General features: G+C 39.5%; 2 protein-coding genes and 1 pseudogene across 4 annotated transcripts; 1 reads left to right on the top strand and 2 right to left on the bottom strand.

Annotated features, from left to right (window-relative positions):
• Window positions 1–12,277: 12,277 nt before the first annotated feature.
• LOC118007538 lies at window positions 12,278–23,332 on the bottom strand (annotated as a pseudogene).
• Window positions 23,333–36,274: 12,942 nt separating this feature from the next.
• On the top strand, window positions 36,275–38,676 carry LOC118007432 (regenerating islet-derived protein 3-gamma-like). Of its 2 annotated transcripts, XM_035000473.1 has the most exons (5): window positions 36,275–36,350; window positions 37,126–37,244; window positions 37,448–37,585; window positions 38,200–38,326; window positions 38,609–38,676. In XM_035000473.1, the coding sequence occupies exons 1-5, from the start codon at window positions 36,275–36,277 to the stop codon at window positions 38,674–38,676; spliced, it is 528 nt and encodes a 175-aa protein (XP_034856364.1). The 2 variants fall into 2 exon arrangements, with proteins under 2 accessions (XP_034856364.1, XP_034856365.1); XM_035000474.1 differs by lacking the exon at window positions 37,448–37,585.
• Window positions 38,677–64,682: 26,006 nt separating this feature from the next.
• LOC118007433 (lithostathine-like) lies at window positions 64,683–67,547 on the bottom strand. 2 transcript variants are annotated; one of them, XM_035000475.1, is made up of 6 exons: window positions 67,497–67,547; window positions 67,129–67,216; window positions 66,236–66,354; window positions 65,895–66,032; window positions 65,156–65,282; window positions 64,683–64,873 (listed from the first exon to the last, which is right to left on the bottom strand). In XM_035000475.1, exons 2-6 carry the CDS (start codon window positions 67,202–67,204, stop codon window positions 64,806–64,808), a joined length of 528 nt encoding a protein of 175 aa, XP_034856366.1. In that variant the 5' UTR covers window positions 67,205–67,216; window positions 67,497–67,547; the 3' UTR covers window positions 64,683–64,805. The 2 variants fall into 2 exon arrangements, with proteins under 2 accessions (XP_034856366.1, XP_034856368.1); XM_035000477.1 differs by lacking the exons at window positions 65,895–66,032; window positions 67,497–67,547 and having other exon boundaries at window positions 64,806–64,873; window positions 67,129–67,204.
• Window positions 67,548–72,089: the final 4,542 nt, after the last annotated feature.

A 72,089-nucleotide genomic window follows, 5' to 3' on the forward strand; every position in this document is an offset into this window, starting at 1 on the left:
ACAGAAATATAAGTTTTGATGAAAGATTTGTCCTCCTAATTAGATCGGCCTACCTCTAGCAAACATATCCTTTCTTATCTAGGCAAGATGGACTTTGTTCCCAGCCTTGAGCCAATCCTTGGAAAATCTTGAAATATTTCAAAACTCCAAATATTATTCATTCACATCAATTGTAGAGCCAGTCTATCACTTGTGAAAGAAAAAATTAACCAAATAATTAAAAGATGATTTTATTCAGGTTACTGCAATAGGAGAAATGTTCATCATTAATGAACATTTAAATGATGAACATTTTAAACACAATGAAGGGCCCTGAAGATTTCCAGAGGCGGGCAGACAGGAGTCATCCATGTCATCTGTAAGTCTATAGGAGTCAGGAGAGAATGGAGACTGGTCTTATCTTAAAATATGTGAGGGCAAACTAATCCTTCGTGGTCAAACATTTCCCAGAACACAGAAGGTGGGAGAATTTAACTATCACTGTTTCTGGGGGCACAAGGCTGAGGTAAAGTTCAATACCATCACAACTCAAGTCTTTTTCTCTCTCCCAAATTCCAGAAGAAGAGCTCTCAAAACACTGCAGTTCTTTGGTGCCCTGTTGGGGACATCATGTTCTTAATATGCCTTCCCCAACCTCTTCTGATGTTCTCATTCATCCTCATTGAGTCTTAAGAAATAGGCAATGGACAGCAAATTTGACAAAGGAGATTTTCATCAAAGACTAGGTGCATCTCCTGATTGGCCACATCAAGTGAGCCTACATGGGGCCACTTCTCTATGAAAAGCCCTCCACCACCACAACTTTTTCTTCACGCTCAGGTCAGAGACCACTTTCTTCACAAATGTTCATGCTGTCTGTCATATTGTTCCATTCTATCTAGAAATCTGCAAAAATTTCTTTTTGTTTTTTTTGGGAGGGGATAATCCAAATAATGGTAATTTGGGCCGCAGGTACAAATGAGGCCTTGCTATGGTCCCAGCTTCTCAGTGACATTCATATTCCCATTCTGTTCAATGCCAAGGCAAATTTTTTTACAATTTCCTCAAGATAGAAAGTGGATGGAAGTGTACTTCTGGCTCTCCCTTACTTTAAGGGATAGGTGTAGGGGGTTCCATGTTTAAAGAGATAGAGTCTCCTATTAGACATTCATCGTAAGGGAGACCTGGGCTTTGAAGTTCATATTCAGCATTCATGAATTCTATAGTCCTGTCCAAAGAAGTGTTCATAATGCATGCTCAGTTTTGCTTTCTTTGCAATGTCCTTAGGATAAAAGCATCTTGAATGCTCAGGTTATAGATTTCACTGAGATTTTGTCCTAATAATTTCTTAACACTTTATCATCTGTTTGATGCTTTTAAGAAGATGTTTATAATAGGTTATTTGGCATTTTGAGTTGATTTCCCTCAAAAGGTTGGTCCAAACAATGCACTCTACAATATTACCAAAAATGGAAGCTCCAGTGGACCTTATAAGGGAAGAGATGTGATACTATCATTGATTTTTAGGATACCTTCAGTTGCTGGGAAGAGAAAACAAAACTCATACTAGCTTATGCAATAACTGACCACATAACTGAAATTAAGGTGGCCTTCTGGAGTTGTCTTATCAGGGCTCTATCTTGGTTTCTCCATGATTTTCTTGACTCTGTTCTTTTCAGTGTGTTGGCCTTATCTACCAGCTGGTTTTTTGAAAGGAGTGCTAAAAGTAACCGTATTACATCTTCCTTGCTCATAGTTATGGGGAAAGGAGGGCTTCTTCCAACAAACACTGTACTTATCCTGTGTCTCAAAGATTCAGTGATGTTAGCTAGTTTAAGGTCATCCTGAAGCTGATTAGGTTTAGGCGTAGCAAATAGGATCCTCCTGAAGCTGAGGATATATCATTGTCACTCATATAACAAAGTTGTTATACAAAGAAAAGGAAGAAATGGATATTCAGGAGACAATCAGAATGGTAGAGAAGGTAGGTGAGAAGAACAGGAAAGCTTGGGAGGCTTGAAAGGTAAGAGAAGAGAGCTAAAAGAACAAAAAGGTATATAAAGAGGATATTGAGACTGACAAAGAGAGAATTCACAATTTTGTCGAGGACTGGCACTATTTATCATCTGGTTATGGTGACGTAATTGAAATGAAATATATTGGTCATGTTGCTTCAGACTGGAGCCCTGCTTCTTCTTATATTTAAAGGCACTTGTCAGGGTTTTTTTCTTATTGAAACATTACTATAAGGAACGTTTTCCCTTATTTGCTGAATTCTCACTCAGCACTGGGTGCTCTTCAGGTCCTAACACAGGTCTTGGCACTTTCTGTAGGGGGCAGATCCAACACTGAAGTGCTTGCTTAGAAATGTCTATAAAATAAACATCTGGTCAATGAATGAAAAAAAGAGAAGTAAAGAAACATCAATAGAGGAAACTTGACTGTCATTGATGTTTTTACAATCTAAAATCCATTTTTGAAAGGAGATTTGAAGCTTTCTACTGGTTTTAGATTCTTGAGATCCTTAATAGGCAGAGAACTGAACCTTTGAAGTCCAATGAGAGAAACACAAGAAAGGTCCAGGCATTCAAAACCATGTGCAGCAGAAATATGGGGAGGTCTCAGACAAATCATTTCATCTCCCTGAACCAGTTTACATCTGCAAAATGATCAATGTGTTTTTATGTCAAAAATTAGATCATCTTTGGCTTTTCAAGGTGCATGGAATTGTGTTGGGCAAAGGTTTCATGGGCAAGTATGCTCTATTTCATTATACTGCTCCTGTAGCGTGCTCCACCAAGCAATGAGGAAAATGGCTTCACAGTAAATGAAGGCTGCCATGGGAAACAGGGACCTATGCTTAGTGAGTGTCTGGGTCTTATCATCACTTCAATCTTTCCTGTTGAAAAGTGAATTACTGTAATGAGCTCTTATATATGCAGTCAAGCTGTAGAAATGGGAACAGCATGCTAGTTAACTAGAGACTCCTCTGTACCTTAACAATCTTCTTTATGACTAGACTGAAGTTTTCAGGACCCAAATATTCCCTGCTTCTCAAAGGGGCTGCTCTGGTGATCTAAATGATGTGTAACAAACCATCACAAACTGAACTACAATGGTTATTTATTATTGCTACTTTTCACAGTTCTGGGTGTTGACCAGGCTTAGTCATGCAGTTCTTGCTTGGAATCTGTGTCATTTTGAAGATTTTTTCGCTCATGTCCTTTGGAAGATTCAAATGTCTGTAGGCAAGACATGCTGGGGTGCCTCAGAAATATCTGTGTGGTCTCTCCAGATGGTCTTTCCAGCACGGCAATCAGGGTAGCTGACTTCTTCCATGGAAGCTGTGACCTGCACAAGCACGTGTCCCAAGAGAAAGCCAGGCAGAAGTCTTATGACTTTCTTTTTTTTCCATTGGAGTTTTCCTCATTTTTATTTATTTATTTATTTTATTATGTTATGTTAATCACCATACATTACATCTGAAGTCTTATGACTTTTGAGGACCCAGCAGAAGTCAGCAAGTCACTCTGAGTACATTCTAATCTTCAGAAAATCTGAACCATTGAAAGCATATTCAAGAAAGAGAAATTAAACTCCACCTCTTGGTGATTGGAATATCCAAGAATTGCAGACATGTTTTAAATTCTTCACAAAGACTGTCATTTCACCATAAGAAATTCATTATTATTATTTTTAATTCTGATGGGCTTTTCAAGACTCTTATATCCAAGGCTAAATAGTCTCTGGAATTAGAGCTTCATCCATTATCAATTCCTTATTTAACTAGGAATTAGCATACAAACCCATGAGAATTAAGCATCAGGAACATTAGGAGTAGGGAAAACGTTCCTGTGGTGGGGAAAACAGAGGACTACAGGAGGATACCAAAGGGACTATGGTGGCTGGTTCAGATGCAGCTGCCAAAAGGCAAAACAAACAATGTCAGCATGGCATTCCTGGGTGCTAGCTCCCGTTGTGCCACTGGCCCTTGATTGGCAAATCACTTCCCCTCTCAGGCCCCCTTCCTCATTTGTAAAATACAGTATTGAATCAGATAATTTCTCCAGTTCCTTCTGGTTCTGACATCATGCAATCCCATTATTTAGATGCTGAATCATCCTCTTAATAGGACAGAAATTAAGTCTTGACCCTTGGATATTAATATATATGTCAACATTTAATAAGTTGAGATGAATCACTGATGGTGAAAGATACCATAGCCAAATGTCAACAGACAACTTACTCAGGTGACAATGATAAGAGATAACTGCTATATTTTATACAATTCAACTGAGACATAAAAGAAGAAATAACCCCTGTGAGGCTTCACTGGAGATAAGTAGCCAAAAACATATTGCTATCTTTGATGCTCAGATACTACCTCCCAGTTTGATCATAGTAAAGAAAAAGTATAATTTAAGAGCACTCATTAGTGTAATTTTAAGAGCATTGGTGAGGACTTCCATTCTCAAAGAAAGGATTCCAAGCCTTGGCGACTTTTTGTTCAGCAGTGCATGCCTCTTAATGCATTTTTGGATATACTAAATATAGGGAAAAATCGTATTTCATTGAAGTACACTGTCCATAGCACACCCTTCTGGGAAGTCTGGTTCCAAGCTGTCTTATTATCTTTGAGCTATTTTGCACCTCTTTTTAAGTTGCAGGTAACTGATGGATATGCAAACTCTGTCTTGTCCAGTAGAGTCTCCATTGACTTTTCCATTTTGGAAAACCCATTTTGCCTCCATTTGCCATTCAATTCCTTTATATGTTTGTGCTTTTTGATGTTTCTCCTGAACCAGTTCCCCTATATTACATGAATTAACTAAAATCTTAAAAATGTGTTCATTTTTATATCTGTAGGAGAGTTATGATTTTGCCATTTTCTAAAATTATCTTTTAACATAAAGTTGGACCTGGGCTTAGTTTAAAATAGTGATTAGAGAGAGACCAAAACTGCTCTCCATTAGCAGTGAACAGGATTTTGGAGTTTGGGGACTGGCAGGTTTAGAAAAGGAGAAGACAATCAAGTAACCACAGAGCTGTGGGAAGAAGTGTATAAGAAGCCAACAAATGTGGCAACCTACGAGGCTGGAGAGAGGAGAGAGGTGAAGAGTAGAGTGGGGTAGGAAAAGATGGTGGAGGAAAAAGACAAAGGAAAAATTCTACATGGAAGAGGGAATTAAAAAACTTTAAAGATGCTCAAGTCTACTGGTAAACCATGTTAGTCTAAGTTTACCATGCTTCAGTAGACCTTTTTTATTATCTCAAAGCTTTGGTAGTAAATGATAGCACTCAAAGCTTTGCAATCATAGAATGCCAGGGGGTGAAGTAAGGGGATGTTATATTCCATGGCATTCCAATCCATTTTTTTTTCTTTTAGTGGTAATACTACATTTTGATATTGGAGCCTAAAATTGTGAGGCGGGTAAGATCCAGAGTAAAGATCTGTTTGGGTTCACAGCATGTCATAGGTCGGGCAGGCATCCTACTTGGAGCCTATTTTCCTGGCATACAAAATTTGTTGCTGGTTATTTCTGGTGCTTTGTCAAGGTCACAGTGAAAGTCAGGATGAGCAGCCTTCAGAACTGGGCTCACGAGGGCCATGCTCTTGGGAACTCCAACCAGCGCTTTGAAAGAGTTTTTACTCTGCTTGAAAAGCTTCACATTTTTTTTTTTGTAGTTTTTAATTTTATTATGTTAGTCACCATACAATATTAGTTTTTGATGTAGTGATCCACGATCCATTGTTTTTGTATAACACCCAGTGCTCCATGCAGTATGTGTCCTCCTTAATACCCATCACTGGGCTAACCAATCCCCCGTCACCCCTCCCCTCTAGAACCCTGTTTGTTTCTCAGGTCCATAGTCTCTCATGGTTCATCTCTCCCTCCAATTCCCCCCCACTTTTTTCCCTTCCTTCTCTTAATGTCCTCCATGTTATTCCTTATGTTCCATAAATAAGTGAAACCATATGATAATTGACTTTCTCTGCTTGACTTATTTCACTTAGCATAATCTCCTCCAGTCCCATCCATGTTGATATAAAAGTTGGGTATTCATCTTTTCTGATGGCTGAGTAATATTCCATTGTATATATGGACCACATCTTCTTTATCCATTCATTTCTTGAAGGGCATCTTGGCTCTTTCCACAGTTTGGCTATTGTGGACATTGCTGCTATGAACATTGGGGTGCATATGGCCCTGCTTCTCACTACATCTGTGTCTTTGGGGTAAATACCCAGGACTGCAATTGCTGGGTCATAGGGTAGCTCTATTTTTAAATTTTTGAGGAACCTCCACACTGTTTTCCAAAGTGGCTGTACCAACTTGCATTCCCACCAACAGTGTAAGAGGGTTCCCCTTTCTCCACAACCTCTCCAACATTTGTTATTTCTTTCCCTGTCCATTTTGGCCGTTCTAACTGGTGTAAGGTGGTATCTCAGTGTGGTTTTGATTTGGATTTCCCTGATGGCTAATGATGATGAACATTTTTTCATGTGTCTGTTAGCCATTTGTATGTCTTCTTCAGAGAAGTGTCTGTTCATCTCTTCTGCCCACTTTTTGACTTGATTATTTGTTTTTTGGGTGTTGAGTTTGAGAAGTTCTTTATAGATTTTGGATACCAGCCTTTTATCTGTAGTGTCATTTGCAAATATCTTCTCCCATTCTGTGGGTTGCCTCTTTGTTTTGTTGACTGTTTCCTTTGCTGTGCAGAAGCTTTTTATCTTGATGAAGTCCCAAAAGTTCATTTTTGCTTTTGTTTCACTAGCTTTTGGAGATGTATCTTGAAAGAAGTTGCTGTGGGCGATGTCAAAGACGTTACTGCCTATGTTCTCCTCTAGGATTTTGATGGATTCCTGTCTCATATTGAGGTCTTTCATCCACTTTGAGTTTATCTTTGTGAGTGGTGTTAGAGAATGGTCGAGTTTCATTCTTCTGCATGTGGCTGTCCAATTTTCCCAGCACCATTTATTGAAGAGACTGTCTTTTCTCTTTTTTTTTTTTTAAAGATTTTATTTATTTATTTGACAGAGAGACACAGAGAGAGAGGGAACACAAGCAGGGGGAGTGGGAGAGGGAGAAGCAGGCTTCCCGCCGAGCAGGGTACCCGATGTGGGGCTCGATCCCAGGACCCTGGGATCACGACCTGAGCCGAAGGCAGACACTTAACGACTGAGCCACCCAGGTGCCCCGAGACTGTCTTTTTTCCATTGCATGTTTTTTCCTGCTTTGTCAAAGATTATTTGACCATAGCGTTGAGGGTCCATATCTGGGTTCTCTATTCTGTTCCATTGGTCTGTATGTCTGTTTTTGTGCCAGTACCATGCTGTCTTGGTGATCACTGCTTTGTAATATAGCTGGAAATCGGGCAACGTGATGCCCCCAGCTTTGTTTTTCTTTTTCAACATCTCCTTGGCGATTCGGGGTCTTTTCTGATTCCATACAAATTTTAGGATTGTTTGTTCCAGCACTTTGAAAAATGTCATTGCAATTTTGATCGGGATGGCACTGCAGGTATAGATTGCTCTGGGTAGCATAGACATTTTAACAATGTTTATTCTTCTGATCCATGAGCATGGAATATTTTTCCATCTTTTTGTGTCTTCTTCAATTTCTTTCATGAGTGTCCTATAGTTCCTAGAGTATAGATCCTTTACCTGTTTGGTTAGGTTTATTCCGAAGTATCTTACGGTGTTTGGTGCTATTGTAAATGGAATCATGTCTTTAATTTCTCTTTCCACAGTTGTGTTGTTAGTGTATAAGAAAGCAACTGATTTCTGTGCATTGATTTTGTATCCTGACACATTACTGAATTGCTGGATGAGTTCTAGTCATTTGGGGGTGGAGTCTTTTGGGTTTTCCACATAAAGTATCATGTCGCCTGCGAAAAGAGAGAGTTTGACTTCTTCTTTGCCAACTCGAATACCTTTTATTTCTTTTTGTTGTCTGATTGCAGTTGCTAGGACTTCTAGTACTATGTTGAACAACAGTGGTGAGAGTGGGCACCCTTGACGTGTTCCTGATCTTAAGGGAAAGGCTCTCAGCTTTTCCCCATTGAGGATGATATTCGCTGTGGGTTTTTCATAGATGGATTTTATGAGCTTGAGGAATGTTCCCTCTATCCCTATACTCTGGAGAGTTTTAATCAGGAAAGGATGTTGTATTTTGTCAAATGCTTTTTCTGCATCAATTGAGAGGACCATATGGTTCTTCTCCCTCCTCCTATTAATGTGTTCTATCACATTGATTGATTTGCGAATGTTGAACCACCCTTGCATCCCAGGGATAAATCCCACTTGGTCGTGGTGGATGATCCTTTTAATGTATTGTTGGATCCTATTAGCTAGGATTTTGTTGAGGATTTTGGAATCCATATTCATCAGGGATATCGGTCTGAAAGTCTCCTTTTTGATGGGGTCTTTGCCTGGTTTGGGGATTAAGGTAATGCTGGCCTCATAGAATGAGTTTGGAAGTTTTCCTTCTGTTTCTATTTTTTGAAATAGCTTCAGTAGAATAGGTATTATTTCTTCTTTGAATGTTTGGTAGAATTCCCCAGGGAATCCATCAGGCCCTGGACTCTTCTGTTTTGGGAGGTTTTTGATCACTGCTTCAATCTCGTTACTGGTTATTGGCCTATTCAGGTTGTCAATTTCTTCCTGTTTCAGTCTTGGCAGCTTATAGGTTTCCAGGAAGGCCTCCATTTCATCCAGATTGCTCAGTTTATTGGCATAGAGTTGTTGATAATAATTTCTAATAATTGTTTCTATTTCCTTGGTGTTAGTTGTGATCTCTCTCCTTTCATTCATAGTTTTATTAATTTGGGTCTTTTCTCTTTTCTTTTGGATAAGTTTGGCCAGTGGTTTATCGATCTTATTAATTCTTTCAAAGAACCAACTTCTAGTTTCATTGATCTGATCTACTGTGTTTCTGGTTTCTAATTCATTGATTTCTGCTCTAATTTTAATTATTTCTCTTCTAATGCATGGCTTAGGCGTCATTTGTTGCTTTTTCTCTAGTTCTTTAAGGTGTAGAGTTAGTTGGTGAATTCGGGATTTTTCTATTTTTTTGAGTGAGGCTTGGATGGCTATGTATTTCCCCCTTAGGACCACCTTTGCAGTATCCCATACGTTTTGCACTGATGTGTTTTCGTTCTCATTGATTTCCATGAATTGTTTAAGTTCTTCTTTGATTTCTTGGTTGACCCAAACATTCTTGAGCAGAGTGGTCTTTAGCTTCCAAGTGTTTGAATTTCAAATTTTTTCTTGTGATTGAGTTCCAGTTTTAGAGCATTGTGGTCTGAGAATATGCAGGGAATAATCTCAATCTTTTGGTATCGGTTGAGACCTGATTTGTGACCCAGGATATGGTCTCTTCTGGAGAAAGTTCCATGTGCGCTCGAGAAGAATGAGTATTCTGTTGTTTTAGGGTGGAATGTTCTGTAAATATCTATGAGGTCCATCTGATCCAATGTATCATTCAAAGCTCTTGTTTCCTTGTTGATTTTCTGCTTAGATGATCTGTCCATTGCTGAGAGTGGAGTATTGAGGTCTCCTACAATTAACGTATTGTATGACTCTTTATTTTGTTTAACAGTTGGCTTATGTAGATGGCTGCTCCCATGTTGGGGGCATAGATATTTACAATTGTTAGATCTTCTTGTTGGATAGACCCTTTAAGAATGATATAATGTCCTTTGTGTCTCTTATTACAGACTTTAGTTTAAAATCTAATTTGTCTGATATAAGAATTGCTACCCCAGCTTTCTTTTGAGATCCGCTGGCATGGAAGATGGATCTCCATCCCTCACTTACAGTGTGGATGTATCTTTAGGTTCAAAATGAGTCTCTTGTAGACAGCATATGGATGGGTCCTGTCATTTTATCCAATCTGTAACCCAATCTGCCATTTTATGGGAGTGTTTAGGTCATTCACGTTGAGAGTGATTATTGAAAGATATGAATTAATTGTTATCATGTTGCCTGTGAAGATGTTGTTTTTATAGATTGTTCCTGTAAATTTCTGTTGTAGATCACTCTTGGGGTCTTTCTCCTTTTATAGAACCCCCCTTAATATTTCTTGCAGGGCTGGCTTAGTGGTCACATATTCTTTCAACTTCTGCCGGTCGTGGAAGCTCTGCATCTCTCCATCCATTCTAAATGAAAGCCTTGCCAGGTAAAGTATTCTTGGCTGCATGTTCTTCTCATTTAGTACCCTGAATATGTCTTGCCAGGCCTTTCTGGCTTGCCAGGTCTCTGTGGATAGGTCTGACATTATTCTGATGTTCCTCCCTCTGTACGTAAGGAATCTCTTCCCCCTAACTGTCCTTAAGATGGTTACCTTGGTTCTAAGATTTACAAGTTTTACTATTACATGCTGGGGTGTTGGCCTGTTTTCCTTGATCTTAGGAGGGGTCCTATCTGCCTCTAGGACTCGGATGTTTGTTTCATTCCCCAGATTAGGGAAGTTCTCAGCTACAATTTGCTCAAATACATCTTCTAGTCCTTTCTCTCTCTCCACTCCCTCTGGGATTCCAATTATTCTGACATTGGAACGGCTCATAGTGTCACTTATTTCTCTGCTTCTATTTTCATGGATTCTGAGTTGTTTTTCCCTGGCCTTCTCTTTTCCCTTTTTATCTATTATACTGTCTTCCAGGTCGCTTATTTGTTCTTCTGTGTCAGTTACCCTAGCTGTTAGATTATCTAGATTGGATTGGATCTCATTGATAGCATTTTTAAGTTCTGCCAATTCACCTTTTATTTCTGCCCTTAGAGACTCTATGTTGCCATTAATTGATTTCTCCATTCTAGCCATTGTCTTCACAATTGCTAGCCTGAATTCCATCTCCGACATCTTGGTTATGTCTGCATCCATTTGTAAATCTGCAGCGTAAGTCATAATCTCTGAGTCTTTTCTGTTTTGGGGGCTCCTCCTCCTAGTCATTCTGTTGATGGGTGTTTGAGGGAATGTATAGAGTCCAAATTATTGACCAGAACCCAAGCAAGATGCACCTGTTTTCTTGGGACCTTAGGGTTGCTGGCCTCTTGTTTTCCCAGCCTGTCTTCTGTGGGAGGGGCCTGCCGCACTGTTACTCAGGCAACCCTGTTTGGGCGGAGTTGCCCTGCACCGCTGTGGCGGGGGATGGGCTCAGTGGGAATCAGTCTTTGGGCTTTTGTTCTCTGGCACCTTTCCCTGGAGGCTTTCCGTGTCTCTTCCGCGAGTCAGAACAGAAGAGACCGTTTCCAACCCTCTGCCTCAGAGCAGAGAGACCTCAGTCTGTTCTTCAGTGAGCTCTTCAGGCCTCACTGTCTCCATTTCTGTCCGTGCTGCTATAAACTGCAGCGTCCTGGGTTGTGCGCCCCTCCGCAGCGCCCCCAGTCCTGCCTCCAGGTCGGGGCACATCTCTGCCCTTTGTGCTTCTAAACCGCCAGCCGCTACCAATTCGCGGCGTGCGTGACTCTGCCGCTTGGGGTTTCCACCCCTGGAGGTTGCAGCTCACCCTCAGGACCCCAGCACACCGGGTTTCTGTCGCGGAGGCTGCAGTTCGCATGCGTGCGACCGATGCTCCGGTTTCTGTCTAGGGGGCTGCAGTTCACATGTGCATGACCCTGCCAGTCTGGTTTTCCACCCTGGGGGCTGCCCTAAAGTCCTTTCCCGATGCTACCGGTCTGGGAGTCTGTGCCCGTCCAAAGCGCGCGAGGCTGTCACTTACCGGCGGTGTAGGATCCCCACGGCCAAGCTCCGTCCCGCCACCGTTTATCCTCTGATATCTGCCCGCAGGATCACGGCTCTCCGCTTTGTACCTCAAAACCAACTGCCTTCAATATTCTGTTTGTAGAGATCCAGATCTTCTTACACCTTAGGCTGGTTTCGTGGGTGCTCAGAGTGGTCTGGTAGTTATCCAGCTCAATTCCGGGGACCAGTTGAAATAGGGTCCCCTACTCCTCCGCCATCTTTCCAGCTTCACATTTTTTTGAGGGAAAAAACCGGGACTCCTAATGTTGGTCAGTCTTTTTACAGATAAGAAAATGGAGGCCATGGGCATTTAAGCTCATTATTTTTCGATCTCCTTAAACAGCATTGACCCAAGAAACAGCCTGTAACCCAGATGATCTTTTTTTTTTTTTTCTGACTCCAAAGATCTTTTACTGAGACCTATTTAAAGCATTTCAGTCCTTAATTCAAATAAACTTCAACTCAACTGAATGGCTGATGGCTGATCTAGGTAAAGGCTTCACAGTGACAAAAATATGCTCCACCTAGAGAGACCTCAAAGTAAGTTCCTAACTAGAGTGTGAATGTACTCAGGGTCTCTGTCCCATCTTCTTCAGGGTTTGACTGAGCTCCTCAAATTTGTGAATCTGCTGGATAAAGAAATCCCCATAGCACCTGGCGACCTTGGTGTCTGTGATGTGGATCATGTCCTTATTGATGTAGAAGTCAACCTCAGAGGCTGACTGAAATTTGCCATCAAGGGCAGAGATGCCACTGGTCCACACCAGGTTCTTCATCTTGTGCTTGAAGACAAGGAGCTGGATCCAGAACTCAGAGCCAGCTCAGAGGTCTAGGAAGCCAGCCAGCTTGGCCACAGGCATGGTGGTGTAGAGTTTGAGGAAGCTGCAGTTGGTAGAGAGCTGGGCCTGCTGCTGCACTTCATTGGAAAACACCTTCAGCTGCTGCAGGAAAGGCTCCTTGTGGTAGTTGGGGTGCACGTTGTCATAGTTGGGGACCACAGGCAACAGGAATTTGGGGCACGAGTAGCTGAAAAGTTCCTCATAGACCTGTGGGTCACCCTTCTGCATACGTAGCATCTTGTCCCCATATTTCTCCCACAGCTGCATGTGGTACATGGTAAGGGCGATGGCCAGCAGTGCATGCATCTGCTCATTCTGCTTGTTAATCATCTCATACTTGTATGTGGTCCTCTGGAACATGCTCTTGGTTCTCTGGATGTAGAGAAGTATGTTGGCAAAGACCCGGATGGCATCCTGGTAGCAATACATCATCAAATATGCAAAACTGACATAGTATTTGTGGTGACCTGGCACTCAGGCACCCGAGAATACATGCTCTTCTTATTCAGTTCGATATTCTCCAGTACCTTGATGGCCTGGTAGTAATCCCCCAACAGGGAGTGCAGACACAGAAGCCCCACCAGGCTGAAATACCCAAACATCTTGTAAAAGGTGTGCCGTCCATACTCCTGCCAGCCACACTCTCAGAGTCACCTCTGCTTGCATATACATGTCCAGCTGCTGGTTAATATTGGACATGTCTACCAGGGAGTAAAGGACATTGAGGACACTGTGAACATTCCAGATTTTGGGATTGTCTCAGCTAAATGCAAGTGATGGCAGCTGACTCTTGTTATAGCAAGCTCTGAATAAACAGTCTATTTGTTGTAATATGGTGGTCTTTGTTTATTTCCACATCGTGCATTATCTCTGGGTGAGAAAACACAGGAAGCGGAGATAATGTGATTTCCAGCACTTTGCATGCTTCAAGATGTGGAAGAATGATCAAAAAAGTTTTTCTTGGGGACTGGTATTCACAAATGGATGAGGAAACAGATCCAGAGAAAGGACGCAAATCTTGCAATGATGTGGGAAACAATCTAGAGAAGAGGGATGTTCACAACACCAAGGTCAATTGAACCATCTCACTCTCTTGTTCTAAAAATATAAATTAGAACCTGGGGCACCAGAGTGGCTCAGTTGGTTGAGCGTCTGACTTCAGCTCAGGTCATGATCTCAAGGTCCTGGGATGGAACCCTACATCTGGCAACTGGCTCCTAGTTCAGCAGGGAGTCTGTTTCTCCCTCTCTAACTGCCCCTCCCCAACACTTCGTGCTCTCACGTGCTCTCTCTCCACATAAATGAATAAAATCTTTAAATATATATATAATATATACATATATATAAATTAGAACCATAAAAAATGCTGAGAAGAGATAAAGGAGTATACATCCCTAAACAAAAATCCTGCAATAACAACAAAAACAAAATAGCTAAGCATACAAACCCCTGACCCCAAGCCATCTCTACAAGTAAACTGCACTGCATTTTTCTCTGAGATGGCATAATTTCCACTTCCCTAAAGTGTAATGAATTTCCTTTGTGAAATAAGTTGGTACCTAAAGTGAACATTTTGACAAATTTCAGAGAAACCGTAAAAATCCCTAATGTTACTCAATTCTTTACTCATGGACCAAAGCAAAATGGTGATTAAGTATGAGGCATTCACAGGCAATCCTGTGAAATAGATACTGTTCAAAGATAATGTATAGAAAAAGGTAAAATCAGACTCTCATACTGATTGAACACATGTTAAAAACTTTATTTTACTCATATGAGGGAAGCAGGCAGAAATTATAAGGAGTTCAAAAGAAAAGTCAAACAGCACAGATTTATTTATATGGGTAAAAGAAATGTCAAAATGAATTGCAAATGGACAAAATGAATTGCAAATGGGACTGTTTTGCCCACAGGTGGGTGGGAGTGGGATCACATCACTACTAGATGGGAACATATACATTACCTACAATTTATATAAAGAGTTGCAAAACAGCTCAAAGACAATGACAATGAGCATGGCTAGACTCTGATGATCCAAAGGGTATGCTGTAGATGGTGCATAGTTTTCTACTGAAATAAAGAAACATGTTCTTTATTTAACTCTACCAGAGAGAAATTCACAGGGTTAATAGAATCAGAAATAAAATCATTCCTGAAAAGGCACTGAATAACAAGAGTAGGGCTTGAGTCTATGTCAGAGCTGCTCAATTTGGAGTGACCCTGTGAAAATAGTTGGAACTACCTAAGTACTACAGATTTGTATGTGTCACTTAAAAGGCCTAAAAGGGCTACATGTCAAACTCTAGATACATAAAACAGAGTCCACTCCCACACTTCCACCCTGCCCTGACATCTCTACCCCAAGTTTATTATTTATCTTTTATATTTTAGGTCCTAAGACTTTCCTTCAGCAATATTGAATGAATCACCTCCATATGTGGGGCCTTGCTCTCTCTCTCTGCTATGAATTCAGAGATGGCAAAATTTACTTCTTCCTCAGATGGTATTACCCACCCCTCTATGTCTCAGACTTGTGTGGCAAAAAAAGTTGATGGCAGGTATAAACATACTGAAATCCCTGGGGTATAACTGTTTGTTTTCTGGTTCTGAAGCAAGCAGCACAGAAAGGATGGGTAAAATGAAAACTTTTCAGATTAGCAGGACAAAATTGAGAGGAGTTGGTACTACCTGTGGTGGGAGGGTGAGTGATACAGGTCATAAACACTTTGTTTCTGCAAAAGCCCTATCCACCAAAGACCACCAGAGACAAGGTTTTACATGGGCAAAGTCAGATATAATAACCCAAGTCAGTGAGGGAGGGTACCCCAAAGGAACTATGTGCTGCTATCCAAGAGGGAGGAGAAATGCATCTTTTGTAAAATTGGGTTCCTAATGAAAGATTCTGAGAAGGGTCCCATTTCTGTATTGGGTGCTATTTCTGAGGTAGGATTAGGAGAAGCAGCAATTAACTAGTGATTCAGTGCTATCATGATGTGAGGGAGGATTACCAGTTGGGTGTCCTTGGTAATAGATAGGAATAGCAAATGGATCTAGAGATATCATTGATAAGAAAGCAGTAGTCACTCGAAGAGGGGGTCACTGGGCATTAAAGACTTCTCAGAAGCACATCGTGAGTGCTTTGAAGAGAGCAACCTGAATTCTCATGCCTACCAACTCATAGTTCCTTCCCCATGGTGGCAGTTCAAAGGGCCATGTTAGCTTTATTCTCTAAGCAGGGCTGTTGAAAGAATCCTAGAGAACAGGGAGTTCATAAAATGTTGGCAATTTGTTGGCAGAATGGCAACTACATCCTCTGAGAAATCATGAAACAAACTCCCTGCATAGTAGGAAATTTGTGTATTAACTTTTGACTCCCTGGAAACTACTAATAGCTTAATGTTGCCTGGAAGCCTTATCAGTAACATGAATAGCCTATTAACACATTTTTTATGTTATACACATTATACACTGTATTTTTATAATAAAGTAAGCTAGAGAAGAGAAAATGTTAATAAAATCATAAGAGAAAATACATTTAGAGTACCGTACTGCAAAAAAATGTGTATATAAGTGGGCCCATGCAGTTCGAATCCATATTGTTTAAGGGTTAACTGTATTAAAGCTATAAAGAGATGTATGGTAACAAACATTTCATTAAATGCTCTTCTGTGTCAGACATTGTGCCATTATAGATATTATCTCATATTTGGAGTACTCAAGAATTATAGAAGTACTTATCAAGGTTTTTAATGTCATGAATTAGATATGGGACAGTATAGTAGGGTTGCTAATTCTATATTTTATTAAAAAACAAAGTAAAATAGGGATGCCTGGGTACCTCAGTCGGTTAAGTGTCCGACTCTTGGTTTTGACTCAAGTCATGATCTCATGGGTCGTGGGATCAAGTCCTGCATTGGCTCTGTGCTCAGTGGGGAGTCTGAGATTCTCTCCCTTTGGCTCCTTCCCTACCTCTCTCTCTAAAATAAACAAATCTTAAAAAAACAAAAACAAAGAATAAAACAGAACTTACCATCTAACCTCATCATTATTTATAAATAGAAGATATTCTAATACTTCCAAATATATTAAAAACATAATCACAGAGGAAAATTTTAATGAGCTAGCTTTATCTCACCAAATTCTTTATTTTTCCCTGAAGAGCATAGTACAAGCAGTTCAGAGCTGCTGTTACAGAATACTCAAGATTTGCAGAAGTGGAAAGAAGACCTTCACTGATTTAAGTCAGAACACCAGTAGTCACTTCTTTCTTACTTGGTTGGTTATGGCTTCCTTCATCACAAAGGATGAGATATTAAAAGATATAATGTGACAGCTGTTATGCTGAATTTCTCTTGCCCTGAAAAAAATTGCCTATAATGAAGACATGGCAGTGACATCTGCAGGCTGTGTGTTCATTCGGGAAGAAGGCTCCACATGTTCCAGACAAAACAGGTGCTTGTTGTGTTCCCCAGGGACTCTTTCACAAATTTCTGCCTTCGTATCAGTTTCCCCTCTTCTCTTTCAAAAACAGATCCCACTATTTTACCTGTAAAGCAGCCACTGAATTAAATGCTCTCCCAAGAACCACTGTGTTTAGGTTGGCAATTCTGGGTTTTAACACGACCATCACCACTGACTCCTTGCAGTTGATATGAACCACAGTAGCATGCTATGCTAAACAAGGGACAAGAAAACAGTAGGATATGAAAATATCTACAATAGTGTAGACTACTTCTCTAGGAAGCAGCTCACATGGCCAAGCAAGAGTATGACAGATAAGACACCACAGTTCTAAGTGTTGTCATTCACTCTCCTTGAATCCAAGTGAGAGGATTGGGCAGTTTTATAATTTCAAAGAAGAGAAAATGATGGTAAAGGATGCATAGAACTGAGTTGGAACTAGTAAATTCACTCCAAGATAAAAGTGAGGGAGATTCAGGGGCACCTGGGTGGCTCAGTCGGTTAAGCGTCTGCCTTCCACTCAGGTCATGATCTCAGGGTCCTGGGATCAAGCCCCACGTGGGGCTCCCTGCTCAGCCAAGAGCCCGCTTTTCCCTCTCCCTCTGCCTCTCCTCCTGCTTGTGCTCTCTTGCTCTCTCTCTGACAAATAAATAAAATCTAAAAAAAACTTAGAGCAATATTGACACCTCTGCTCAAATTAATTAATAAATATCCTTCTCAGTAGACTTTCTTGTCAAGGAAAAGTTCTTGTTTATTTAACTCCCTTCTCCAAAGAAACCATATGAACGAATAAAAGTCTAAAATAGTACAGTAAAATATATCTTCAACCAACCTGCCACAAGTCCACATGACAAACTTAGCAGAAACACAAAATCTGGATCAAATAAAAGAAAGAAGCTACAGAGAACACTTTACATGTTGATCACAGTGCAGAGGTCTGAATATAGATGAAAGGCAAGAAAAGGCCTTGAAAACAACCCTTTTTTGAAATGATAAAAGCAGAAGGAGAGACATAGGAGTTCTCCATTTTGGTAATTTCATTTTACTCTTTATAATGAAAATTTCAAGTACAGACAAAGGCAGAGAAAATAATGTAATAAACCACATGTGTCCATTACTCAGATTTAAAAATATTCAACTATAAATGAAGCAGGCAGAACAGATTTGGAGATACACTGGGTCTCTGGTGGTAGATCAGTTCCCTACATAAAATTAGCTCAGCTTCTATATTTTTACTTATACAAACAACCAAACAAAAACCCTACTGCTAAAGCCATTAGGGTTCTTCACTCAGGAAGAGTCTTAAATGATACGAGATGAAGCAGGGCAGAGAATACTGGGCAACAATGAGCTGAGATTCAGGTTTGCAGTTTCAGGTGAAAGTCAATTCAGGTAAGTTAAGAACAATGCAACCAAAAGTTTGGGGACCAAGGGGATTTCACAGTCACTCACTTGCCAACATGAAACTTGCTCTCCTCAAAGCAAGGTAAAGGATTAACTCTGAGGTAGCCTCACACTTCTAATCAAGGGAGCACATACAGCCCTCTGGCAGATGGTATTGCAAATTTGGCAAGCGCTAAGAGAGAGCTTACCCAAATTAAAATTACCAGCAGCCAACTGTCAGTTCACTCCAGATACCACTGCCACCTCCCACACTCAAAAAACACAAGATCTAACCGAGATTACAAACCACCAATTCAGTCACTAAGTGAAAAATGAAAAGTATCCAGGGAAGCAAAGAAAGAAGCTGAGTGGAATCCTCCAGTATTTTTTCTAAGGCAAAATAACGACACAGATATAACTTCTACTCAAAGGTATGTAAAACGACAATCTGGCCTTGGATCTCTGTAAATACACTGTATCAAACAAAAAGAAGGACATAGACATTAGAAGTGAAGTTCAAGTACAGAATACATGTTGAAATCCAAAAAAAAAAAAAAAACAGAAGAAAACTTTTGCAAAATTGTTTTTGTATTCTCAAAAGAACTAGAAGCTATCAATGAAGAGAGTACTGAAGATGGAAGATACAACGACATGGAGAAAAAGTTATGATGGTGATATTTTTTCTTATTCTTGAACTTCCTTCATCTAGCTCCACGTCATCTTGACAGTAAGTATTCTTTTTCTTTTTCTGGAACTCAGAAGGTTCTGGATTCAGATAGTCCTTTATTGTAAAGTTTTATTTTTTCCTTGACTAATTTTTCTATTCTTTTGTTCTGTTTTTCTTCTTCAATTGGACGAATTAGAAATCTTTTGGTCTCTATGGCCTGTATTCCATATATACCACCTTTTTATTAAGATTTAGAAGAAAAACAAAAAACAAAATTTATCATAGATCTGAGAGTAAGGAAGCACTAAGGACTAGACCTAAGATGACAAAGAAGCATATCAGTAACTTTGAGGACAGGCTTGAGAAATGGTGAAAATGTAATGGAAGACTAAAAAATAATTTAGTATAAACAAACTAACAAATAAATAAATATCTGAACCCAGGTAGAAAGATCTTATGTTCTACAAAGGAGGGGGAAATTACATTACTCTCACTCTTCTCCACAAAACATTAGATTCCAGAAGAAAAGAGACCATTTGCATAAAAAGCTAAGGGGAAGGTCTATTCTAATAGAATTTCATAACCAGCCAAGATATCATTTTTAGATTTAAATAATGGGAAGTAAAGGCTCAATATTTGTAGTACTCACAAACTCTTCAAAAAAAAAATTTAAATAAATAAGGCAGTTCACTTTTTCTTTAATTAGCTAAAGTTCATATTCTATTCAAATTTCTTCAGAATTTTCCTATTTTTTTCTATTCCAAGATTCTCCTGCATTCCTAACTCACAAAACTGTAATATAGTAAGTATTTGTTGCTCTAAGCTGCTAGTTTTGGGGCATTTTGTTACATAGCAATAGATAAGCTATTAATTACAATTGTGTAGCCCCAAATTAGGTAGTGTGGTTTTTCAACTCTGCTTGCACTTTTCCTAAGTATTAATTTACTATATCTATTCCCTTTGCATTTTCACCTAATGTTTTGAATTGATTTCAATAAACTGCATGGTTTGAGCATTTTAATTTCACTAGTGAGCCTTTCTGTTCCGTGACCTCTGACTTGGAATCTACCATTATATCAAGGCAATTTCCCACAGCAACAGCATTATTATCAATGGTGGCTGCCACAATTCTCACAAAGTCTCCCTCCCAATTCTGGGGGCTAAGGATGTGTAAATAGTTTTCCTGAAGGGGCTCAGCTGGTTCGTTAGGAGGGATTTGTTATTTTTACACGGAGTAAATATGCTGAAGAAGCCTTGGAAATAATTTGAAGAGTAAGGTAAATTTCCAAAGAAAATTTAGAACCCCACCCTGAACATAAGCAGAAATTGCTATCAGTGCCGGTCACAAGCTGATCCAGCATTTCTTGATCAACAGACCAACCTTTGACTCTTCTCAGACTGACTTCTAGATATAACTGCAGCTGACCCCTCATTTTGTGTTTCTTCTGACCTCTAGCCACAGTCACAGACTGAAGCTTAACACTGTAACCTGTTTCACAAGTATAGGGTGTCGGGGGGTTGTGGTTGTGTTAACATTGCCTAGTCCCATTTCTGGGCAGCTACAACTCAGTTAGGATTACTCAACTGGTATAGAGGCGGGAAAGAACAACTCAGAAAATAAACAGTGTTCAGATGGTATTTATGGGAAAAACATAAATCATTGACCTCAAGTCAACAAGTGGTTATTGAAGATTTAACTATGTGCCAGGTTCTACCCCAGGTGCTATGAAAAATAAAACAATGACTAAGACTCAGTTCTTGACAAAAACCTTTGAGACACATTTACTCATGAGTGATAGAGTCACAATTTTTCCTCACAAAGAGAGCACGGTGGAAAGGATGACACCACAGGCAGATGCAAGTAAGAATGCTGATGACTATGCTCGCAAGTGGATAATAAGTTTTGTGTGAGGCCCACACCATGTCATGTACTAGAGGAAAATTTTACTTCTTATATAAAAACTAATGTTTAGGTTTTTTTTTATAGTTTCCATAAATAATAACCACAAATTTGGCAACTTAAAAATACGTTTTATCATCTCACAGTTCTGTGGGTGAGAGATCTGGGCAGAGCATGGCTCAGCTGTTTTTCTTTTTAGGATTTTTTAAAATTTATTTATTTGAGAGAGGGAGAGAGAGAGAGAGAGAGTTAGAGAGAGCACAGCGGGGTGAAGAGCAGAGGGAAAAGCAGACTCCCCGCTGAGCAGGGAGCCTGATGCAGGACCTGGGATCATGACCAAGAGCTGAAGGCAGATGCTTAACCAACTGAGCCACCCAGGCGTCCCTCAGCTGTTTTTCTACCCCAGGTTTCATAAGGCTGAAACCAACATGGCAGTAGGGCTGTATTCCTTATCTAGAGGCTCTAGGATGAATCTATGTCCCAGCTCATTCAGCTTATTGGCAATATTCAGTTCCTTGTGATGTGGGACTGAGGACCCTGTTGTCTTGCTGGCTGTCAGCTAGGGGCTGTTTTCAGATTCTAGAGAGTAACTACATTCCTTAGCTCATGTCCCTCTTCCATTTTCAAAGACAGCAGTGGTAAGTCAAGTTCTTCTCACACTTAAGATCTCTCTGTCTTCCCCTCCTGCCTCATCTTTCCTGACTTCTACTGCATCTGACTTTTCTGCCTTCTTCTTCTCCTTTTAAGGGTGTATGTGATTAAATTATGCCCACCCAGATAATCCAAGATTATCTTCTTATTTTAAAGTTAGCTTCTTAGTAGCTTTATTATATGTGCAAAGTTCTTTTACCACAATACCTAGTTTAGTGTTTGAATAACCAGGGGCAGAAATGTTGGGGGTGGGGGTGGGAACATCTTTAAAATTTTGCCAACCCCAATTCTCAACAGAGCTCCTGCACTGAAAAAATGCTCATTTGTTCCTTCAATACAAAAACCATAAATCACAGATTCTTCCAGGGCTGGAAATTTGCAGAAAATGGGGTGAAATGATGGGAACTGTTAATCCCATACAAATGTAAAGACTAGAATGATTTTGCTGTTTAAATATCAGTTCTATTTGGAGCCAGCAATCACAGATGTCGACTACGTGTTTTTTAAAAAAAATCAATACATTCCTGGAGTGATGATCAGTTAGAAGGGTTATAAATTTCATGTATGGCTTACAAGAAATGGATAGGGAAACTTGCCCAGTATATTGACTATTTTGTCTTTGAAATGTAGCCATCAATTATAAAGGCCTCTTATGCAGAAGAAACCAGATTTATGACTGTTTGGAGGAGGAGCAGGGGTATAAGCCTTTACTGAGCTTTGACTTGGGGCCAGAAATTGGTGAGTCATTATTATAATCATGTCTTTTGGCTTTATGTGTCAGCAGAGTAGGTTTCTTGTCCTCCCTGTGTTTTCCCCCCAGGGCAGAGCCAAAGGAGGTGAGGAGGTAAGGAGGCCCAGCAGGCTCAGCTAGCCAAGACTTGCCATGAGGCTGCTCATTTCAGGAGGCCAGGCTGCCATGGGAATTTTTATTATAGATGGAAGAAACAAAGGTGCTCATCATTTTGGCCATTTGAAAAACACTTCTTGATTTTTCAGGTTTATATTTTTTCCTATTTGGATAATATGCAGCAGGTCTTCATTAGGGTGAACAGATAGCTTGCTAACTTCTCTTTTATGAAGTTTCACTTAGGAACACATGCCATGGTTTTAAAACAGGGAAAATTGGGTGCAGGATCTTCCCTTTAGAGCCTTAAACAAAATGAAGATATTTTACTTTAAAATACAATCACTTAATTTAATAATTTAAAATGTTTAGGTTTGCCTGTTTGTTTTCATTATAAAACAGGGCAATCAATGCCTCTAGCCACCTTCTTAGAGTGAGAGTTGGAACAGCACCAGGGAAGGTAGCACCAGCCTTGGGGGAAGGACTGTACTGCTAAAAGCTAGAGCCAATCACTACTGTCTAGGAAACTGGCTAGAAAGTGGGTAATTTCCTGAGAAACTCTACGGCCAAATGTAACCATGTGTAAAAAAGGGAATATCACCTCTACAAAGGTGAACCATTAATTTTATTTTCATTTTTGAGGAGTACTTTCCCACAGTTGAAAAAAACTAGGTACATATATATACACATATATGCATGTATACAAACATGTGTGTATACATACACATACACGTGTGTGTATATGTATGCATGAGGTTTGCTCCTACTTTTGGCCCCATCTTCTTGGATTCCTACCACCACCCCTTGTTTTTGAAGGGAGCTATCTTTATTACTGTCTTCTTTATCCTTTAAGAGTTTTTTCATGCATATAAAAGCAAGTATTAATATATTGTCTTATCTCCTTTGTACACAAAATACAATATACTCTGGTCTGTACCCTTTTTTCACTTATAATCATACCTTAGAAATTTTTCTCATCCCTACATAAACAGCTTCTACATTCTTTTTTATAGCTACATAGTATGGGTCCTCAATTCCTCATCTGCATTTCAGAAAAACAAAATAAAACTTTAAATTGCTCAGTATTTCACTCCTAGATATATATCTAAGAATAGAGTGTACCCGGACATACTATAAGACATGTGATGTTCCTAGCAGCACTATTCTTAAAGCCAAACAGTGAAAATTACCCAAATGTCCATCAGTAGAAGAAAAGATAAATAAATTGCAGTATATCCATGTAATGAAACACTACACAGAAATTAGAATGAACAATCTACAATTACACAAAATAATTTGAACATATCTCACAAACACAAAGTTAATTGAGAGAAGCCAGACACTAGACAGTACATATTTTATGATTCCATTTATATCAAGAACAGAAAGATGCCAAACTCATTTATGTATTTGAAGCCAGGGCTCTGTGGAAGCAAGCAGGGGTGGATCTCCTGGGATGTTGGAAATTACTATTTTCTGATCTGGGCTCTGGATGCACTGATGTATTGTTATTGAAAACTCATTAAACTATGCATTTACCATTTGTGAATTTTTATATATGATAAAAAGTTTAAAGAAAAAGGAAGAGGAAAAAAGGCATTAAAAACCAAGTATTTGGGGGGCACCTGGGAGGCTTAGTTAGTTAAGCTCCCGACTCTTGGTTTCGGCTCAGGTCATGATCTCGGGGTTCTGGGATTGAGTCCCACGTGTAGGTCTACACTCAGCATGGAGTCTGCTTGTCCCTCTCCCTCTGCTCCTCCCCCTGCTCCTTCTCTCATAAATATATAAAATCTTTAAAAAAAAAACTCACACAAGTATGTTTATCATTCACCTGATAATTATATTGGTTTCCTATTATTGCCTGAGCAGATTACCACAAACTTAGATTCTTTAAATAGAACAAATTTATTATCTGCAATTCTGTTGTTTCTGCAACACAGGCTGTGGTTCTCTGCTCCAGGTCTCCCAAGGCTAAAATCTAAGTGTCTTCCTTTGTGGAGGCTCTAGGGGAGAATCTGCTTTCAAACTCACTCATGTTTTTAGCAGAATTCAGTTCCTTGCATCTGTCAGTCTGAATTCTCCATTTTTTAACCTATTTTTTTATTATGTTATGTTAATCACCATACATTACATCATTAGTTTTTGATGTAGTGTTCCATGATTCATTGTTTGCGTATAACACTCAGTGCTCCATGCAGGACGTGCCCTCTTTAATATCCATCACCAGGCTAACCCATCCTCCCACCCGCCTCCCCTCCAGAACCCTCAGTTTGTTTTTCAGAGTCCATAGTCTTTCATGGTTCATCTCCCCCTCTGACTTCCCCCCTTCATTCTTCCCCTCCTGCTATCTTCTTCTTCTTCTTTTTAACATATAATGTATTATTTGTTTCAGAGGTACAGGTCTGTGATTCAACAGTCTTGCACAATTCACAGTGCTCACCATAGCACATACCCTCCCCAATGTCTATCACCCAGCCACCTCATCCCTCCCACCCCTCACCACTCCAGCAACCCTCAGTTTGTTTCCTGCGATTAAGAATTCCTCATATCAGTGAGGTCATATGATACATGTCTTTCTCTGATTGACTTACTTCGCTCAGCATAATACCCTCCAGTTCCATCCACGTCATTGCAAATGGCAAGATTTCATCTTTTTGATGGCTGCATAATATTCCATTGTATATATATACCACATCTTTATCCATTCATCTGTCGATGGACATCTTGGCTCTTTCCACAGTTTGGCTATTGTGGACATTGCTGCTATAAACATCAGGGTGCACGTACCCCTTCAGATCCCTACATTTGTATCTTTGGGGTAAATACGCAGTAGTGCAATTGCTGGATCATATGGTAGCTCTATTTTCAACTTTTTGAAGAATCTCCATACTGTTTTCCAGAGTGGTTGCACCAGCTTGCATTCCCACCAACAGTGTAGGAGGGTTCCCCTTTCTCCGCATCCCCGCCAATATCTGTCATTTCCTGACTTGTTAATTTTAGCCATTCTGACTGGTGTGAGGTAGTATCTCATTGAGGTTTTGATATGGATTTCCCTGATGCCAAGCGATGTTGAGTGCTTTTTCATGTGTTTGTTGGCCGTTTGGATGTCTTCTTTGGAAAAATGTCTGTTCATGTCTTCTGCCCATTTCTTGATTGGATTCTTTGTTCTTTGGGTGTTGAGTTTGCTGAGTTCTTTATAGATTTTAGATACTAGCCCTTTATCTGATATGTCATTTGCAAATATCTTCTCCCATTCTGTCGGTTGTCTTTTGGTTTTGTTGACTGTTTCCTTTGCTTTGCAAAAGCTTTTTATCTTGATGAAGTCCCAATAGTTCATTTTTGCCCTTGCTTCCCTTGCCTTTGGCGATGTTTCTAGGAAGAAGTTGCTGTGGCTAAGGTTGACAAGGTTGCTGCCTGTGTTCTCCTTTAGGATGTTGATGGACTCCTGTCTCACATTTAGGTCTTTCAACCATATTGAGTCTTATTTTTGTGTGTGGTGTAAGGAAATGGTCCAGTTTCATTCTTCATTTCTTTGTTGGCTTTAGGTCTCTCTTAATCCTTAAGGACATCTGTATTCCTTTTGCCCCCTCCACCTTAAACCAGCAGTGGTGCATATAGTCCTTCTCTGTGACTTTCCTTTCTATCACATCTCTTCCTCTTCTCTTCTGGCTTCCTCTTCTTTCAGCCAGAAATGGTCATCTACTTTTAATGTCTCATGTAATTATATTGGATTCACCCAGAAAATACATGATAATCTCCCCATCTCCATGTCCCTAATGTTAATTACAATTTGTAAAGTTCCTTTTGTCATGTAACCAAATATATGCAACCTAATGTAATGTCCCATAACCCTAGAACTCATAGGTTCCAGGGATTAGGGCATGGACACCTTGAGGGACCACTATTCTGCCCAATCCAGGGATGCAATCTCACCCTGTCTGAGCTGACCTGAAGTGAAGATACTTCAAAATGTATGGTCTTTATATACCATTTAATGTGATTTTTCAAACATATTGCTGCAGAATGTTAATGTGGTGGATAAAGAGGTGCTGTCCTAGTCTCTCCTGGGAGTGTCATATAATGGACAATTACCATAGTACCTTTTAATCCAAAAATTCTGAATTCTTTTTTTTTTTTTAAAGATTTTATTTATTTATTTATTAGAGAGCGAGCGAGAGAGAAACAGCATGAGAGGGGGGAAGGTCAGAGGGAGAAACAGGCTCCCCGCCGAGCCGGGAGCCCGATGTGGGACTCGATCCAGGACTCTGGGATCATGACCTGAGCCGAAGGCAGTCGCTCAACCGACTGAGCCACCCAGGCGCCCAAAAATTCTGAATTCTGAAACTCATCTGATTCAGGGACTGTGAACTGGTCTTTCATTGAATAAAAGCATCGTAGTTTATTCTGCTCTCCTGATATATGTTTAGCTTATTTCTATTCTTCTCCTCTTATTACTAGTCCTGTAACAAGAAACCTTGAACATAGTTAATTTTGCATTGTATGTAAATATATTTGTATAATAAATACCAAGAAGTAAAACTTCGGGATCAAAGGATATATGCATTTTCTTATTTTTGATATATATGGCCAAATTGCCCAAAAGGGAGACATCACATTAATTTATCTTCCCTCACTTCATGTGTGAAGATTCTGCTTCCTCACAGTCCTGCTCATACAGTTTATAATCAAACTTGCAGATCTTTGCCACTATGATAGATTCAGTACAGTTTTACTTTAATTAAGGGACTTTACTTTTTGAGAAGTTTTAATTTTACAGAAAAACTGAGCAGAACGCACAGAGTTCCTATATGATTCAGTGCAGTTTTAATTTGCAATTATTTTATTATTTGAGCATACTTTTGATAGATTGATATACTGTAGTATGAAGAATACTGTAATTCCTTTACTGTGAAATATTTGTGTATATTCCCTACAATTTTTTATTGAATTATTGATATTTTTAAATTGATTTATAGAAAATCATTACATATTGTGTACATTTTTGGTATAAGTTAAAAACGGTTGTTCCCAGATTTGTCTTTTGACTGCTTACTTTATTAGACATTTTTCATTACAGAAGTGTTTTACTTTTATGTAAAATGTTATTAATATACCCTTCTATAATTTATTGGTTTTTATCATACTAAGAATTGCTTTCTGTAGATTGCTTATATATATGAATTAGGAATCCAAGTTCTAATTCTGAGCATATACTTTATCAAATACAACATACAAAAGCTGGCTACATTCCAGTAAAGGCCTTCATATACTACATGCATTAATATATTAAGGTTTTGTGAGGTGCATATTCATAAACCCTATAGCAAGATGGATGAGAATAGCAAGGGAAATATGTTCACTAATTATGCATAGGACCAACATATGAGGCTTCATTAAGTATTACAGTCCTGAACATAGATGGTATTTGTTTACATCATATGTAACTATCACCATGCTCTTCACTTAAAGGATGAGTCTTTGTCAGAATGCAGGGACCTTGCTCAGATAAGATCTTTTGTTCCAGGCATAATTTTTAATCTTTTCCTAAGTAGTTAGCATAGAGAGACAAAAAGCACCCATAACAGGAAAGTGAAATTGAGAGGAATGTATATTTCTGAGCTTTCTTGTTCTTATAAAGCTTATGAAAATATTAGAGAATCAGCAAGTGTCGTAAGACAGGAGAAGGAAAAGAATGGAAGAAAATATTGGGGGAGAATTAATAGGTGTCAGAAGAGAGGAATAAAAGAATAGAAGAGAAGGAGGAAAAATTCTGAAGGATCAGCAAATTTTAGATTTGAGTGGAAGGAGGAAAAGGGGGAATTGACGGATATTAAAAAAAGAAGAAGATACTATGGGGGAGGAGAGGGAGGAAAATCTTGGAACCTGGAATGTCTGGAATTTGAGATCGACATTAAATGTGCACGTGGCCCTGGACCTTGGACCAAGACTCCAGTCATGAACACGGGACTGACCTAGGATATGTACATTGGATCTGGACTATAGATATGGACCATAAATCTGTACTGAATATGGACAATGGAATTGGACATTGGACCTTTTACCTGCACTTTTCATAATTTCAAACTTAGATGTTAGACCAAGACCTGGATCTCACATATTGGAGCTTAATCTGAACATATCATCTATATTTGGACATTGGAATGGGATATAAGACCCAAACCTTGGATCTGAATTTGTCTAGAACACTGAATCTGACCTTAATTATGTTCCATGGTCATGAACTTGGGTGTTTTCCCCTGACATTGACCTAGACATCTAATCTTAGACTTGGGACTTAGTCTGGACCTGGACATAGAACTTGGACTTCAATTCTAAACACAGATGTGAAATTGGACTTTAGAAATTTACCATGATCTTGGAACTTTACCTTGACCTGGACATCGAATCTGTAAGTCAGAAATGAATTTGACCTATATCTTAGACCTGGTATTAGACCTGGATCTTGAATCTGGACAAGATCCAGAGTGGAAATATACCTAGGAATGCAACCTTGGACATGGTCTTTATCCTTGTATAGATATGAACTTTGGACCAGCCTTTGCACCTGGACCTAGACTTCACCTTGGTCATAGATGCTGACTGTGGATCTCTGACCTGAAAGTAGATTTTGGATGGAGAACCTGGACCTGTATAGTCTAGTTTCTTAAACACAACATTCAGTTGGAATTTATATTTTTTTGAACAGGCAATAAATTACTTTGGAGAAGAGTGTCTGAGACTGACCTCCTTTCTTCTTATACAGCTTTTTTCAATAAATGATGCTTTAACTCATCTTAACTTGCTACAACTATTTGAAAAAATCACATTTGAAATGAATGTGCTTTTCTGAGCTCCTTTGGTTAGTCTGGGTTTACTACTAAACATCTGTTTCTTAGTTCCAATTGGAACAAAAATTATGAAAATCAATGCCCTTTGGAATCAGACCAACTTGTTAACTGTCTGCTAAGATCAGGTCACACCACTCCTGTTTTATGCTCTCAAAATCCTATACTTATTCTTCAGTGCTCTTACCATATTATAATTAAATAATTAATTATGTTATTGTTTGAATAATTTCTTTCTAATTTTGTATCTATCAGTTGTCAGCAAATTATACTCAGTGGTCCAAAATCTGGTTCACTGCCTGTTTTTATACAGCTGATAAACTAAGAATTTTTTTTACATTATTAAATGGTTAGAAAAAAATCAAAAGAAGAATATTTTGATATTGTAAAAATGTTGTATGGTGGACAGATGGTAACTACACTTATCATGGCGAGCAATGAGTAATGTATAGAACTGTTGAATCAATATGTTGTACACCTGAAACTAATAACATTTTATGTTAATTATATTTCAGTAAGAAAGAATATTTTGTGACACACAGAAATGATATGAAATTCAGAGTTCAGTGCTCATAATTAATGTTCAACTACAATACAAATGTGTTTATCATTTGCATATTGTTTTTGGCTGCTTTCATGCTACAATGGCAGAATTGAGAGACAGTATGGCCCACAGAGCCCAAACTATTTACTATCTGGCCCTTTAGAAAAGTTTGCTGATCCTTGTCCTACACAGCAAAGATGAAGACCATTTTTGTCATTATTAGGACTGTATTCAGATTTTAGAGATTTTATTTATTTATTTATTTATTTACTTACTTATTTATTTATATTTATTTATCTATTTAAAAGATTTTGTTTATTTATTTGAGAGAGAGAGAGAACACAAGTGGGGGGGCACAGGAAGAGGGACAAGCAGACTCCCCGCTGAGCAAGGAGCCCCATGGTGAGCTTGATCCCAGAACCCAATGATCATGACCTGAGGGGAAGGCAGACATTCAACTCAACTGACTAAGCCACCCAGGCACCTCTATTTATTTATTATTATAAATATTTTATTTTTTTATCTTGAGAGAGAGAGGGAGAATGAGCAGAGGGAGGGAGGGGGTAGAGAGAGAGGGAGAAGCAGGCTAGCAGGCTCCCCACTGAGCAGGGAACCCTGGGATCTTGACCTGAGTTGAAGGCTGATGCTTAACCGACTGAGTCACCCAGGTGCCCCCAGATTTTAGAGATTTTAAAATATGACAAATTACACATCTTAAAATCAACTTAATGTGGTAAATTCCCACCAATAAAGGAAAGGATGCATAGTTTTGAAATACTTAGATGAGTAAATACTACAATGCAGTTAAAATCAAAGAATTAGAACTATCTCAAAGTAAATTTTAAAACCTAAGGCCAAATGAACAAAGAAAATTCTAGAATGTTATATAAAATTTGGCACATGAATGTTAATCTAGAAAGATGAAATAATGCCATATAGGGTTGACATATCTATACACAATAAATGCTCAAAAATGTAAATTGGAAGGATTAGAAAATTCCTAATGGAGAAGTAGGAAGAAGTGAGAATTACATAAGAAGTAAAAAGTAACTGCTATGCTATTTCTTCATTGCTTTTTCTGTCTGCTTTTTTATTTCTTAAAAAAAAATAAAGATGTGAGATGGCAAGATATCATCGCTGTTCATTCTAGATGGTGAATACATATATGTTTACTAAGTGTTTTCTGTTTCATAAAAATAATTCATAATAAAAAGAAAACATAGCTATGAAAGCATTTCTGATTTTTATTTTTATTTGTTTCTAAAAGAAATATGTACTCTGGAAATGCATTTCAGATCTGCAGAGTTGCCATCAACAAACCGATTATAACTGATGATAATCAGTTAGAAACATAATCTTAATTTTTTCCCAAATGAAGATAACTTTTGTATTATGACTAGTTTATCCTAAAAGAAAATAAATAACAAACAATAGCCTTTATAAAATACACAATAAATATATTAGAAGAACTAACATGATAAGCAACAGGAACTGTTCTAAGACCAATGTGAGGCACTGAAACCAAATAAAAATTGAGTTTCCTGATAAAAACTTTATTACCCCAATAACTGCACAGTGATAAAATAGTTACTGTTCATTACTTACATATGATTAACCAAGTGTCAGCAGCTATCAACTCTCCAAGTCTCTGACAACTTCCCTCCTTGGCCTCAGGGACTTTGAGGTTTGTCCAGCCTGCCTTGTTTCACAAAGTGTATGGGGTCTCATTTTATTCCTTTCCCATTTGTTCTGACAGTCTTAGGATAAGGTGAAAGGACCAAAGTAGCAGCCTGGGTATTTGGTTAATATACCCCAATAGGCTGTGCTTTAATGATAAATCTCCAATAAAATATGTTTCAAGGTTATTTTTGATATGAGTTCTCCTGAGCCATCTTCCAGGAACTCTTCACATTTCACCATCCTTGGAAGAAATAGCCTAGATTCCCACAAAGTGATTATTTCCCCCTTGTATTAATTCTAAGAATAACTATACTAAGGCTTATCTGCAAATACTGTTGGACTTGGAAGTTGATAGGTATGATAAGTACAAGTTGGACATCGTATCTTTTGGCAAAGAAAACTTCTTAGCGCTCAATCTTGGTTACTCCAAAAGTAAGGATTTCTTTCTCACCACCAAGAAGTGGTCTGTAAATAACCTAAAACCAGCTTTTTAAGAAAATTTCTCAGTGCCTGGTTAATGGGGATAGTTAGGAAGAACAATTACAAATAAAACAATAACAACTAAATTTTACTGAATTTAGTGACCTGTCATATAAAACAAAAGTCTTACATTGCAGTTAAGGATATTATAACCTTAAGGTTTATTATAAGTATAACATTATTTCAATTAAAATAGAAACAAAACTGAGTTTTAATAACTTCTAATAGGAGGATCTGAGTTTAAATGCCTTCTACCTAGCAATGGGGAAGATTCAGAAGGACAGGAAATCAAGTACAGCTTGAAAAGGAGAAAAGAAATTTTGGAGTGCCTATAAGTCCACCTCTTACAGATAAATGAAGGACTCAGAGGTTTTCCATCTTCAAAACTATTTAAGCTCTGCTTTGAAAGGTGGAGTCTGATGATCACTCTTTTTAACTCTGAAGATATAATTTTTTTCTGGTTGGACAGAGAAAATCAATTACTGCATTATTTTTCCTTGTTAACTGTTTACATATCTAAGTGTTAAATATTTATATATAATACTTTAATATTTTATTTGAGTTTGTAAAATTTATTTTTAATATATATTTTTATATATGATTGAACATGAATATTGTTCTATATTATGATATTTCTATTTTATGGTAATGATGAGAAAATACATATATGTTATTATTGATAGTGAACATGTAAGTTAAACTATAACTTTCTATCTGGAAAATTTTAAACATATAAAAAATTGGAAGAATAGTATAATGTTCTTACTCTTACACTTAGATTCAGTAATTGTTACCAGATTGTAATATATTTGCTTTATTTCCTGTTCCTTGACCTCTCCTCCCTCCACACACAGACATTTTCTTGAATAATTTGAAAATAAGTTGTATATATCATGACATTTCACCTCTAAATACTTCACTATAAGTATCAGAAGTATAAGGAAATTCACTAACTATAATATTATCACAAGAAAAAAATTAAAATTCTGGGATTATCAAATATCAGCCCATATTCATATTTCACAGTTGTCCCTGAAATAACTTACTTTATTAATCAAGACCCAATTAAAATTTACTCATTTGATTAGGTTACTATATCTCTTTAGGTTATATTAATCTAAAATGGATTCTTTGCTCCATTTCACTGAGTTTTCAAGAATTCAAGAACATACTCCATTCTAGATTTGTAATTGCTATTACTCACTTCTCAAATAATTCTTTTAATGTAGCAAGATTATTTCTCAATCATCTTAATTATCATATTTGTGTGATACATTATTTTTTATACTTTCATTTTTTTATTTTTTTTAAATTTTCAAATTCATTAGATATATTAGCTGTCCTCCAAATTACAGCAAATGACAGTTTTCCAAATGTTTCAACACTGCACAATATAAGTGTCCATTTTTCTGACCTCCAGTAATACTTTACTCCATCCTCAGCCCATTTCCAAGCCAATAACACATATTTTGTTTTTTGTTGTTGTTCTTCTTTTTCTTTCTTTTTTGTTTTGAGCTTCCTTTGTTCTTTTTTTATTATTATGTTAGCCACCATACAGTACATCATTAGTTTTTTTTTATTATGCTATGTTAATCACCATACATTACATCCTTTGTTTTTGATGTAATGTTCCATGATTCACTGTTTGCATATAACACCCAGTGCTCCATTCAGTACATGCCCTCTTTAATACCCATCACCAGGCTAACCCATCCCCCCCACCCCCCTCCCCTCTAGAACCCTCAGTTTGTTTCTCAGAGTCCATAGTCTCTCATGGTTCCTCTCCCCCTCCAATTTACCCCCTTCATTCTTTCTTCCTGCTACCTTTTTCTTTTCTTCCTTTTTTTTTTTTTTTAACATATAATGTATTACTTGTTTCAGAGGTACAGGTCTGTGATTCAACAGTCTTACACAATTCACAGTGCTCATCATAGCACATACGCTCCCCAATGTCTATCACCCAGCCACCCCATCCCTCCCACCCCCTACCACTCCAGCAACCCTCAGTTTGTTTCCTGACATTAAGAATTCCTCATATCAGTGAGGTCATATGATACATGTCTTTCTCTGATTGACTTACTTCGCTCAGCATAATACCCTCCAGTTCCATCCACGTCATTGCAAATGGCAAGATTTCATTCCTTTTGATGGCTGCATAATATTCCAGTGTGTGTGTGTGTGTGTGTGTGTATACACACCACATCTTTATCCATTCATCTGTCGATGGACATCTTGGCTTTTACATCATTAGTTTTTGATGTAGTGTTCCATGATTCAATGTTTGTATATAACACCCAGTGCTCCATGCAATAAGTGCCCTCCTTAATACCCATCACCGGGCCCACCCATCCACCCACTCCCCTCCCCTCTGAAACTCTGTTTGTTTCCCGGAGTCCATAGTGTCTCATGGTTCATCTCCCCCTCTGACTCCCCCCACTTCGTTTTTCCCTTCCTTCTCATGTCCTCCATGCTATTCCTTATGTTCCACAAATAAGTGAAACCATATGATAATTGTCTTTCTCTGTTTGACTTATTTCACTTAGCATAATCTCCTCCAGTTCTTTTAAACTTTAATTTCTACTGAGTTCTCACTATAGTTATGGCTTTGGATTTACATATTTTTGCATATATTTTGTGACATAATACTTTCTTTTCCCTTTTTAACAAAAGAATCTGTTAGCTATATTTCTTATTAGATTATTTTTGGGTTCTACTGACATTGGATTCTGAGGACATGAATCAATTATGAGCTTAACTCCATGATCTCATCACAAATCCCTACCGTAGATGTTTACACACAGGCTGGTCTAAAAACCTATTGTGAGAGTCAGGGTATGTAGAAAATCCCAGCATAACTTTGTCCAGGACTGGCCAAACCAAACCTGAAACACATAGTATGAGCCACATGTTTCTTGTTATTCCCAAAATTGCCAACTCAGCAGTAAATCTGACCTAGGAACTTTTCTCAGTATCCATACATGAAACTGGACCCTCTCCCAGTAAGAATGTAACAGAAATAAATGTCTTTTCATCTAGAGCCAAATGATAGTCTTTGCAAGGGAGGTTGTTAGCAGCCCAGGGTAGTGAACATCTTGACGTCACACCTCTAACTTAAATGCAATATAGGACTATATCTACAATTTCATCCAATTCCTGTTCTGACCCTTCTTTAACCCTCATTTTTTTTCCTTTGGCTCTGCATCATTTGACTCTAATCCTCCTTATACTCTAATTTCCATTGCCTCTTATTTTATCCCATTGTAATTATCCATCAGGTAAGCTCCATCTCTCAGGAGACTAGCAAGGCAAGTTTAAGCATCTGATTTTCCATAATATCTTGGCTCAACTATTGAATCATCAGATGATTCTGAGTTTTCTTTAAAATTAACCACCATGTTTAAGAGGCAACCCTGAAATATCATCTCCACTCTTGGCTTTAGTTCCTTCTATGCTCTCACCTATGAGACCTGTGATACTTGTAATTGCCATACTTGCCTCCACTTATCATCCCAAATTATTTAATTTAACTGCACAAGACAGAAAGAAGTATATATGTATGCCTACAGAAGGGAGTTCTAGAGATATCAACCAGAAGAATTACTCCATTAGATGTTCCCCTTTTTTAATACTACAGTTTGTGCCAACAGCCCCTAACACAGAAGAGGCAGGAAAAGAACAAACTTCACCTGTTCCTTGGGAAAGTTCTGACCTGCGAACAGGAAAGAGGAAATATTTGTGGCAATTCTCAGCCTTTGCTGGGAAGAGACTCCTCCCTGTGGTGGTAATCTCCTTGAACCAATGCCAAGCACCTCCCATGACCCCTGTCCCCTCCACAATCCTGTAATTCATTTCAGTGCCCCTCCTTCAAATTTTCTTATAAAAGCTCAGTCTTCTCTTACCTGACAAACCATTGCAAATCCCTGCAAGACAGGTGAGTAGAAGCTGAGAGAAGATGAGACACATGACAGGAATTATACTGTACCTACTTGGGGGAAGGTACAGGACGATCCCTGTCAGAAACACAGGAGCTCTGGTCTCAGCACAGGCAAGCTTGTCAGTTCTCAAGGGGGTCGGAGGGCCACAGATTTTCCAGTTCTTTCCAGAGCTATACAAGGGGATAGATGTCACTGAGATCAATTTGTTCCTAGGGGACTAAACAATGGAAAGACAAGGAAGAGGAGTGGCATCTCTGCATGCCCTCTCTCCAATCATGCTTTCCTTAGTGATCTCTGATTGCTTCCTCAGATCATAGACACGATGCTGCCTCCCATGGCCCTCTCCAGCCTGTCCTGGATGCTGCTTTCCTGCCTGATGTTCCTGGCTCGGGTCCAAGGTGAGCTTTTGCTGTTCCTAGCACTGGGTCCTTGTGAATGCTCAGGGCCAAGAAGAAGAGGAAGGCCCCCGTGGTAAAGTGGTGACACATATCCTCACACAAAGAAACTGCCTATAACTTGTCCATCATTACTCCTTCCTTCAGGGTAACTAGGGGTGGCCAGCATCACCGTGGTCCACTAGCACTGCAAGGAGGTCATTTCCATTTTGTCCCAGCACTCTAATTTGTGTTGGTAGGTGAAAGAGGAAAAGCGTGAAGGGTCAGTAATGAGATACAGGGAAGGAAAATGAGGACCCAGTGCAAGAATGGTCAACCTAGAGTGGGGAAGGGTTGGACTTTGAAGGGGAAGGATGAAAAGAAAAGAGAAGCTTCCTCATTTAGTGGGGTTGGTTCAAGATCAAGAAATCTTAGAAGTGGGGCGCCTGGGTGGCTCAGTTGTTAAGCATCTGCCTTCGGCTCAGGTCATGATCCCAGGGTCCTGGGATCGAGCCCTGTGTCGGGCTCCCTGCTCCGTGGGAAGCCTGCTTCTCTCTCTCCCACTCCCCCTGCTTGTGTTCCCTCTCTCGCTGTGTCTCTGTCAAATAAATAAAATCTTAAAAAAAAAAAAAGTTCATAAAAAAAATCTTAAAAGTGTTGGCAATGGGGAGAGGCAGTCACGACTTTGCCATCACTTCCCAAGCACTGGCCTCATACATATTCCCCTAGGTCACCTCCCTACCCTGATCCCCACTCTCCTATTTACCTCTCCCTTCTCTTTTATTTCCTCCCACCCTAGGTGAAGACTCCCAGAAGGATGTGCCCGCTCCACGGATCAGCTGTCCCAAAGGCTCCAAGGCTTATGCCTCCCACTGCTATGCCTTGTTTATGACACCAAAATCCTGGATGGATGCAGATGTGAGTACTTGGATTTCAGTTAGGGGTTTTAAGGGAAAGTACGTAAGAGACCTGAGGGGGGTCAGTTCCATTCTCCAGAATTTCTTGGGGGCAAGACTGAGCACCCACATCTTTTGCATATATACCCCTTCTCCCCTACCTCTGCCTACCCTCCCCCCAATGATGTCTCAGACTCCCCCTGAGTCTCTCGCTTCCCCACACAGATGGCCTGCCAGAAGAGGTCCTCAGGACACCTCGTGTCTGTGCTCAGTGGGTCTGAGGCAAACTTTGTGGCCTCCCTAGTCAAGAACAGTGCGAACACCTACTCAAATATCTGGATTGGGCTCCATGACCCCACAGAGGTATGAACTCATCTTCTCTTCATAACCTCTCAAGATGCTATTGCCCCCCCAAGCCCATTCCCTGTCCCCTGTGCCTGCCCAGTAAATGCCTTAAAGAGCCCTGGAGCTCAGAGATCCAGGAGGACATGAGGGGGAAAGGCAGGGCTCTGTAGCGGCTCACCAGCTGAGTTTTGTGGAAGTCCCTTGTCTCCAGCTGAAGTTAATCTGCCTCCTGTCATGCTTGTACACAATTTGTACATGAGGCCTTGTAATTCAGTTCTCTGAGCTTCACAGAGTCTGCACATATTGTGCTGAGGGAATCCTAAGTGAAGATAGGATCCATTTTTGCTCTATAGAACAGACACTGTCTTTGAGGTTCAGGTGGTAATTACAAATGCACCACTAATTGCTGTTCAGTCAGTAACATGTTACTCTGGGTGGTTCTGTAGGTCTTTGTGATTACTGGTTTGGAATTTGCCAATAAAAGGAAGGAGCTGGGAAGAGTTTCCCAGAGGAGAGCTCTGGCTCCAGGGAAGCATCTAGATGAGCAGAGCAAATTTGGTGATGCTGGGGAGGGGTTCATGCAAGGAGAACTCTCATGGCTATTCAACCTCACCACACTCCATCTTCTATAGGGCTGTGAGCCCAATGCAGGTGGATGGGAGTGGAGTAGCAATGATGTGCTGAATTACTTTGCCTGGGAGAGAGACCCCTCCACCACCGCAAACCCTGGCTTTTGTGGGAGTCTGTCAAGAAGCACAGGTAAGTAAGAGAGGAGCTACTTTCTGCCCAGACTTTTCCATCCTCTTTTTCTCCATTTCTTGGCATGACCTTCAGAGAATCCTGCTGAGCTAGGAAGTATAGTGTTGGTTTGTCTTCCCCCATCCCTTGTCATCTCTCCTTTTTGAGTCTCCTTCCTCTGGAACAGGACACTGATGAGGATGAGGGAGAGGCTTTGGATCCTAGGGCAGGATCTGGGATGCCTCTCACGTGGGTTCAAGAGCTCCAGCAGCCACATCTACCTGAGCTTCTTTGTCTCTCTAGGATATCTGAGATGGAAAGATTACAACTGTTCTGTGAAGCTACCCTATGTCTGCAAGTTCAAGGACTAAGTCTGGGGAGACATGAGGAACCTGAGTTTTGCATGCAACTCATCATGGACATGGGACCAAGTGTAAAGAATTCCCCCGCAAGAAACATTCTCCTATACCTCTAAAGATGACCACCTCATTATGACCTTCCCTTCTTCTCAGCCTCATTTAAAACTCCTCTGTGTCTTCCATAATTTAAGTTTCAAATGGCAAAGTAAAAAATAAACAAATTTAGTCTGTAATTACCTCTCTTGTGTGCTTCTGTCTCATAGAGAAACTCTGAGGAGGAGGAAGTGGTTGGGGGAGGAGACTCTGTGGGTCTTCTTTTTGCCCATTTTAACGCTGGTTTCTGGAAGAGTAACTAAATATGTATCACTACCAGCAAGTTTGTGATGACATGTTTCAATACTGTTCATGTAGGATTTGGGTTGTGCACCTTGTTCTCCCACACATTTTGCTGCACACAAATTCCTCCAGGTCTCTGATGGCATGATGCAACCAGTCTAGAGGTTCAGATAATGTTTAGAACAGTACTTCCTAAACTATCAGAGTGAAGGAAAATGAATAGGTTTCATCAATTTTTGAAAAATAGACTACAAATAAATCTAAAAATTAAATGGATAAAACAGATAATCAAAATGCAGACCTAATTTTATTAGTTTTGACAGACATATGAGTGATTTGTCAAATTACTGTACAATTTTTTAGTATCTTTCAAATTCTGTTACTTTCCTTGCCATGGTCAGTTGGCACTGGTCCACTGAATTATGCATTGCCCTGTCCCTAGGGGGCACTTGTGAGAACAGACTCTACTGGGTCCTCTTTCTTTTGTCCTTAAAAGATTCTGACCTCAGTCAGGACTGGAGTTGGGATGACTTTAACATCCGATAGGATTTTTGTTAATATTTTTTGAGTGAAAAAAAATGATGCTCTTTTGAAGAAATTCCCTTTGACTGAAGGCAACACCCGGACTTTTCATGTATTTGTGTATATCAAGACCACTAATCTGTCTTCCATCTTATCACCACCCGTCCCTAGCCACATGTTTCTATTGTGAAACAAACTGTATTTGGCTAGTTCCCTAATCTGGAAAAGAAGCTGTCATATGAGACCACTGACAAAATTTGCCATATGAACAAAGAATACTACAACATTGCTAAGCAGGGTTATTACTTTTTGAATAAATTGATGAGATGAATGGACATTGTCACTTTTTAAAAATTAATATTTGTTAAATTCTTTTTGCTCTTTCAAAGATAGACTGCCTTGACTAAATACCCATTTAGCATTTTTGGTGGAAACACTTTTCTATCGGTTTAAATGAATTTATGATGTACAACCCCATGGGTCTTGATTTTCTGCCCTGGTTAAAGTAATAAAGATGGGTTAGAACAGTTCACAGTGACAGTGCTTGTGCCAATTCCTATTTTAGTTTGACCTCCTCCTTTGGAAAGGAACTGTGAGGACCAGAATCTGTTCTTCCAGTTGGAGAATCCCATGGTATAAGATAGGACATTTGTAGCTGTAGGTAAGAAAGATCCCAGCATACTTTGGCTCAAAAAATAAAGGTATGTATTGGATCACCTAACTGAAATATCTAAAAGCAAGGTAGGCTTTGAGCCCAGTTCATTCAGGGCCAACTGTCATTTCTCTGGGGGCATTCTTGTCATACACTAGCACTCTTCCAATTTTTATCATACCTTTGGTTGTAGTTTTCAGTTCTCTTGCCAACTTACATTGTGCATTCTTCTTTGTACTTTCCCTTTGGCCAAATAATTATGTAAATATGCTATGGTTATACTTAGCCTCCCTCTGACACACTGGTACTTAAAGTTTAGATGACATGATTTTTCAAATCTAGGCTGGTGATACTATATATTTAAAGAAGTGAATTAAGTCATCTGGTGAAGATATAATCAAAATACTGCCCTCTCCTCAGAGCAATGTAAAAATAGATAAAAGGACACTTGGAAATATTTATGATATTGTGCCTTACTAAATATCTTGAAAACTTTTCTCTCAAATCAGGGTTAGACTGAAGTGATCTTCATCCACTGTGTTTGGAATGTAACCTGAGATTTAGCCCACTTGAAATTTTATTAAAGATTTATATTGAGATTTGGAAATACATATATAAAATTTTCTTATATAAACTTTGGCTGAAAACATTGTGCTGGTAGATATGCCTATTGTATATGTGTTTGGAATTTGGTTAACTAAAAGCCAAGAGGTATTCTATTAAGGAAATGTTAACCAGAGATGCCATCTGCAGGACATGCCTATAATAAGGTAAGTGTTACTGTGAATTTGTCATAGGGATGATAAAACTTTTCTAGTTGTATAATGCTTTATATACATTCATTCTTCAATTCCATCTTTTTTAAAAACTGTTGAATGCTCAGCATCTCTCATTGCCAACTTCCTATAGACCCTTCCTCAGATTCTTAAGCCCATACAAATCATCTCTTTCTAAAAAATCATTGACTATCACAAGTGGAAGAACGCTCTTGTTTTATTGGGGAAGAAAAGAATGTTCAAAGAAGAGTTGAGAGATAATTGTCCATGTGTCTCTGACATTTTTTGTACTTTCTACAAGAGAGACACTGTCCTGGACTGTCCTGAAGGATGTCTGTATAGTTAAGAATCTTTAAAAACAGAAAAGGGGTGCCTGGGTGGCTCAGCTGGTTAGGCAGCCAACTCTTGATTTCAGCTCAGGTCAAGATCTTGGGGTCATGAGATTGAGCTCTGCATCAAGCCCTGTGTTGGGCTCCGTGCTGGGTGTGGAGCTTGCTTAGGATTCTCTCTCTCCCTCTCCCTCTGCCACCCCCCACTCTACAACACTCCCTCTCTCTAAACAAACAAACAAACAAACAAACAAATAAAACCTTTAAAAACAGAAAAGGCACACTGCACACCTGTCAGAATGGCTAAATCAAAAACACAAGAAACAACATGTTTTGAGGAGGATATGGAGAAAAAGGAACCCTTTGTGCACTATTTGTGGGAATGCAAACTGGTACAGACACTGTGGAAGACAGTATGGAGATTCCTTAAAAAATTAAAAATAGAATTACCATATGATCCAGTAATTCCACTACTGGGTATTTACTTAAAAATACAAAAACACTGGGCGCCTGGGTGGCTCAGTTGGTTAAGCGACTGCCTTCGGCTCAGGTCATGATCCTGGAGTCCCAGGATCGAGTCCCGCATTGGGCTCCCTGCTCAGCAGGGAGTCTGCTTCTCCCTCTGACCCTCCCCCCTCTCATGTGCTCTCTCTCTCTCATTCTCTCTGTCTCAAATAAATAAATAAAATCTTTAAAAAAAAAACAAAAACACTAATTTAAAAAGATATATACACCGCTATGTTCAATGCAGCATTATTTACAATAGCCAAAATATGGATGCAACCCAAGTGTCCAATGATAGATGAATGGATAAAGAAGAGGTGGTGTGTGTGTGTGTGTGTGTGTATAATGGAATATTACTCAGCAATAAAAAAGAATGAAATCTTGTCATTTGCAACAACATAGGATCTAGAGTATAATGCTAAGTGAAATAGGTCAGCCAGAGAGAGGCAAATACCATATGATTTCACTCATGTGTGGAATTTAAGAAACAAAACAAATAAACAAAGATAAAAAGAGACAAACCAAAGAAACAGATTCACATATAGAGAATGAACTGGTGGTTACCAGAGGGGAGGTAGATAGGGGAATGGGTAAAATAGGTGAAGGGGATTAAGAGTACATTTATCATGTTGAGTGCTGGGTGATATATGGAAGTATTGAATCACTATATTGTATACCTGAAACTAACACTGTATGTTAACTATACTGGAATTTAAATAATAAAAAAAAGGCATGGCATTTTCCTCCAAAGCAAAGGACAGGCTTACTTAGGGTTTTAGAAAATAGAGATAGTGTTTCCATCCAGAGTAAAGGAAGAAAGGTATACTTACTCTCCAATATAACAAAGATATCTCCTTCTGAAATAAAAGCTATGCTTACTTACTGCCCATTATAAAGACTCAGGTTTCCTAAGCTCCTATAGCATAATGATAGAAATATTCCTCCCTTATAATATAACCCAGTGCATATGAAGACATCTGTGCCAGCCCATTTATGTCCCCCCACCCACGGGACTTGGGACTTGTGTAAGGGGGACTATAGTGAGTATGTGGGGCTCATGTTGCTCAAGTCATCAAGTTTTTTGCCTTCTGCCAGTATCAGTGACTTTTTCTTTTTCTGGAACTCAGAAGGTTCTGGATTCAGACCGTCCAAGTCATCTTGAAGTAAGTCCAAATACTACTGCTTTTTAGAGTTTTTCTATGTTTCTAAAGCTATCTTCACAATAGTTTTAAAGATGCTAATGATTAAATATTTGGAATCTTTGAACCTTTTGATTATAAGGTACCACACGAATAGACTGTCTTATTCATATCACAAATTCCCCTGAATGGTCACTGACATTCTAACTTGTCTTTCATAAAATCCTACCAGAATTTCAATGTTTAGTGCTATTGGCACCATAATCCTTGTCATGTTAAAAGGCAAACAATGACTCTGAAGTTCATTATATGACTTGTAGTTGTTCATATTCAAATGGTAAAAGTATAAAAGAAACAAAAAACCCTGATCTCCTTAGCACTGCAATCCCACCTTGTCCTGATAACACTGAGTAGTGAAACAAATCAAATCAAGAGGCTTATACTAAGGGCAAAGAAGAGAGAGAATAAAGACATAGACCTTGCTTCAATGTAAAGAGTGTAGTGCTGCTCAGGAGGGGCCTTCCACAAGTGGCCATTCTGTGAGACTCAAGGGTGGGGACACATGAAGGGATGTCTGGAAATGGCTATCCAAGTCAGTGAACCAAATACTGGAAGAAAATCAAGCCAAACACGTTTATTTGAGAATGCCTGGCCTGATAAACCTCCAAGGAACATTCTGACTTGGAGCAAGAGGGTGGAATGTTTTATGGGACTTTACCATGAGAAGGTGCGTTGAAGTTCAGCTACTATCAAGAATAAAGGAACTGTTATTGAGAATTAGAAGCCATAACTTGAGCAATCTAAATTTTCTCTAAAGGAGTGGAGCGAAACAATTATAAGTTGCTGTTCTGTGTAAGTGGGAGCTGGTTGGGAGAATGGCCACAGGTAAGTACATGTGAAGTCAGAGAAGAAATTTCTCAGGTCTCATGTCCTTCAGATGCTTTCATATAAGAAATAGAGAAATTATTCCCATTATACAAGTTTGAGTGAGGTCCATCTCAAGAAAGCAAGAATGGCAGAAAAGTCTGGCAGAATTCTAACAACTCCAATGACCCTTGATCTTATGATAATATCCCCCCTTCAGTGTGAGCATAGCTTGTATGTATGATATCAATTCCTGAGTTATATTATGTTACATGGCAAAAAAGGCTTGAAGAGGCAATTAAGGTCACTAATCAGTTGATTATAAATCAATAAAAAAGGAGATTTCTGGGAGATTAGTTACATGAATTTCAAACTGTCTTCTCCCCTGTCCCAGAGTCACTGCTCATTTTGTCTCTCTGCTTCCCTTGTCCCTGTGTCCCACAGATTGTCCTACTGCAGGCTCACAAACTCTCTGCCTCCTCATGTCATCCCCCAACCCCACCTGTCACTATTCCTGGAAGGTTTCTGCTCCTTCCTGGACTGCTCAGGGTCATGGGAACTGGGCATCTGGTTGCTGCTGGGGAAGGGCAAGGCCAACTTTGACTTGCACAGTTTGCCAACCTACCTCTGGGAAGGGCAACCACACCTTACCTGTGACAATTCGCAGGATGTACCAGGAAGAGGTTATTCCTGATGCCACAATTTCCTTATCTCAGTGCCCTCTGTAAGGCCTCTGAACTTCTACCCTTGCCCTTCCCTCAAAATCAATTCAAAGTCATATAGAAGAAGGATCTAGAGGGAAAGAGCTGCTTCTGGATTTGAGGAATTTACAAATTTTCTGGAGACCCCATACACAAATTAAATAAATAAGATACCTGTAGCCTGATAGAGTATGCATTTCTGACTATTCAAGGATCTGAGCTTTAGAGGAGGGAGAGATCATGGATGTTTTTCTGTAATAGCTAGTTCTTTCACTAATGCTTTTGTGTCCTTTATTTCCTTGGACACAAGCTGAGACATGAGAAAAAGGAGAGGTCGGGGTTCTGACTTATTCTCTGTTCTTCCAAACCTCCAACCTGACTTCAATTTATCTGACCCCATGTGTTTGTGACCACGGGTGGGAATTGCTTATACTTATGCTGAGATGGGGAAGAACAATATGCCTCTCCCAAATACACACACACACACAGGTTTGTGATGCTGTGGTGCGTAAACAAATTGTGGGTTAAAGTATTGGATGCTTTCCATCGATAGAGGGATGGATAAAGAAGATGTGATATATACATGCAATGTAATATTGCATATCCTTTCTAAGTCAGCTTTATGAGATCTTCCCATTTGTGACAACATAGATTGACCTAGAGGGTACTATGCTAAGTGAAATATGTCAGACAAAGAAAGAAAAAACCATGTAATTTCACTTATGTGTGGAATCTAAAAAACAAATGAATAAACAAACAAAAAGCAGAAACAAACCCATAAATACAGAGAACAAACTGATGGTTGCCAGAGGGTAGGGGGATAGGGGGATGGACAAAATGGGTGAAGGAGAGTGAGGGATACAGGCTTCCAATTATGGAATAAAGAAGTCATGGGGATGAAAGGTACAGCATAGGAAATATATTCAGTTATACTGTAATAGGGTTGTATAGTGACAGATGGTAGCTACACTTGTGGTGAGCATTTTATAACACACAGACTTGTGGAATCACTAAGTTGTATACCTGAAGCTGAAGTAACACTGTGTGGCAATTATACTTCAATAAAAAAAAGTATTAGGTGCTTGTTGTTTTACATTTATTCACTTTTTGAGCTCTTCTTGTGGGGTCTTTATGGCTATGGCCAAGATCAATGATGGGTGGTTTTTTACTGAAATCAGTCAAGCCTCAGAGAGCTGGATGTGTTGATTATAAAGACACTAATAAGAGGGAGATCAGCAAGCTTTGTTACTATAAAAAAAAAAAATGACCTGGAAGTAAAACTTTTTGAGTTCAGGTCACCTGCCTTCAGCCCAGGTCATGATCCCAGGGTCCTGGGATCTAACCCTGTGGTGGGCTCCCTGCTCAGGGGGGAGCTTGCTTCTCCCTCTCCCTCTGCCCCTCCCCCTGCTGTGCTCTCTTGCTCTTTCTCTCTCTCAAATAAGTAAAATCTTAAAAACAAAAACCAAAAAAAGTCTTGAGTTCAAATGAATCCAGCTCCAATACTTAGTAGAGATTTGATCTTAAGTTACTTAGCCTCTCTGATCTTCAGTTCTTTCATCTCTTAAATAAAACATTCAGTAATAGCACCTATATTATCAGATTGTTATGGGAATTAAATAGGTTGCTATTTGTAAAGAATTTAGGATGGTACCTGGCACATAGAACATGCAATAAAAGTGTACGTTAAATAAATTTTTTTAAAAAGTTAGAGTGCTAAGCAGAAGAAAAACAAAAACATCCCCCCCCAAAAAACTCCACAAAGTATGTGTTAAATCAATTAGAATTTTCCTTTAAAGTAGAAAAGACTAAGTTATGAGTAGGTTTCCTTATACCTGAAGAACACAAGCAGCCCATAGAGAGACCTCAGTCCATCCTGTACTTCCTTAGCTCATTTTCTTCCCAGTCTAATGTTTGGTAGACAGGCTCTTATCCACATGACTGCCAAGAATTAAAGCAAAAGTGAGATAATATCTCCATAAAAATACCTAGTACAAGGGTAGAAAGTAGTATATAGCTACTGGAAGAGGCCAGGAGCACCACATATCAGTCATAGCCTTGAAACATCCTAAGCTTTATTGAAGACTTATTAAGACATTACTTCACTTGGAGATGCATTAACACCAGATGTCCAGGATACCACTTTCCAGCTATCAGAAGACTTCCAGAGGATATATGATGGGGAAGGCCTGCAATGAGCTCTTGTGAACCTTGTGAGGTGAGGTCAGAGGGCAGAACTTTGAGGTTTGAGAGGATAAGGAGATAATATTAAAGGACTGGGAAATGAGGTTTCCCTGAAAAAGGCATTACTTGGGACACAGCAAAAGTCCTCAATTTTTATTACTTTGCATGAAGAATTTGGCCAGCCATATATGTAAGCAGTAAGGATCACTTACAATAAGTAAACAGCTCTTGGGGGCAATAAAGATTTTGGTGAGAGATCTGTGTCAGTTGTTCTTTGTTTTAAATCTCCTTTTTTTTTTTTTTTTTTTATCTTGCAGGTGTTCCCTCTCTATCACGCCAACTACAATATATTTTATCATGCATTTTTAAGTATTAGGTCTTTTATACCTGGAAACTCACTGCTTGTTTAAAGTCTTAAAGTAATGGAAACTCTCACATTGAAAAGAAATATGCCACAAAGTACTGTTTATTTTTTTAAAATTAATTGCTTGTTCATTTTTAGCAAGGGAAACCTATCATGGTACCAAGCATACTGAACTCTTCTTACCTGCATTCTTCCATAATTCTGAAGAATAGCACTAACCCCATTCTTTATTGGAAAAAAAGTTATTTTTCCCTGTTTATAAGCTCTTAAAAAAGTATAACTATTTTTAGTAAATGGAGACTAATTAACCAAACACATATGAACCTGCCAGTCAGAATAAAAATGTCTCCTTTGTTTAAAATCCTTAATTTTTATAAGAAGAAAAAAAAAACTTCATTGTAAATTCTCCAGGCAAATACCAATAAATTTTTCTGTATATTATTCTACTTTGTTGTTTTTTTTTAATTTTTAAGCCACATGTCAATTAATCAATAAATAATATGTACTATGAATCTATGTCCTTTAAAAGCATATATAAATTTTATCAAGTACTGTGTAACTTCTTGCAACTGGCTTTTTCTCATTCAATGTTATGTCAAGATTTAGCTTATTTGACTGAACTTTTATTTAGTATTCCATTACATTTTACTTCCCCATTTATCTTGATATACCCATCCTTCTTTCTATGGACATTTAGTGGTTTTCCCCCCTAAACATTCATTCTGTATTTGTTTATGTTCCCTCGGTTTCAAATGTATATACCTTGGTGATTCTTGTAAGTATTCAATTTCACTGCACCCTCTCAGAGGCAATGACTTTACACCAACAGCTCTGATGAACCTAGAAACCCATCCTTATATCCAGCTACACAACATTTCCTTAGGCATCAGCTCCCTAGAGTTCCCACCTGCTTGATACTTTTGAGAACACCTGTATCATGCTATCTACTTATGCTAAACTTAATGGCCATGTTTAAATTTATGGAACTACGAACTACTAACTCTTGCTTTCTTAAGTGGGTCTTGAGAGGTTTCTGAGCTGGAAAAGAAATGGAGAAACCGCCTAAAGCCACCAGAAATTATGCTTAGTCATTTGGATTCACCCAACCTCCCCCCCCACCCCCCACTCCTACCATGATTAACACCAAAGAAAGGACTTCACAGTTACAGGGAATAGAAGGAAATCTACCAATCTACTGTTGGAAGAAGCAGGGTGGATTGAGGAGGAAGATACCTTTGAATGAAATATTAGCATCATCTGGGTCTAGGGAGCTATGTACTGTGTCATAAGCTATGCACTGAATCATGAGCAACTATTCCCCAATAGACTCACCTTATCAAGATTCAGCCACTTTTTTTTTTTTCTTCAAACTATACCTGCCAGCTAGGCAAGGTTTATACCAGAAAATGCTGTTAATGGTAAAGGTTTTCTAAAGATTCCCCTAAAAGATTTCTAAAGATTCACCCACAAGCTTGAAAGCCATTTTTTTTTCCTCACACTTTTTAAAGATCTGTTATCATCTTAAAGAATGATATCTGTGATTTCTCCTTGATAGTGTTTTCCCATCTATCTGTGAAATGGTCTTCGTAGAGGAACAGTAAGTTAATTGGTACAGAAATTTCCACCTGTCCATGCCTCAAGCATTTTGGATACAAAATATCTGCAGTTGTAGCAGAGAGAAGCCTGAAGTAGTTAACTCAGCAGATGGTGAATTTTATACCTGGAATCTTCAGGTTTTCTTAATATCCTATATTTTGTCCAACATCTTGGAAAGAGGTGGCATAAACTGAGGGCCTTCCTTGATTCTTCTCAGGTAGTGCAGGTACCAAGGGCAGGCCACACCAAAATGTGTCATTTGGCATATTAAATATTTTCAATAAAATTTACATAAGAGACTATCTATGCAAGAAGGATATTCAGAACATCCTCTGTCCCCTGAAAGTGGGAAATAAATCTTTCATGTGAAAGGTACCCTCTCTGTAGAAGGAGGTAAAGAGACATTCTTATCACCAGAGATGGGAAATTCAAAACCAAGAAATCTGCATACACAACCCTTGTTATTTTTTACCAATTTACTACCCCAGCCCAAATTCTGTTTAGAATTCCTTACTAATTGAAGCTCCCAAAGCTAAGCTTTCTTTGTCCTGTCAATTCTTCACAGATTTATTGTCTCTTTGTCTAAAAAGTATAAAAACCTGCCTATCTTATTCATTTCTTCAGGTCTCAATTTCACTATTGGGCCTCTGTTCACACATAATAAAACTTCTTTTTTTCTCTTGTTAATCTGTCTCTTGTCAGTTTAATTCTCAGTCCAGCTAGGAGAACTTTGGACTGAGGAAAATTTCTTCTGCCTCTTCACTTGTTATATATTGTATTAGTGTCTTACGTCAGCTATAATACATTTCCACAAACTTGGTGGCTTAAAACAACAGAAATTTATTCTCTTACAGTTCCGGAGGCCAGAAATCTGAAATTAATATCACTGGGAAACATCAAGATGCTGGCAAGGCCATGCTCACTCCTGATGCTCTACTGGAACTCCCTTCCTTCATATTATATATAATATCGGGATAGTAATAGTACTTGTTTCATAAGGTTGGTTTGATGATTAAATAAGTCAATAAATGTAGAAACTATATAAAATGTGAGGCTCTTGGACAACATTAATAAATTTTGGTTATTATTTGGTTAAGAGCAGTGTCCATTCTGAAGTAATATCCAAATGAATCCCTTTTCATAAATGATAACTCTTGTGTGTCCAAAGCCTAAAGCAATCTATGAGACAATCAGTTCTGGGGATAAGCACATCAATTGTAATAGGATGACTACTGAGGCAGAACTTTAAAAATTATGCCAGTTGTTCTCTGTCTATAGAAGAAGGCTTCAGGATATTTTTGTGTGTGTGAATAATTACTTGAGTGACTTCCTTTAGGAATATTAATTCAATAATAACTGTAGTCACACAGGGGGAGGGAATAAGGGGATGTGGAGGATGAAGGAGGAGACAAAATACCAATTTACAATATTACAAGACTTTTTCCCTTCTGTGATTTAATATACTCTGGTCCTGAAAAGCAGAATTTAGGGGACAGCCAATGTTCATCTTGGATTATGGAACCTTCTAGAAGAGAGTTTTAAGATCTTAGATTCTTTTCCCCTCAGAGTCAATCAAAAATAGTTTCTGAAAGAACTTCTGAAGGGAAGGATCTGCTAGAGGGTCACTCAGTAACCAGAGTAAAAGTTTACCTTTGGGTGTTGCTATTTACCTAAAAGGTGGGTTACAGTACTACCTTTGGATCTCAGTGCTTTGAATCCTCTGAATTTACTGGAATTTTCTTTAGGAAGCTTTCCCTAATCCTATTACAATTGATGTGCTTATCATCATCTCCTTCCAGGCCTGTTCCCTCATTCCTGGACTCCTTTTGTCAGAAATAGGATCTTTTAATTTTTATCAAGAGAGGAAGTTTAAATTGAAGGTTTTGATAGTGGGGGGCGCAGAGTTAAGTAAAGGAAAGAGAAGAATGTCATGAAAACACTGGAAACTTTAGAGAAATATGAAGAAGCAAAGAACCCAATGGCTTTTGTTCAGTAGGGAACCAGTTTTTTACCTGAGATAATCTGTAGGTTTATATACATCTTAGAAACTTGGCAGTTGGATGTGGATGCATTTAGGTCTGTGAGAGAATAAATAGCCTATGTCAAATTTGAAATACTTTCAATTATTGCTTCTTTCCTGTCAGGGGACAGCTTATTTGGAGCCTGATGGTGTCGAGAGCTGTCAGCTTGAAGCTAGCAAGATCTGGATACCAGCTGTTCTCACCTCATACCAAGATCCAGAGAGTGGCTAGGATCTCCTGAAGAGATCTCCCACTCTTGGTGAGCATTCCTGAGTTTTTCTCAAGGGAGATCTGGCACTGCAGAGATGGAAAAACAGATGGAATATATGGTCTGCAGAACTCAGATTATGTTGGCAGATGGGGGTGGAGGGGTGTTGAGGGTGCCAGGAATCTAAGTGGTGACATACCACATTTAGTAAGCTGCCAGCATGTGCATATTTTGTTTAATTAGCAGTTTTTGTAAGTCACAAGCATATGCTTTGTCACTTCTTGTTGTTTTAATGGTAAGCTATCATGTTCTTTAGTGAAATCTTATGTCTTCTGAGTGAGTTTTGCTTATGATCAGAAACTCAGCACCATATGTCATGCCCAGACCTTCCTGCACATGCCCTATCCCTCCCTCCACTACCCTCCCTCTCACTATCCTACAAATAGGCATTGTGAGGAGATACAAAGGAAAGGTAGATGCAGATTCTGCTGTGAGCTCTGTTATGGAAATGGAGTAGAGAAGTGGGCCAGAGAAGGCTCTGGGATCAAAAGAATCCAACGCATATCCAGAATCAGGGACATGTTATATTAAATTCCAATTAGAAAGGCAGTAGAATCCAGAGGCTTACATGGGAGTGGACAGCAAAGACTTAGAAAAATCTGGGGGCCAAATCCACGCAGAGACAGAGAACACACCAGGGGTACAACTAGCAAGAATTGAACCTGATGCTGAATTGAAAAGTTTCTGAAGTAGGGGCTCCTTGTCTGTGCTCCCAGACTGTCAGGATCTCACCAATATGTGACTACCAAATAAGGTAACATTGCCTAGTTCACGGATACTGAAGTCTCATCCTGCTTGACTCTGTGGAACCCAAGTTTTTATAATGTCCCCTCTTTGTGTCATTCTGAGAATTCTCAGGGGTTGCCTGCATGTTTCACAGAACGCTACAGGCATCGCTTGCATCCTCAGCCAACCCATTCCCATCTGTATCACTTACATTTTCTGTTTATTCTGCCTTGGACCATCTCCAGCAAATTTCCGGACCAGCTTCTTTCAGGTTGCTATTGTTATTTACCGTGTGGCTTTATGGCAATCATAGGCAGAGAACTTTTCTTAAATGCCCTGAATAATAGCTGGGAGCAGGCTATGTTTAAAACACTTTATTAGCAGATGAGGAAAGTCGACAACTGAAGGTTGTATCCTACAAGCCCAGATCATAGCCCATCCTCAAAGGATGCTTCCTTGTCTGGTCTGGAGTCTAATGCCCTGTGCTAGGGGCCAGTTTATTTCACTCAAATATATTTTAGAACAATGTTTCTAAAATTTTAATGTGTATTTAAGTTACCTGGGAACCTTGTTTAAATGCACATTATGATTCAGTTGATTGGAGATGGGGCTTAAGGTTCTACATTTCTACCAAGCTCCAATGTCATGCTGAAGACCATATTTGGAATAGCAAGGCCTAGAGCATGCCCTTCTTGCTCAAATTTAAGGTCAAATAGTAAGAGACCTAGGGAGGGGAAGGAAATTCTTCTGCCTTATGGCTAAGGTCTGTTCCTGACTACTTATTTCCTTTATTAGGTCCAGCCTTAACCTGGGACAGTTGACAACAGCTGCCCCATCCTTACCTTAAGGAGATTCACAGTAGAATAGCATACAAAATCATGACATATCCCAGCATTATTCATTAACTTACCCAGACATGAGACATCCATTCCTTGATTCAGACTGTGCTTAGCCAAGATCAAGCTAGTCTTTGTTCACTTCTAACTTAGAATGAAGATCAGCTCATGACATTCTTGGACAACCTTGTTGAACAATATACCCTCCCACCCCCATCCCTTTACATATGGACAAGATTAGTAAGTGGGCATAGGATAATCAAACCAACAATCCATAACAGACACAAACCTCCACTGGGGAAAAAAAGGTCCAGAAATATATAGCCACTACGACATACACTCAGTTTATATGGCCAAACAGAAAACTCAGTTCCAGTTTAAAATATTTGAATTCAAGTTCAATAATGGCTAGCTGCTTTAATTTGCATAAAGAATATACCCAATTTGGTACTTCTAGAAAAATAACCATATGCCTTAAAGTTGTCAGCTTTGCCCTTTTATCATATTAAGAAACTGACCGTGTTAGTTATCCTTTGCGACATAATAAATTACCCCAAACACAGTAACCTAAAAGCAAACACTTATTATTTTATACATTTTGTAAGTCAGGCCCAGATTTCTGACCTACAGAAGCTATGAAATAATAAGTGTTTTGAGTTTCTCACAAGCCAACATCAGGATGTCATTCAGGGTTGCAGATTCAATGGAAGACTTGACGGGAGAAAGATTAGATTTCAAACTCACATGCTTATTGGAAGGATTCATTTCCTCATGGGCTTCTGGACTGAGGGCACAGTTCCTTGCTAGTTTCAAGCTGTATGCTTCCTTCAGTTTCTCACCATGTAGTTTCCAAGTTTCTCTCCATGTAGGCAGCTCACAACATGGCAGCTTTCTTCCTCAGAGTGGTTAACTGAGAGTGCAAGAGAGAAAGAACGCAAGTAACACAAAGTCACAGTTACTTGTTACCTGATTGGCACTTTATCCCATCATCTTTGTCATATTCTATTGGTAAAAAGCATGTCACTAGGGCCACCCCACATGCAGGAGAAGGGGTTACACAAAGGGTGTCAATACCAGAAAGCAGGGATCATTGGAGGACATCTCAGTGGCCGCTAACCATATTAACCAAAGCTTTGAAAATATGTTTTCTGACTCTATTGATCAAGTTCAAAAAATAGGAATCAGAATTCAGTAATTTCAACTGATTTCTTCATCTCATCATTACCTAAATAACACTTAACATGAGTTATCTTTATCTGTAACTGCTCCCTTACATTCTTTTTCCGTTCAGGGCAGAACTCTGAGGGATAAATAAAGTGTAAGTATTGAAATGGTCAATATCACAGGTCCCTTCCAACACTAGCATTCTAGGGTATTTTTTGGGTATAATTTCCAGTATATTAAATATTATAGGGGCTCTGCAGTTGTTGACTTGACTTTAGTCAGTTGAGAATTTTAAAGACAACACGGTGACAAGATAAAAGTAAAGACAGGATTAGCTTGATCATTTTGTAATACATATATATAAATAACAAATCATTACGTTGTACACCTAAAAATAAATTAAAAAATAAAATTCACTCATTTTAAAAGAAAAAAAGAATGTAGGATGAGTTCATATATGTCAATTTTAATGTAATGGGATTTCCCCCTAAAATCTTTGCTGCCCTTTTCTGGTAATTGTCACTTGACATAGTTAAAATTGCTAATGAATAAAATCCATTTGTTTATACTGTCTCTGAGTTCTCTCCTAATACCTCAGCATGTCTTCCCACAGAATATTTCCTTTTCTTCCAATCAGCCTCTTGAGTGAATAACTGATGGTGTTCAGAAGGCAGAAGAAGAGAACTTTAGAAAGGTATTTCTGTTTCTTTCCCTTCTCTGAGGCTGTGCATATCCCAGGACAGATTATTACTTTTTGTCTATTTATGCCATATTGTTCCTTAACAATCTCTCATAGAAAATGTCTTCCTATCTTTCTTCAAATGGAAAAACTTTTTTAATAGTTCCTGAGGAACAGAGTATGAACTGGAGTAAGGAAAAGATAGATGACAGGCTTTATATACCAAAAAGTACTTTAGAGATGTTTCATTTCACTGGCCTAAGGCATGGAGAATCCCAGAGGCAAGCAGAGCAAGCAGTTAAGATTTCCTAATGAGACTGAGCTGGGGTAGGGTGACCTGGGTCTTCAGGAGTTTTCTAGCCAGCTCAAAATGTTTTTAAGGTCAGAGCTATAAGTAAGGGTTTTCTTAGTTTTACCTCTTCTGAAAATTTTAGGCTAAAATGATATTACAGTTTTATCAAGGGGAGGAATATAAATTCTCAGGCAGGAGCTTATCCTTGCCTGGGGTGGCCACCAGCAGAAAAGGAAGAAGAGGATGTTTAGAAACATCCTGGGCTTTGACCCACTAGATGGCTACCTTTGAAAACCACCATTCTAGATAGGATAGAAAAATGGGTTAAGGTACCTGCAGAAGTCAAGCAGGCAAGTAGATAGTTGATTTCAAAGAATAGGGAAGGTGAGTAGAAGGAGATCCATGATTGGGACTAAAAGTAAGTGAAAATCAAGAAATTAGATGAAATTACCTTTTGAAAATGTACAAAATAAAAGAATAAGCTAACTATGGATGAAACCCTGAGGAATATTGCCAATAAAAGATTGCTAGAGGTTCTTCCTAATCCATTCTTCCACTGTTCCACAGTAATGAGCTTTTAGCTTTCTTATGCTCATCATGCCAGAATCCACATTTTCCAGCATCTCAGCTACATGGCCCTTTGACTGAGTTTAGTCCCTGGGATAGGAGAAGAGGTGATGTGTGCAACTGCTGGGTCATTTCTAACATACAGATAAGGTGATTGGCTCAGGATGCCACTCTTTTCCCTTCCACTGCTGAAATTTAGAGAGGGCTCTGTCTCTATTTCAGTCAAGCAGACAAGTACAATTCAATTAGAGGTGCCTCAGCAACAAGATGAAAAGCTTACTGATATGAAAGGCAAATAAACTTATGCTGTGTTTAATATTTTGTATCTGTAGTTTGGCATCTCAATTAACACATACAATAATTAATTTGGCATCTCAATTAACACATAATTTAAGGATTAGGTAGAAGATAAGTGTTTATGTAGGAACTGGAGACTCACTGATATGAAGAGATCCAGAAAAGTGTGGTGTTAAGAAAGTCAAGGAAGTTGAGATCTTCTGGAAGGAAAAAGTAATTAACAGTACCACAGAGGTTAAGTCTGGTTAGATGAGAGGGACAAAAATAATTAGACAAATGCTGGCTCATTGATTACCTTAGTGGTATCAGGAGATCCAGAACACAGCACAATTCAGCAGCAGTGAATCTGTAATACATAAAGAGTAAAATGGAGATATGAAGTAGCATGTGGTTAGTATAGGCAACACTTTTAAAAAATTAGATGAGAAGGTGAGGAGTTAAATACAAAGGAGCTTGGGGAGATAAAAGATTTAAGAAAGGGTTAATTTAAAAACATTTTTTTTCAGCTTGAAATAATTACAGATTAATAAGAATGTGCCAAGAAGTGTACAATGGCCCCAGAACCCTTCACCAGTCTCTCCCAATGCTAAATCTTGCATAACTGTAGAATTGATACCAGGAAACTGACAGTACAATCCAGAGAACTTATTCAAATTTTACCATTTATATACATGTACTTAAGTGTGTGTGTGTGTGTGTGTGTGTGTGTGTGGCTGTATGCAATTTTATCACATGTGTTTCTTTTTGTAACCATCCCCACAATCAAGATACTTAGCTGTACTGTAAGACTGGTAAATAAGCACATGAAAAATTCCTCAACTTCGCTCCTAGAGAAAGATAGATTAAAATCACAATGAGATGTCACTATACATCTATCCAAATGACTAAAACTAGAAAGACTGACCATACTGAGAGTGCAAAACAACTAGAAATCTTATGTACTGTTGGTATTGATGTAAATGATATAATCACTTTAGAGAATGTGTGACAGTTTTTAAAAAGTTAAATACATATCTAGTGTGCAATGCAGCGATCCCACTCCTAGATATTTACCCAAGATAAGTGAAAAGGATTTGTCTCTACATAAACTTGTATACTAATGTTCACAGCAGTTTTATTTATAATGGGAAGAACTGAAAACCACTCAAATGTTCATCAACACTCCTGTTGACAAGTTGTGTCATATCCACACAATAGAGTATCACTTAGCAATGAAATTAAATGAAGTATGGATACATGCAATAATATGAATGAATCTCAAAATGATTATGCTAAAGATAAGAAACCAGAGAGAAAAGTATATAATGTATCATTCCATGAATATAAAATTCTAGGAAATGCAAATTAAACTTATCTACAGTATTAGAGAACAGATCAGTGGTTGCCTTGGATTGGAGAGACTGGAGAAGTTGAGGGTAAGAGGTGGGGTTGAGGGAGGACATCTTTAGTGGTGATGGGTATGTTTATTATTGGGTTGTTTTGATGATCTAATGGGTGTATATGTAAGTCAAAACACCATTATACTTTAAATACGTACAGTTTATTGTACCTCAAATATACCTCAGTGAAGCTGTAAGATCAAAACAAACAAAATATAAAGGTTTTTCATTAGATCAAAGATTCATTGGGAAGCTGGTGCCCCAGATCTGGACAAGAAGGAACCAGGAAAGTCTGACAGATAGCTAAAACCATAGGCCAGACCATGTAGTTAAAGCAATTTCATTATGAAACTCCATGTGAGCTACGACCATTGAACTCTCCCTGCCACTGCTGCAGTACCCCAAGCTCCAGAGCCATTGTGAATGGCCTCTAATGGCTTCTTTTTGTACTACCACCTGGCTGAGGTATCCCATTGTCATGCCTTGACCATACCCGTAGCCTTCAGAGAACTATCTACCGCCTTTAGATATCTGCCACCTTTGCTTCTGTAATGGGAGCTTGACGCTGCCTCTCACCATGCACCACACCAAAGGGGCATCCTTCAGCACATAGGAAGCATTCTCATTCTCAGTAGCCAAGAAAAGACAAAAAAACCCCACAAGTGACTCTTTAGGCATTCACATGACTCACAGTTTCTGATGGCATAAGGAGCTCTCAGGTCCTAGGTCTCTCTGACTTATTCTGGTGTCCAGCATTCTGCACACACAGCCCTAGCTCTCTAGTTAGGGACACAGCTGAACTACCCAATTCTGATCTTCTGCTATTTACATACTGTGCATTTTCATGTGCAAGATTTTGCAAGATTTGCTCCTTCTGTTCCCTGGGATGTATAGCAGACATTTCATCGTAGAGGATGTAGGAGTAAACTTTTTTATTTTTTCTTTCCCTAATGTCTTCTTTCTAACCGTCTCTGTTTTTAGAAGCTGTCAGCTCATGCATACTTCTAAATTCCCAGGACTTTACTCTCTGCTAGGCCACCTCTCCCCCTAGTGGTAGTTCATTTAATCCTCCTACAGTTACCTAAAAGCCTATGCTTCAGACTAGTGGCATTCAAAATTGTGACTGCTATTTACAATATGAAGTATATTTTATGTCCCAACACTTTTCACATACATACATTCACACACACACACACACACACACAAAACTAAAATCAAAATTTCACAAAAAAGTATTAGATGTCTTCGTGCAATATACTGTGGAATTTTCTGTCTTATTCTTTCATTTAAGAAAAGATACTAGGGCCCCTGGGTGGCTCAGATGGTTAAGCATCTGCCTTTGGCTCAGGTCATGATCCCAGGGTCCTGGGATCGAGTCCCAGATCAGGCTCCCTGCTCAGTGCAGAGCCTGCTTCTCCCTCTCCCTCTGCCATTCCCTCTGCTTGTGCTCTTCTATCTCTGTCAAATAAATAAATAAAATCTTTAAAAAAAAGAAAAAAAGAAAAGATACTAGTTATTACCCACTAAATTGATTTAATGAGTTCAAATGACAGTACCCATGTTTTGAAAAAACAATGCTTTAGACTACTATTAAAACTGATTTAAATTTATGATCTGTCAATAGGTATTTCTCCCAAATAGAGATACACAAACAGGCATACAAAAACCTGTGACCAAATGCCTAATGAGCTGCAAATCCTATTACATTCTTTTATTTTCATTCATTTGCATACAAAGACTTGGAAAAGCCCTGTAGTAAAGAACCCTACCTAACTTATAAACTCCTAAGGAGTATTTCCAAAATATATATATACAACAAAATTAAATAAATCTATGAGTAGCTCATGAAATGAATATTCCAAGGAATGAGATATTGGAGAATTCTGTTTTAGATATGAGGAAGAAATCTGTAAATAAATCCAAGTGTTAAATATACACATAAATTGCAGAGATCTACATAGTTGATGTGCTATGGTCCCCCAGATGTGCACTTGAAAAATTACTTAAGAATGAACAAATGTGGTTTGGTGGTAGGAGGTTTGGAGGTGGAAAGGGATGAGCTCTGTTAAAACTAAAGGGATGAATCACCAAGTTACATTCAGAGATAATAGGAAATAGGGTACCTCAGTTCACCTAACTCTTATCCAGATGTTCTTCACAGCTGCTATTGCTATCAAATTGTTTTGTCTCCTGAACTCTAGATGGAGGGTAAAGTCAATGACAGACACACCACCAGAGGCCAGGAGCCTGTGGTGATGTGCTGATCCAACTGGGGAGAAGATTTTGTCCAGTTCATTGGCTTACAGTGATTGGCAGAAATCCACATCATGACAGATTAAATACACAGCTCTCAAAACAAACAAGAATTGGATAAAGACAATGAGAGTATGAGCATAATAGCCAGCTGACAACTCCTGAAAGTCTGGAGGATAGTCCAAGGCAGAAGCAGGTATGGTACCTGGGGTAAAATGTCAGTACCCAAGGAAGGAGATTAGGTCAGAAAACAGGTCAAGGTCAGAACAAAAGGATGAGACAATTAAGTCTCATTTGCTGCTGCAAACTTCTGTAGGGGTGCCTTCCTGCTCCCCTTCTCTAAGAACTGGGTCTCATCCACACGTCCTACTTAAGAGGGTGAGTGTGGCTCCCATGATAATACTATGTGACTCAAATTCTTTGCCTCAGCTGACTGGACTGAGGTGAACACCGAGTCTTAAGTAGAACAATCAGATATTCTCCTGAAAACAAATTTGTTTACTGAAAATTTGGTTAAAGTTTTGAATCCCTGGAGTAAAAAGTTTGCTAGAATTCTACTGAGTTAGCCATGTTCCCTTGAGTTATCCCAAGGGCAAGGAAACTGATTGGCTAATAGACATCAAACCCAGTGGGGGGAAAAAAAAGGGAAGAAAAAAGGAAGAAGAGATTAACCTCACTTCCTTTGTTCTTTTTTCCCTAGGCTTTCAGCTATGCCTCGATCTTGGTGCATGGAGATAAAACCACATCCTTCCAAAATCACCCCTTTTTGCTTGAGTGAGTTAGAATGCAAGTCAGCAGCTTATATCCAAATAGCCCAAACTGAGGCTGCCTAAAAGAAGCTTGTATCTATCTCAGGCAAAGTACTTACAAGCTGTCAGCAACCCAGTTGGACTCTGGTAGAAGAAATTATGGGGAATTCAGATATTGGATATAACACGACATTTTCCACATAAATATGAGGCATCAGGGGCTCACACACAAATTGGAGCACCTTTACCTGCTTCCTTTAAAACTGAGGGGACTACAGGGCCAGATGGCCTTCCAGCAGAATTCTATCAAACATTTAAAGAAGAATTCATACCTATTCTTCTGAAGCTGTTCCAAAATATAGAAATGGAAGGAAAACTCCCAAACTCTTTCCATGAGGCCAGCATTACCTTGATTCCAAAAGACAATGACCCCACCAAAAAGGAGAATTACAGACCAATATCTCTGATGAACTTGGACACAAAAATTCTCACAAAGATACTAGCCAATAGGATCCAACAGTACATTAAAAGGATTATTCACCATGACAAAGTGGGATTTATTCCTGGGTTGCAAAGGTGGTGCAACATCCACAAATCAATCAATGTGATACACAACATTAATAGAAGAAAAGACAAGAACCATATGATCCTCTCAATAGATGCAGAAAAAGCATTTGACAAAATTCAGCATCCTTTTTTTTTTTAAAGATTTTATTTATTTATTTGTGAGAGACAATGAAAGAGAAAGAGAGCACAAGCAGGGGGAGCTGCAGGCAGAGGGGGAGGGAGAAGAAGTCTCCCTGCCAAGCAAGGAGACAGATGTGGGACTTGATCCCAGGAACCTGGGATCATGACCTGAGCTGAAAGCAGATGCTTAATCAACTGAGCCACCCAGGCATCCTTCAGCATCCTTTCTTGATAAAAACTCTCCACAGTGTAGGGGTAGAGGGAACATACCTTAATATCATAAAAGCCATATATGAAAACCCACAGGGAATATCATCTTCAACAGGGAAAAACTGAGAGCTTTCCCCTAAGATCAGGAATACCACAGGGATGTCCATACTCATCACTGTTGTTCAACATTGTATTGGAAGTTCTAGCCTCAGCAATCAGACAACAAAGAGAAATAAAAGGCATCCAAATTGGCAAAGAAAAAGTTAACCTTTCACTCTCCACAGAAGACACAATACTCTATGTAGAAAACCCGAAAGACTCCACCAAAAAATTGCTACAACTGATACAGGAATTTAGCAAAGTCACAGGATATAAAACCAATGCACAGAAATCTGTTGCATTTCTATACACTAACAATGAAACAGCAGAAAGAGAAATCAAGGAATCGATGCCATTTATAATACACCAAAAATCGTTAAGATACATAGAAATAAACCTAACCAAAGAGGTAAAATCTGTACTCTGAAAACTACACAACACTTATGAAAGAAATTGAAGAAGACACAAAGAAATCGAAAAACATCCCATGCTCATGGATTGGAAGAACAAATATTGTTAAAATGTCTATTCAATGTAATCCCTATCAAAATACTACCAGCATTTTTCACAGAGCTGGAACAAACAATCCTAAAATTTGTATGAAACCACAAAAGACCCCGAATAGCCAAAGGAATGTTGAAAAAGAAAACCAAAGCTGGAGGCAACAGAATCCCAGATTTCAACCTGTATTACAAAGCTGTAATCATCAAGACAGAATGGTACATGCACAAAAAGAGACACACAAATCAATGAAACAGAATAAATAACCCAGAAATGGACCCTCAATTCTATGGTCAACTAATCCTTGACAAAGCAGGAAAGAATATCCAGTGGAAAAAAAGTCTCTTCAACAAATGGTGTTGGGAAAATTGGACAGTCACATGCAGAAGAATGAAACTGGACCACTTTCTTACAGCATACACAAAAATACATTCAAAATGGATGAAAGATCCAAATGTGAGATAGGAATCCATCAAAATCCTAGAGGAGAACACAGGCAGCAACCTCTCTGAGCTCGGCCATAGCAACTTTTTGCTAGACACGTCTCTAGAGGCAAAGGAAACAAAAGCAAAAATGAACTATTGGAACTTCATCAGGATAAGAAACTTTTTTTTTTAAGATTTTATTTATTTATTTTGACAGAGAGAGGGACAGCTAGAGAGGGAACACAAGCAGGGGGAATGGGAGAGAGAGAAGCAGGCTTCCCACCGAGCAGGGAGCCCAGTGCGGGGCTCGATCCCAGGACCCTGGGATCATGATGTGAGCTGAAGGCAGATGCTTAACGACTGAGCCACCCAGGCATCTCAGGATAAAAAGCTTTTGCACAGCAAAGGAAACAATCAACAAAACTAAAAGGCAACCTACTGAATGGGAGAAAATATTCACAAATGACATATCAGATAAAAGGCTAGTATCCAAAATCTATGAAGAACTTATCAAATTCAACAACCAAAAAGCAAAAAATCCAGTTAAGAAATTGGCTGAAGACATGAACAAACATTTCTCCAAAGAAGACATACAAATGGATAACAACAACATGTAAAAATCTTCAACATCACTAGGCATCAAGGGAATGGCTAAAATTAACAAGTCAGGAAATAACAGATGTTGGCGAGGATGTGGAGAAAGGCAAACCCCCTTACACTTTTGGTGGGAATGCAAACTGGTGCACCCACTCTGGAAAACGTGTGGAGGTTTCTCAAAAAGTTAAAAATGGAACTACCCTATAACCCAGCAACTGCGCTACTAGGTATTTATTCAAAAGACAAAAATAGTTAATTTGAAGGGGCACATGCACCCCGAGTTTATAGCAGCATGATCAACAATAGCCAAAATGTGGAAGGAGCCCAGATGTCCACTGGCAGATGAATTGATAAAGAAGATGTGGTGTGTGTGTATACACACACACACACACACACACACAATGGGATACTACTCAACCATCAAAAGAGAAAGAAATCTTGCCATTTGCAATGATGCAGTTGGAACTAGAGGGTATTATGCTAAGCAAAAAAAGTCAGTCAGAGAAAGACAAATATATGATTTCACTCATGTGGAATTTAAGAAACAAAATGGATGAATATAGGGGAAGGGAGGGAAAAATAAAATAAGATGAAATCAGAGGGAGACAGACCATAAGAGACTCTTAACTATAGGAAACAAACAGAGGGTTGCTGGAGGGGAGGATGGGGTAACTGGTGATGTACACTCAGGAGAGCACTTGATAGAATGAGCACTGGGTGTTATATGCAATTGATGAATCACTAAAATCTACCTCTGAAACTAATAACATTCTATGTTAATTGATTTTATTTTTATTTATTTGTTTTTAAAGATTTTATTTATTTGACAGAGAGACACAGTGAGAGAGGGAACACAAGCAGGGGGGAGTGGGAGAGGGAGAAGCAGGCTCCCCGCAGAGCAGGGAGCCCGATGCGGGACTCGATCCCAGGACCCTGGGATCATGACCTGAGCTGAAGGCAGACGCTTAATGACTGAGTCATCCAGGCATCCCAATATATTGATTTTAAATTAAAAAATTAGAGAGACTAGTTTTCAGTGAGGGGAAAATAAGAGATTTATTACTATTTATTATTATTATTTATTATTAGGAGAGAGGAGCATTTTTATCAACTGTGTCACGACTGCCCAGAAGGCATTAAATTATGGAGGGTTCAGTAGGACAGAATAGACACAGAGGGAGGAGAGATTAAAAACTGCCTGCCTAACTCTTTTTTAGAGTTTTAGATGGAAGTTTTTAAGAGTTCACCAGAGGAAATAAATTTATAATGGTTCAGTGCACAAACTGGTTATGAATAAAGACTGAGAATTTAGCAAAATATCCTCTGTGATCAGTATGAACTTAAGCATGGCCCTAAGTGTAGTAGACAATACTGACTGCCTTGACAGATGTTATTTTTAAATTCTGCTAAAAAAACCCCCCCAAAACCTGATTTTGAATGGAAAGCAATTAAGTCCGGTCCCAGGAGATGAATCCCAAATGGTCAAAGGCAATTATGGCAACTTCAAACACTTTTCTGGTGGTTGCTTTAAGAATAGAACCATTCTAAGGAAAAGAGTGATAACTTCCAATGCTCTACATGTTAGCACAGTAGTCAGAATCCAAATAATTCGTTTTTTACTGTATTTTATAAAAGTCATCGTCCAAAGTAGATTACAAATTAAAGAAAAAAAAATTGTTCATTCATAGCAAATGATTTCAGAAGTGCTGTTCTAAAAACAGCAGACAGGGTGCCTGGGTGGCTCAGTTGGTTAAGCGACTGCCTTCAGCTCAGGTCATGATCCCACGGTCCTGGGATCGAGTCCCGCATCGGGCTCCCTGCTCTGCGGGGAGCCTGCTTCTCCCTCTCCCACTCCCCCTGCTTGTGTTCCCTCTCTCGCTATGTCTCTCTCTGTCAAATAAATAAAATCTTTAAAAATAAAATAAAATAAAATAAAATAAAAACAGCAGACACCACTAAGGCTTTTTGTGCCACAAACAGGAGGAATGTGCAATAGAGTGTGTGGGAGAGCAATGTCTTTTTCTGTACACAACACATATGTAAATGAACCTGGACTACACACTAATCACAGACACACTGGTAGGGATGGACGGATGGACATTTAAATGTTTTCGCTGGGGGAATGGATAACATAGGACAGGGACAAGACCCAGAATTCCTCCCACACCTGGTTCTTATTCAGAGTCTAGCTATGAGACAGGAGCACAAAAGCACATGAAATGGAGCAAAATGTTTATTATTGCATTCTAAGATTTCAGGTCATGTAATACAACAAAAGAACAGGAAGATAAATGAGCAGGAAGGAAGAAAGGTAAGAATGAAGTGGTGAGGTTTGAAATTATTCCCTTCCAGGGTGGGTCTTCACACTTGGTCCCATGTCCATGATGAGTTGCATGCAAAACTCAGGTTCCTCATGTCTCCCCAGACTTAGTCCTTGAACTTGCAGACATAGGGTAGCTTCACATAACAGTTGTAATCTTTCCATCTCAGATATCCTAGAGAGACAAAGGAGCTCAGGTAGATGTGGCTGCTGGAGTTCTTGAACCCAAGGGAGAGGTATCCCAGATCCTGCCCTAGGATCCAAAGCCTCTCCCTCATCCTCATCAGTGTCCTGTTCCAGAGGAAGGAGACTCAAAAAGGAGAGATGACAAGGGATGGGGGAAGACAAACCAACACTATACTTCCTAGCTCAGCAGGATTCTCTGAAGGTCATGCCGAGAAATGGAGAAAAAGAGGATGGAAAAGTCTGGGCAGAAAGTAGCTCCTCTCTTACTTACCTGTGCTACTTGACAGACTCCCACAATAGCCAGGGTTTGTGATGGTGGAGGGGTCTCTCTCCCAGGCAAAGTAATTCAGCACATCATTGCTACTCCACTCCCATCCACCTGCATTGGGCTCATAGCCCTATAGAAGATGGAGTGTGGTGAGGTTGAATAGCCATGAGAGTTCTCCTTGCGTGAACCCCTCCCCAGCATCACCAAATTTGCTCTGCTCATCTAGATGCTTCCCTGGAGCCAGAGCTCTCCTCTGGGAAACTCTTCCCAGCTCCTTCCTTTTATTGGCAAATTCCAAACCAGTAATCACAAAGACCTACAGAACCACCCAGAGTAACATGTTGCTGACTAAACAGCAATTAGTGGTGCATTTGTAATTACCACCTGAACCTCAAAGACAGTGTCTGTTCTATAGAGCAAAAATGGATCCTATCTTCACTTAGGATTCCCTCAGCACAATATGTGCAGACTCTGAAGCTCAGAGAACTGAATTACAAGGCCTCATGTGCAAATTGTGTACAAGCATGACAGGAGGCAGATTAACTTCAGCTGGAGACAAGGGACTTCCACAAAACTCAGCTGGTGAGCCGCTACAGAGCCCTGCCTTTCCCCCTCATGTCCTCCTGGATCTCTGAGCTCCAGGGCTCTTTAAGGCATTTAGTGGGCAGGTACAGGGGACAGGGAATGGGCTTGGGGGGGCAATAGCATCTTGAGAGGTTATGAAGAGAAGATGAGTTCATACCTCTGTGGGGTCATGGAGCCCAATCCAGACATTTGAGTAGGTGTTCACATTGGTCTTGACTAGGGAGGCCACAAAGTTTGCCTCAGACCCACTGAGCACAGACACAAGGTGTCCTGAGGACCTCTTCTGGCAGGCCATCTGTGTGGGGAAGCGAGAGACTCAGGGGGAGTCTGAGACATCATTGGGGGGAGGGTAGGCAGAGGTAGGGGAGAAGGGGTATATATGCAAAAGATGTGGGTGCTCAGTCTTGCCCCCAAGAAATTCTGGAGAATGGAACTGACCCCCCTCAGGTCTCTTACGTACTTTCCCTTAAAACCCCTAACTGAAATCCAAGTACTCACATCTGCATCCATCCAGGATTTTGGTGTCATAAACAAGGCATAGCAGTGGGAGGCATAAGCCTTGGAGCCTTTGGGACAGCTGATCCGTGGAGCGGGCACATCCTTCTGGGAGTCTTCACCTAGGGTGGGAGGAAATAAAAGAGAAGGGAGAGGTAAATAGGAGAGTGGGGATCAGGGTAGGGAGGTGACCTAGGGGAATATGTATGAGGCCAGTGCTTGGGAAGTGATGGCAAAGTCGTGACTGCCTCTCCCCATTGCCAACACTTTTAAGATTTTTTTATGAACTTTTTTTTTTTTTAAAGATTTTATTTATTCGACAGAGACACAGCGAGAGAGGGAACACAAGCAGGGGGAGTGGGAGAGAGAGAAGCAGGCTTCCCACGGGGCAGGGAGCCCGACGCAGGGCTCAATCCCAGGACCTGGGATCATGACCTGAGCCGAAGGCAGATGCTTAACAACTGAGCCACCCAGGCGCCCCACTTCTAAGATTTCTTGATCTTGAACCAACCCCACTAAATGAGGAAGCTTCTCTTTTCTTTTCATCCTTCCCCTTCAAAGTCCAACCCTTCCCCACTCTAGGTTGACCATTCTTGCACTGGGTCCTCATTTTCCTTCCCTGTATCTCATTACTGACCCTTCACACTTTTCCTCTTTCACCTACCAACACAAATTAGAGGGCTGGGACAAAATGGAAATGACCTCCTTGCAGTGCTAGTGGACCACGGTGATGCTGGCCACCCCTAGTTACCCTGAAGGAAGGAGTAATGATGGACAAGTTATAGGCAGTTTCTTTGTGTGAGGATATGTGTCACCACTTTACCACGGGGACCTTCCTCTTCTTCTTGGCCCTGAGCATTCACAAGGACCCAGTGCTAGGAACAGCAAAAGCTCACCTTGGACCTGAGCCAGGAACATCAGGCAGGAAAGCAGCATCCAGGACAGGCTGGGGAGGGCCATGGGAGGCAGCATCGTGTCTATGATCTGAGGAAGCAATCAGAGATCACTAAGGAAAGCATGATTGGAGAGAGGGCATGCAGAGATGCCACTCCTCTTCCTTGTCTTTCCATTGACATCTATCCCTTTGTATAGCTCTGGGAAGAACTGGAAATCTGTGGCCCTCCTACCCCCTGAGAACTAACAAGCTTGCCTGTGCTGAGACCAGAGCTCCTGTGTTTCTGACAGGGATCCTCCTGTACCTTCCCCCAAGTATGTACAGTATAATTCCTGTCATGGGTCTCATCTTCTCTCAGTTTCTACTCACCCGTCTTGCAGGGATTTGCAATGGTTTGTCAGGTCAGAGAAGACTGGGCTTTTATAAGAAAATTTGAAGGAGGGGCACTGAAATCAGTAACAGGAATGTGGAGCCTGAACAGGGGTCATGGGGATTGGCATGGATTTGAGGAGATTCCTGCCATGGGAGGAAAACTTCCCATCAAAGGCTGGGAATTGCCACAGATGTTGCCTCTTTCCCATTAAGAGGCCAGCATTTTCCTGAGGAACAGGTGAAGTTTGAACTTTCCCCAGCTTTTGCCAAATACTGTGTTTTAAACACTTAAGGCAAGGAAGGCAGCCCTATGGCAGAAATGCTGACGTACATAATTAAAAAAAAAATAGTGGCATTGATTGTCAAGGAAAATGTCAAAAGTGTATTTTTGAGCCATCTGTCAAGAACTAACCCCTATAAGCATATATATGAATTTCTTTAAACTTTGTGTTGTATGAGTAAATAAAGACAAATTAATAAGTAAAAATCAGTGGGCATAGAAATTTGAAGTACGGTGAGTACAAAGTATTAGTTGAGGGAAAAGAAAGAATTGAAACAAAGAGTGGAACAATGGTTCAGAGCTGCTGCTTCAGTATTGTGGCAAGGTGTGAAGGAAGCATGGAGTGATAGTGTAAGTTAAAAGGCAAGCCAGGGAACCAGATTAAAGATGGTGGAGTAGTAGGGGGACCCTATGATTGCTTTGTCCCTGGAACACAGCTAGATAAATATCAAATCATTCTGAACACCCAGGAAATCAATCTGAGGACTGAGAGAACAAACTGCACAACTAGAGGGAGAAAAGAGGCCACATCATGGAAGGTAGGAGGTGTGGAGCCATGATTTGGGGGAGAAAAGAATCACGGGTGCTGCCGAGGCGGGGGATCCCTGAGGGAGAGGAGAAAGAAAGAGAGAGAAAGAAAGAAAGGTAGCAGGGTGCAAGGCACTGCACCAGAAAAGCACTTCCCCAAAACCACTGACAAGGAAAATAAGAGGGGCTAATAATTCCAAGTTTTTACAAGCAGCGGAGCTCAAAGCCTGAAGTTTTAGAAGTCTGCACCATTGCTGGGTGGAGCCTGGTAGGCGTAGAGGTGCTCCTGTGGAGAAGGAGGGCAGAGGCCCAGGAGTGGACAGCATGGTCTGAGGATCCCCTGGGTTACACGTGGAGAGAAAGTTCCCCTTCGTGGAGTGCATTTGGGAGAGGTGGCACTGCCTCTCCAGGGACAAAACAGCCTGCAGGCATCACTGGGCTGCCCCATTCATTAGCATATGAGCAGAGACACCTGCTGAGGGCACCTAACCTGAACACTGGCTTTTTGCCATCATTTACCATAAACTCCAAGCCCCTGTGCATTTGTGCAATTGTCCTTTTGGGACAAGCCGGCACCGACCACAGCATGCGGAGACTCTCCCCCAGAGGATCAGTGCAGGTCCATGCCCTGTCAGGTCCCTAAAATTTGAAGTTTTGAAACCCAGCCAGCGTGCCAGAGATAAAACACAGAAGCATTTTGCCTCTGGGTGGGCAGATGGCTCAGACACAGGGTGAAGGCAGGGATCTGAAGGAAGCCTGGGACAAATGAGGGGAGATTATTCTCTCTTCTGTGAGGGCTTCCCTAACAGCAATAGGCATGAACGCCCCTCTCTGGGAAGGAGAGATCTGGCTGATACCATTTTTACCCCCACCCATCAGCACTGACAGACTCAGTGAGCAGCACAGCAACCATAGTGGAGACTTTAGCTGCTTACACTAAGCCCCGTTACCCTGCACTCTGCAGGTGCTTCAGAATTAGGGCGAGTGTGCCTGAGAGTCAGAGCAGCTGCAGGCCCTTCCCTCAGAAGACCAGCACAAACCCCCTGCATGCACCAAGTCTACTGATTATAGAGGGCTGCAAAGCTTCAGCTCTAGAAGAAATATGATCTAACCCTTTCTAACAAGTAGACCAAAACACACCTAGTTAAAACTTGCCACACAGTGGACAAGATCCAAACATTCCCCATTGCAGCAAGGAGAAAATCTGCAGTGGACTGACCTAAGGGAAAGAGTATCCAAAACACAACAGCAGAGTGCACACTGCATATATCAGAAACATTTCCTGAAGCATCAGTTCCTGGACAGTGTATGACCCCTTCTTAATATAGCCATTATTCTCAGGAGAAGGAAACACAATAGGCTTTCCTAACACACAGAAGACAGAGACCTAGACAAAATGCCAAGATGGAGGAATTCACCACCCAAAAAAGAACAAGAGGAGGTCACGGCCAGAGATCTAATCAAGATAGACATAAGTGATATGTGTGAACCAGAATTTAAAACAACAATCATAAAGATACTAGCTGGACTTGAGAAAAGCATAGAGGACACCAAGGAGTCCCTTACCAGAGATAAAAGACCTAAAAACTAGTAAGGCTGAAACGAAAAATGCTATAACCAAGATGCAAAGCTGACTGAATGCAATGACAATGAGGATAAGCAAAGCAGAGGAATGAATGAGTGATACAGAAGATAAAATTATGGAAAATAATGAAGCCGAAAAGAAGAGGGAAAGAAAAGTAGTGGATCACAAATGCACACTTAGAGAACTCAGCAGCTCTGTGTAGTATAACATTCGGTCATAGAAGCATAATAACATTCATATCATCCCAGAAAGGCATAACAACATTCATATTGTCCCAGAAGAAGAGAGAGAGAAAGACACTGAAATCCAAGAGACACAGAGAACTCACATCAAATTCAACAAAAACTGGCCACGGCCAAGGCATTAAGGTCAAATTCACAAAATACACAGACAAGGAAAGAATCCTGAATGCAGCAAGGGAAAAATGTCCTTAACCTACAAGGGAAGACAAATCAGGTTTGCAACAGATCTGTCCACAGAAACTTGGCAGGCCAGAAGACAGTGACAGGATATAGTCAACATGCTGAATGGGAAAAATATGCAGCCAAGAATACATTATCCAGCAAGGTTATCATTCAGAATAGAAGAAGAGATAAAGAGCTTCCCAGACACAAAAACTAAAGGAGTTCATGGCCACTAAACCAGCCATGCAAGAAATATTAAGGGGGACTCTTTGAGTGGAAAAGAAAGACCAAAAGCAACAAAGACTAGAACAGAACAGAGAACATCTCCAGAAACACCAACTTTATAGGTAACACACTTGGGCACTAAATTCATATCTATCGATAATCACTCTGAATATAAATGTACTAAATGCTCCAATCAAAAGACATAGGGTAGCAGAATGGATAAAAAAAAAAAAAACTATCTATATGCTGCCTATAAGAGACTGATTTTGGACCTAAAGATAACCGCAGATGGGAAGTGAGGGGATGGAGAACCATCTATCATGCTAAAAGAAAGCCGGAGTAAATCAAAGACTGTAACAAGAGATGAAGAAGGGCACTATATCATAATAGAGGTGTCTTTCCAACAAGAAGATCAAACAATTGTAAATATTTATGCCTTCAACTTGGGCACACAAATATATAAATCAATTAATAACATAGATATTTACCCAAAAGATACAAAAATAGTAATTTGAAGGGGCACATGCACCATGATGTTTAGAGCAGCATTATCAACAATAGCCAAAATACGGAAAGAGCCCAGATGTCCATTGACAGATGAATAGATAAAATGTAGTGTAGTGGGTATACACACACACACACACACACACACACACACCATGAAATATTACCCAGTCATCAAAAAAGAATGAAATCTTGCCATTTGCAACGACGTGGATGGAATTAGACGGTATTATGCTAAGCAAAGTAAGTCAGTCAGAGAAAGACAAAGACCATATGATTTCATGTGGAATTTAAGAAACAAAACAGATGAACATTGGGGAAGGGAGGGAAAAAATAAGATAAAAACAGAGAGGGAGGAAAACCACAAGAGACACTTAACTCTATGAAACAAACTGAAGATTGCTGGAGGGGAAGTGGGTGGGGGGATGAGGTAATTGGGTTATGGGCATTAGGAGGACACTTGATGTAATGAGCACTGGTTATTATATGCAACTGATGAATCATTAAATTCTTCCCTTGAAACTAATAATACATTATATGTGAACTAATTTTAATTTAAATAAAAAATTAAAATAGAAAAAATATATATAATCACTTTCCAAGTTAAAAAAAACAAAGAAAGTTTAATTTCCCAAAATTTTGGTGAGGATTTGAAGCAATGAGTGCTCTGTATTTTTGCTGGTAGTAGTGTAAATTGATATAACTTCTTAGGAAAACTTGCATTATCTTATACTCTGATACAATTAATCATCCCACTGCTAGGAGTATACAGCTTGCATATGTATGGCAAGTAGCATATACAGGAATGTTCACAGCATCCTTATTTACAGTGGCAAAAAACTAAAAACAAGCCAAATGTCCATTAACAGAGACTGGATAAATATTTTGTGGTTTGCATAAGAAAGGTAATACATTACAGCAGTGAAAATGAGGGAATCACAGTTAAAAGCATCAGTATGGTTAATCTCAAAGATATAATGTTTGGAGAAAAGATCAAAATAAAGAAGATTATATAATGTGCAATTTCATTATTTAAAAGATCAAAAACAAAATAAGTGAACAAT

Source organism: Mirounga leonina, unplaced genomic scaffold, assembly GCF_011800145.1.
Source record: "Mirounga leonina isolate KUSES-001 unplaced genomic scaffold, KU_Mleo_1.0 Mir_125, whole genome shotgun sequence".
NCBI classification, from domain to species: domain Eukaryota; kingdom Metazoa; phylum Chordata; class Mammalia; order Carnivora; family Phocidae; genus Mirounga; species Mirounga leonina.

Coding starts and splice junctions, on each gene's coding strand:
- LOC118007433 (XM_035000475.1), bottom strand. CDS start 67,204: ATGCTGCCTCCCATGGCCCTCCCCAGCCTGTCCTGGATGCTGCTTTCC. Junction 66,033..66,235: donor AATCCTGGATGGATGCAGAT/GTGAGTACTTGG, acceptor TTCCCCACACAG/ATGGCCTGCCAGAAGAGGTC. Junction 64,874..65,155: donor GAGTCTGTCAAGTAGCACAG/GTAAGTAAGAGA, acceptor TTGTCTCTCTAG/GATATCTGAGATGGAAAGAT.
- LOC118007432 (XM_035000473.1), top strand. CDS start 36,275: ATGCTGCCTCCCATGGCCCTCTCCAGCCTGTCCTGGATGCTGCTTTCC. Junction 36,351..37,125: donor GTTCCTGGCTCGGGTCCAAG/GTGAGCTTTTGC, acceptor CTCCCACCCTAG/GTGAAGACTCCCAGAAGGAT. Junction 37,245..37,447: donor AATCCTGGATGGATGCAGAT/GTGAGTACTTGG, acceptor TTCCCCACACAG/ATGGCCTGCCAGAAGAGGTC.